This window comes from Eleutherodactylus coqui, chromosome 13, assembly GCF_035609145.1.
Source record: "Eleutherodactylus coqui strain aEleCoq1 chromosome 13, aEleCoq1.hap1, whole genome shotgun sequence".
Taxonomy (NCBI): Eukaryota; Metazoa; Chordata; class Amphibia; order Anura; family Eleutherodactylidae; genus Eleutherodactylus; species Eleutherodactylus coqui.
Window position 1 is genome coordinate 21,814,064 of NC_089849.1, and position 72,089 is coordinate 21,886,152.

General features: G+C 43.9%; 2 protein-coding genes across 2 annotated transcripts in view; both read right to left on the bottom strand.

The window, feature by feature from the left end:
• Nucleotides 1-11,361, bottom strand: part of TTPAL (alpha tocopherol transfer protein like) — an 18,403-nt gene extending 7,042 nt beyond the window's left edge. Inside the window, 3 exon segments of the mRNA XM_066586883.1 lie at nucleotides 800-993; nucleotides 2,119-2,568; nucleotides 11,307-11,361. Coding sequence (XP_066442980.1) covers nucleotides 800-993; nucleotides 2,119-2,568; nucleotides 11,307-11,340 — 678 coding nt within the window. The 5' untranslated portion in view covers nucleotides 11,341-11,361.
• Nucleotides 11,362-21,423: 10,062 nt separating this feature from the next.
• Nucleotides 21,424-57,732, bottom strand: HNF4A (hepatocyte nuclear factor 4 alpha). Its single transcript, XM_066586164.1, has 10 exons — nucleotides 57,612-57,732; nucleotides 43,544-43,718; nucleotides 42,840-42,934; nucleotides 36,635-36,741; nucleotides 34,029-34,184; nucleotides 32,241-32,328; nucleotides 25,100-25,252; nucleotides 23,890-24,126; nucleotides 23,220-23,345; nucleotides 21,424-21,742 (listed from the first exon to the last, which is right to left on the bottom strand). The coding sequence occupies exons 1-10, from the start codon at nucleotides 57,730-57,732 to the stop codon at nucleotides 21,600-21,602; spliced, it is 1,401 nt and encodes a 466-aa protein (XP_066442261.1). The 3' UTR covers nucleotides 21,424-21,599.
• Nucleotides 57,733-72,089: the final 14,357 nt, after the last annotated feature.

The following is a 72,089-nucleotide window of genomic DNA, read 5'->3' on the forward strand; positions in this document are numbered from 1 at the left end:
GGATTAGATGGACATTGTCTTCATTCGGCCTTACATACTATGTTACTATGTAAAAGTCCGATCTAGCAAAGTAATGCATTATTTACCCCGCACGGTGAACGTCGTCCCAAAAAAAAAAAAAAAAATGTAAAAATGCCAGAAATGCGCTTTTTTGGTCAACTTGTCTCCAAGAAAAAATGTAATAAAAAGCAATCAAAAAAGTCATTTGTATACAAAAATGGTACCAACGGAAATGTCAGGACATACCGCACTAAATGAGTCCTCACACAAATAGGTCGCCCAAAAAAATACAGAAGTTATTGTGCGCAGAAAATAGAGACAGAAAATAATTTTAAAAAATTAAATATCTTTAAAAAAAGATAGTAATCGTACTGACCCACAGAATAAAGTTCTCATGTCATTTTTGTTGCAGTTTGTGCGCCGTAGAAACAGGGCGCACCGAAAGATGGCAGAATGTAATTTTTTTTTTCAATTTCTCTCCACTTAGAATTTTTTAAGAGTTTTTCAGTACATTATATGGTACAGTAAATTGTACCATTCAAAAATACAAGTCGTCCCGCAAAAAACAAGCCCTCATACAGAGACGTCGATGGATAAATAAAGGAGTTACAATTTTTTAAAAGGGGGGAAACCAAAATAGAAAAAAAGCAAGAAAGCTCCGTCACTAAGGGGTTAAGATACCACCGCCCTCCCACGAAACCCCACTAGGTACAGTTTAGGAATTGGTAATCCCACTAGTGTTGATAAATATTCTTCCCTAATTTTATAGCCCCGCTCCCCCTCCCATCTCTTTTCTTACCTGAAGAATCCCGATGATTTTCTTGGCAATAAATGGTCCAAAATGCGACGCTTGGGATAAGCCAACTCCCTCGTAGTCCGCCAGGATCACAATACCATTCACTTGGGTTTCCTCAGCTTCTATCAGTTTTTCCAGTGACAGATATATGGCACGAAGATTTTCGGTAATCGGGAAACTTTGGGGATTCCACTGACCTTATGGAAAGTAGTAGTAAAATAAATAACTGAAGTGATGAATACGGATAAGTATTTCTCACCTCACTATGCCTACCGGTGTGATGCTCATCATACTAAGGAAATAGGAGGTGTTCCTACTTCTGCTCCCTCTCACAGCATGCAATTTAGCGGAGGAAGAAGCTGCAGCTTCATCCCCCTCCTCTTGCTAGAAGAGGTAAACATGTTAAGTAGGTTGACAGTGATCGGTGGAGACCACTTGCTTGAGTCATTCACAGCACTGGGAGCCAAATATATGAAGAGCTCCAACTGTAAAAATGGGGCGAGTAACAAAAGAGCCAGCACAACTGAGAAGCTATGCAGCCGGCCCCTGCTGACATGAGGTCATGACAGATCCTCTTTAAAAGGTACTTAAAACTTCATGCGGAGTTCAAATCTAAGGTTTAGGGTGAATAATGACTTCCGCAGTACAGTGGCTGATGTAACTTTTGTGTTTAATTGTAACTTAACTTTTTTCTCTCCAGACAATAACGGAAACCTGCATTATTGTTATGCAACAGTGGTTGACTTCTATGGCGTATGATAGTAAAGGCCCATGTACACGCAAAGACAATCTTTCAAACGATTGAAAGTTTTAGTGATTGTTTTGCATAAAGTGTTAATGGACAATAATTTCCATTAACACTTTATCAGCTTCATTTGCGTGTAAAAGGACCTCCAGGAGCTGTTTGCAGAGCACTGCATGTGATCTGAGCTCTGCACACAACTCCATTGTGCTCGCATAGGCTGTCCGTCAGAATACAAGGTAATCTCTGACTCCCGTGCAGAACACAGCATGCGGTCCCTGCCATCTCTCTCCGGCCGAACAATGGATTTTAAGCTCACCTTCAAATCATCGTTTAGCCGAAGAGTGAACGATGGCAGCATTTACATGCAACAATTATTGCTTATATGCCATCGTTTGAACGAATTTTGAGTGATAATCGTTGCGTGTAAATGGGCCTTTGGTCATAAGGGTCCATTTCTGTCAGCTTTTCTGACCAAAAGATTCTTGGGAATGGACATCAAAACAGATCCCATTGACTTCAATGTTCCGTTTTTTGATACTACATACAGTACAAAAACAGGGGACACGTTTCATCATACCCGGGCGCATACAGACAATACGTCTTCCCTCAGTGTCTGCAAGAGGTAGAACAGTCAAGAACCCAGAGTCCAGCACTGGCTTAACCGCAGAAGGTCTCAGGTTGCTAAATACTTCCGGCCAACCTTTCCGACAAGTATAGTAATTGACCAACAGCTGTAGAGCACGGTCGTAGTCAAACTTGCGAGCCCGGAGGAAGCGAAGCAGGAAAGCATCATCCACTCGTGTCCTTAGGTTGGGGTAGTCCTTCCATATCATGTCCCTCAGAGCCTGCACATCACGTAACCTCCATTCTGGCTTCTCTTGCAATTCTTCCCTAGCCTTGAGGACCAACTCTGGAGTTAACGTACAGACGTAGCCCTCGTGGAGGGTGGAGTCTACTTCCAAGGAAGAGGAGACAGAGGAACTTCCTACCGAGGTCTCATTGTCTTGTGCCATTGAAGACGTCACAGCTGTAGATGAGAAGAACATGATAACTTTTCTACGAGACGTTTCTATAAACTAAGTTCCATACTGTTCCAATGATTGACCAGTGCAGCATTCAAACACATGATCTAACGTTCATGTAAATAGGGGAGATGGAATACAACCTCTACAGTGCCACCTATTGGAAGGCAGCATTCCTTCAAGCCAAAGTCAGACTTTTTATACAAGCCTTGTTCAAGTGATACACCATGTCCACAGACCAGTTATGGTCCAACTTTTGCGGCTCCTCATGTGGTATTAGTGGCTACAAATATTATAAACGTGTACATGAAAAGTAGCGGCTAAAGCGTCAAACTAGTAAAACCCCATATTGGGCATAAATGGCGTGTAAACTATTGATATGAAGTCTGAAGTTAGGGCTCTTTTACACGGGACGACAAATCGTTCAGATTCCCACAATGAGCGAGAATCTAAACGATTGTCATTCAATGTAAAAGTCCACATATGGTACGACAAACGATGATTTGTTCTTTGTTCAGTTTACGCGTGCCTAAAAACAGATTGATGGATCGGCCTGTGAGAACAGGTAGTCGTTCATATATGAACGACTGCCTGTTTACTGTGAATAGAGGCGGGCAGGCCAGGTGGAAGGATCCCCGGCCCGATCTGTCTCCAATCACTGATGATCTTTCCTGTGTAAAAGCAGCCATCATTACTGGGTCGACCTGTCAGGCAACTGCACCCACCGGTCGTCCCGTGTAAAAGGACCCTTAGACGCATCCCTCACAATCTTTGAGACAACTGTCTATGCCCAACCAGCTACTTTTAAGCTTTCTGTTCTCAGGTCATTAAGCATTGCCTAGTGCCCCCGCCACCAGCTCTACGATGTCTAGGACAATACACTTCTATGGAGGGAGATAAGGAACTAACAGTCATACCTGATGCCAAGAAAGTAGACCTATAATTGTTCCTTTCTGAGAGACAGTCAGACAGTCGGCCCCACAGTAGGCACCAATATCAGTAGCTACAGTGATTTTTGTTGCGGACCAGCGCCTGTATCTTGCAGGGTGCGTGCACTACTGGGTTACACAATTTTCTGTTTGGCTAATGTATTTAAACGCCAAGATTCCCAATGACGTTTTCTGTTTGGTTGGACATTATGACCTTATTAGTAATCAGTCACAGAGAAGTTAATGATTAAACAATTATTTGATTTGGGCCATTAATTGGTCCGTTTTTATAGGCCGTTCTCGTTACATCTGGTACTTGGTAAACTGAGTGACTGACTACCAACATGGCTACCGTTACAACACATAATGAGCCTCATTTATTAAAGGTGTATTCATCATTATACACTTCGATTACTCCCAGAGTAATCCGTGACATCACAGAGTGAATCATGTGACCTGCTGGAGTGCACAGTGCTCATGCTCCAATGCCCACATGGAGCACCAGCATCCAGATCACACGTCATGTGACCAGAAGTTTGATGCAGATGTAATCTAGTTACTGTGAATTATTTGTGTATTAATAACAAGCTGAACATTAATGATCACTTGTTAAAGGGAACCCGCCACCAGCTTCAGGCCAGCTAACCAACAGCACTGCTATTCTTGTGCAGTATCCATCATTCCCACGCTACTAAAGGCATTCCTGAGTAGTAGATGTAAAAATTTCCCAGCAAGCGGACCAGTGGGTGGGCCGGACCGGGTCTCTGATGTGGATGACGGTAGAGGGGTACTCTGTGCAGAATGTGATTGTTCCCAGCAAGAGAAACCAAGTAATCTTGTAGATAGGATACCTTTTGATGGCTAACAAAAATACATGATGTTACAGCGAGCTTTCAAACCTACTCAGGGTTAAATGCTCCATTTAAGCCTGAGGAAGGACCCTGAGAGGTTGGAAAGCTCACTGTGACATCATGTAGTTTTGTTAGCCATTGAAAGGTATCATATCTACAAGATGACTTGGTTTCTCTTGCTGAGAACAATCACATTTTGCTCTACTGGCTAACATCGAACCAAACATTTTTTTCAGAGTGCAGAAAACATGCTCTGCCTGTTCATCATTGCCAGGAGAATCTCTGGAGCACATGCTGTGGCTTTTCATCATTACTGGAGCACACTCCACACAGCATACTGTGTGCTAGCTGTGCTCCATCCTGTAATAACTGTCAGAGAAAGAGCAGAATTATTAAACCGGAATAATCCCCGGATCACCGAAACTACTGAAGTAATTAGTGATATACCATGTTTCCCAGAAAATAAGCCCTACCCTGATCTTTAGGGGTGGCTTGAAATATAAGCCCTAGCTACACTACATGAAAAAAATAATAATACTCACCTAGCAGTTGCCGTTCTGATCCCTCTCGCTGGGCTGCAGCACTCAGGCAATCTTCAGTGTAGTCCTCAGAGGTCCAGCTTCAATAAATGGCTGTGATTGGTTTGTCGAACGCCAGCTCCGATTGCTGCGATTGGCTGAGGCGGTGTTCCTGAACCAATCTCTTGCTGGAGGCGGGGTATTCAAGCCCCGTTACCAGGAAGAGAATGCTCTCTCAGCGCTGAGGACTACACAGAAGCCTGCCGGAGCACCGCGGCCCAGCGAGACGGACCTGAAGGGCGCCTGCTAGGTGAGTATTAAGACACCCTCCGAAAATAAGACACTGTACCTCTTTTGGGGCAAAAGTTAATATGACAGTGTCCTATTTACGTGGAAACACTAACATGTAATATCGTTACACTTTAGGCCCCTCTTGTACTCTGTTAGCGAGTTCACCATCAGCATCTCCTCAGGCAGAGAGTTCCATAGTCTCACTGCTCTTACAGTAAAGAACCCCCTCTGTGTTATGTAGAAATCTTCTTTCCTCTAGACGTAGAGGGCGCCCCCTTGTTGCAGCCCTGGGTATAAATAGATGATGGGTAAGATCTCTGTACTGACCCCTGATATATTATACATAGTTATTAGGTCGCCCCTCAGCTGGCTTTTTTTCTAAATTAATCACAAAGTTTGAGAACTTGTCTGGGTATTGTAGTCCGCCCATTTCATTTGTTACTTCAGTTGCCGCCTTTGTACCCGCTCAACCTCTGATATGTACTACTTCAGTACCGGTGCTAAAAACTGTCCACAATATCCCATGTGTGGTCTGGTCCTTACACCCTAAGGGCTCATCAATGGGGATTCAGCCATGGCGTAATACGCTGCACATACACACCCGTATGAACGCGCCCTGGGGGCCCTCTCACACAGAGGTATGGGCCGCCCGTATTCAGACCATAGTCTTCACTGACCAGACTACAAACACTCCTATATCGGCTTGTATTCATGGGCAAAAATTTGCCAATGAAAGTCTATGGATACGTGAAAAAAATTTGCAGCGAACACGCATTAATTTCCGTGCTCACTGCATTTTTTTTGCGCACTCAGGTTTCTGTGGTTTGTGACAAAACGGACATCACTTGTCTTTTGTGTGCATGAAAAACACATGACATAGGTGCGACATGTACATAAAAAAACGCGCATATGCTGTAAAGATGAAAAATGTGCGTTTTTTTTACGGCTCGTATGCCTGTGTGATTGAGGCCGAACGGAAAAACTTACCTCGTTAGTTATGCGAGCAATCAGAGCTCAGCTCTGGAAAAAAAATGGCCACTGCACCACTGGTTGCTATGAGCAACAAGACCAATGTCTGACCAGTATTATAAGGCGTGGCGGCGGCAGGTGTATAACACACTGGTATCCCCTGCGCCATGTCAGACGAAGCTGTGGAGCGTCTCCTCATGAAGGAATTACACAAGACTTCCTGTCATAACTGTCACCGGACAGCGAGAGTCAGCGAGCAGACCGCACTTGGCACGCAACCACACGGGCGGCAGACTGAAGGGGAGCAGGGTCACAACTGCTGCCAAGCAACAGTGGAGCAGTTGTCCATAGCAACCAATCAGAAGTCACCTCACATTTTCAGAGGCCCCCCTGAAAAATATAAGCAGTGACCTGATTGGTTGCCACGGGCAACTGCCCCACTTTCCCCATACATCAGCTCTGAGATACTTCTCCAATGTGGCATTATGGGAAAGTAAGCAGCTGTTGCTGTAACCCATAGCAACAAGAGCGCAGATGTCGCCGCCTGTTACATCACCTATTCCGTTACTGTAAGACCCCCGAGTTGTCCGCCTCAGTCAACAGCATCAGACAACCCCTCTGGAACATGTAATGGCGGCCATAATAGGCGTCACCCAGCTTTCCCAAACACCTGAATGTCAAGTCTGTCGGCGATACAGGAACAGGCGATATTTCGCTAATCGCGATTGCGGTTCAGGATTCTGTGGGCGCGCTCATACAGCGGAATCCGAGGACGATTTCTCTGTATGGATGCGGCCCCGTGGCAAAAATCCGTACCCAAGTAGCGCATTTCTGCTGTGGATCCACATGCAGATTCGGCTGGGTTAATCGGCAAAATCCACGTGCGGAATTTCCTATTCTGCGTGGATCTGCAAAGGAACGCGCCACTTTTTTCCACATAACATGGCTTCTAAATCCGTGTTGGTAAAATCCACAACGTGAAGATGGCGATGCAGCATCCAATTTGCCCAAATGGGTCGGCAAATGCTCCTGAGTGGCGCAATGCCAGTTAGGTAAGGCGCCCACTTCCACATCACCTGATGACAGCGGCAGCATTTAGTTGCCGGGTGAGGGCTGGTGCGGAATTTGACCGTTTCTGATGCGGACATGCTGCAGATTTTAGACGCATAATGGAGACCTGATTGTAAGAGGCGCACATCCTGACCCATCATGGCTACGCTGTCCCTTACCAATAACGACTATCCCACAACCAACGACACCATATAAGTTACTACGTGCAAAATGAGCGGCGTTATCCAGGAGTAGAAAAAATGGCCGCTTCTCTTAAAAATAGCACCACACCCGTCTACAGGTTGTGGGCGGTACTGCAGCTCAGCCTCATCCAGCAGGGTTTATTAAATTCTGTGCTGCCCCTTTAAGTAACAAACCCCGTGCGGCAAGATGTGTGGGCTGTGCATACTGATCGCACCCATCCGGCCAACTATTACTAGATGGGGCAACTTCTGAACAGACTTGTCCTGCAAGTTACTGCAGAGGCCGGGCGCATGAGGCAGAAGTCAGGCAACACTCAGGGCTCCCACCTACTTGCGTTTTTTTCACGCGATTGTCAATGGGTCTTTCTAATGTTAACGAGGCATCAGTAGTTGGCGCTCTGCGATTTTTGTGCGATGCGTTTTTAACACTAGAAAGTCCCATTGACAATTGCGTAACAAAAAAACCCAAAAACGCAGCGTTAGCACAGCATTAAGAAAAAACTCAAGTGGGTAAGAGCCCTTATGGTTGTCATTCTTCTAGAAACAGCACCACTCTAGTTCGCAGGCTGTGTGTGGTATTGCAGCTCCGCTCTGTTCAAGTGAATAGAGTTGTAATACCGGTGACAACACGTAGACAAGAGTGGAGCCGTTTCTGGAGCAAAGCTGCCATGGTTTTCTCATTCAACCCTTTTAAACGTCCATACAATCCATTTAGTGCACAATGGTGCCGCCGCTTACGAATCGCGCCACTCAGTGCTTTCGTATGGATGACAGTAGGACGTAAGGCACCAGGTAGTCTGGTACGCAAAGACGGCCAGACACGGTTTTATTACTTAAATGGGTTATCCGGCCTTTGAATTTTGACAGCCCATCAATACTTGATCATTGGGGCCCGCCCGTCAGCGGATTGAGGCCCGATGTTTACTTGCACGCACGGATTCCACTGTGGAATCAGTGCGTGCCCGCGGACATGGAGAGGAAAAAACGTTTTCTTACCTCTCCGACTCCCGCGCGGATCTTCTCCCCCTCGCCAGCCGGATCTTCTTCCTTCAGCACGGAGGATGTGTCTGGACGTATCCCACGGATCCGTGGAACAGCCAAAACAGCAGCTGTGGCTGCGCCGCGGATAGGAGAGCCTCCATTGACTTCAATGGAATCCACGGACGAAATAGAGCATGCTGCAATTTTCTCCAGCAGCGTGCGATCCGCACGCGGGATGGGGGGGGGGGGGGGGGGGGAATGGAATCCGAATGCTTTTAAATCGTTTGTGGATGCTAATGTATCCCTAAGGGCGGCTTCGATTTGCGGGTCACCCGAAAAGTGGACATTGGGCCTAACTGACTCGTCACTAAATCTCTCATTTCCTGGTATCACATAAACGTGAAATTTGACATGGCCATTCTTGAGGTCCTAAATAGGAAAAGTAAGGGCTAATTCCCACGGGCGGATTTCCCCCGTGTATCACGCGGCGGAAATCCACGACGTTTCCCCGCAGCTATAAGGTTCTATTGAACCCCACAGCGCAATGCTCACGGTGTGGAATTCAACTGTGGCATTCCGCCCTGTGAATCCTTCCGTACTCACCCGCGGCATGTTCTATTTGCCGCGGGCGTACGCGCGGCCGGCTTCCATTGCAGTCAATGGAAGCCATAGCGTGAAACCGCTTACCGCGTCACATGACGTGGCCGGCACATCACGTGCTCTACTGCGCATACGTGCCGCAGCGTCATGCGGGACATCGGGCAGTGGATCCGGAGGTAAGTATGGAGTCTCTGGGGGGTGCTGTGACGGGCTCCGCTGCGGTATTCCACTTGCTGAGCCCGTCACGGCCGTGGGCATTGGGCCTAAAGGGTTCACAACTTGATTATTCAATGCTAATTGCAAAAGTAAGTGACCCCCTATGTAATGTAACTTCCCGGTGTCGTACAAGTGTGAAATTTGGCACAACAATCTAACTGACCTCTATGTGCATATAATAAAGTCTGTAAAGTACATAAGGAAGCGGCTATGGCCTGCAGGGATGGAGCATGCCTTTAAGGCTAAAGGTTCATTTAGACGGGACAAATGTAGTGCCAACGATGCCCGACACTCGTCTGTGTGCGTCCTCACTCCTGCACGGAATCTAGTATCACCGGCTCGCTAACAGAGCAGCCAGCAGGGGGTCGGGGCGGCTGCAGGAGATTTCTCTCCTCGCTCCCCCAGCTCCCTCCATTGACCTAACATAGCGGCTGTTCAATACGGAACAGCTGCTATTTACACTGAACGATCAGCTCATCGGCCATCATTTATGCTGCATAAAGCTGATCGCTCATCGTTCACTGTAAATAGCAGCCGTTCAGTATTGAACAGCCACTATGTTATGTCAATGGAGAGGGGCGGGGGAGCGAGAGGAGAGAAATCTCCTGCAGTCGCCCAGCTGTGAGCCAGCGATACCAGCTCCCGTACAGCAGCACGAGAGCGAATATGTGCGGGGGACGAGTGCCATCATTTGCCCAACATTCATCCCATTTAAATGGGCCTTAAAGGGCTGCAACCTCCAGTCTAGGGATAAATTTGAATAAAAAGAGGTATTACCTTTACGGGTAATACGTGGGGAGAGTGGGAGGGGTGGCACATTCTGCAGAGGGGACATCGGTACATGCAGCCTGAGGAGAATCTAACGCTCCTCTATGTGTATACATATTGTATTCCTCGGTTCCTCTGAAATAACCACAGCTTTGTGAAATTTTTTTGTGCGAACAAGAAGTAAACATCCGGACCAAGGTAAGTCGGGCGAAGCCGGGTAGATCAGCTCGGGTATATATCACAATGCATTCATGGCAGAATTTGTTGTACATTTCCTTTTTTCATAGGAATTTAGAAGAATTTTGAAATATCCTATAAATACGTTCTATTCATCTAAAAGCCCCCATCAAAAACATTAAAGGGGTTTTCCAGGGAGGATACTATTGATGATCTGTCCTCAGGACAGGTCATCAATAGCTGATCGGCCGGGGTCCGTCGCTAGGGACCCTGACCGATCAGCTGAGCGGGCGCATGCTGTCAGTGCCGCAAATACACAGAGGTCAGAGTGGAAGCGTCTGCGCCGACCTCCGTGTAGTGGCCGGCGCATGTAACTGCACACTGGGGTCTCATTGAAATCAATTGACCTCTGTATTTGCGGCGCTGACAGCATGCCCCCCACTCAGCTGATCGGTCGGGATCCCAAGCGACAGACCCCGGCCGACCAACTATTGACCTATACTGAGGATACCTGGGAAACCCCTTTAATAACTAGGATGTAGGACCGACAATAGAAGGTCAGTTCTCGCCTTTCCTCTCTATTGGGGATCATTCACACAACGCAGCGATGTACACATCGCAGCCTCTACACTCTGCCGGCAGAGACCACATATGGGCTGCCATTGGCACTGCGCATGCTCAGGATTCTGGCGGCACGGACATGCACAGTGTGATTTTTTTTTCCAAATTTCCGGCTCTGTTCAGAGCAGAGGTGCGGCTGGAGACTCCGCCCCTTCGCAATGCACCGTGTATGATAGGCAGAGAAATAGAGCATGCTGTGATTTATTTCGTCTGCGTATCATACGCAAAGTCTGATATCACCATATTATATATAATATAAACAAGATGTTGGTCAAAACCATCCTTGTTGCCCATAGCAACCAATCACAGCACAGCTTTTATTTTAGCTCAGTAGCTTGAGAAATGAAAGCTGCGCTGTGATTGGTTGCTATGGGCAACAAGGACTGTCTGACTGTTGGGCAGGCCCATTATGTATATCCAGATATCTGTACATTTATGTACATTTTCAATGCATACATTATATACTCTACTGCATGGATACATGTACACAGGGACATATAAGCGGAGGCAGTAGGGCTGTATACACCCACAGCACCCCCTCCCGCCGATCCCCGCGTAGTCCCCAGTACCTGTGCTGAGCAGCAGGAGAGCGGACGGAACCATTTACCTGCAGGAAGGGGGGAGACGTCTCCAGGAATGCGGAACCCTGCAGCATCAGGCGGACCAGCTCACCTCTTCTCCACCCCCGGGTCTCCTCATACAGGCTCTCACCTGCGTTCTCAGCCGATAGGCTGCTCCTGATCACGTGTTCGCACGTCCGCTGTCCACCCACCTGTACGGCGAAGCGCTCTGGGAACTGAGAGGTGGGAAGGGCGGGGGCGCGCTTGGCTTTTAAACGTCCGTTGACGTGCGCGTCCACGTCTGCTTGGTGATATTTAGTTACAATTGCGGCAGGTTGTCAGCAGAGGGCGCGCTGGGAATACAGAACGAGTGTTGCGTTGAAACTGCTTTGTCAGAGCTGCCAGCATCATCCAATCAGATCACCTCTTTCATGTTTAACCCCTTCGCATTTCTAGAGCCATAACTTTTTAATTTTTCCGCCCTATTTGTTTTTTCTGGGACAAGTTGTATTTTTAATCACATGATTTTTTTGGTACTTATGATGTGTTTTATAACTTTTCTTAAGTTTTTTTTTTTTTTTTGGGGGGGGGGGGGGTTGTGAAAAAAGAAATTCCACCAGATTCTTTTTTCATCCTTACCGTATCCACCGAGCCTTATAAATAATATGTTGAATTAATCCTGCAGGTCGCTGCGATTACGTTGTTACCGAATTTCTAAAGTTCTTTTATATATTGCTACTTTTTCACACTTTTTTTTTAAAAGGTGTATTTTTTGGTACTGCTGCATTGTCCCCCGCCCCCCCCCCCCCCCTACTGGTGCGGTGTGAGGCTTTTTTTTTGCGGAATGGGTCGTACTTTTTAACGGTAGCATTTGGTGATTTATATGACTTTATTGATCATTTTCTATTGTGCTTTTTTTTTTAGGCGAGATATGCAAAATTAGCTCTTTTTATCATGTTTTTGGATTATTTAATGGCAAGCACTGTTAAATAATGTACAAATTTTTTAATGTCGCTCATTATGAACCTGGTGATACCAAATTTAGGATGTGTTTTTTTTTTTTACATTCTGAGGCCGGTCTCACATGACCGAATTTGCATTGCTGAATCCGCGATCGTCCTCCGCACAGATGATCCGCATATATTCAAAAAATAGAACATTCACCATGTCCGCTCACATGTGCGGACAGCAATTGCGATTTTCGCTTGCGCAAATTAAATCGCAGCATGTTCAGTGGAAGCCGTCCGACCCGCCGCCCATGCACAATTTACATTGCGAATAGGTTGTGGTACCCGCATCATCGCCGAGTGACAGTGCGAGAAAAAAAATCTGTACTGCGCATGACCGACGGCGAGCAATACGGATTTGAACATTTCGCTGCAGTTGCAGTCGGATTCTGCTGCAGGCTCCTGCATGCAGAATCAACTGGTCCCTGTGTGACCGGCCTCAGGCTACTTGTGTGGGGCCCCACATATGTACATGTGCTATTTTTGAATTTTCATCCGAGAATCAGACAAGAATAGGACATGCTGCGATGTTTTTTATTTTTCTCTCTGACTTTCCGCCCAAGAAAAGCCCCTGTGTTCACCCAGCAAATACATGGATGCGATTTCTGTAGAGTTTTCAGACCCCTTTTTTTGGTCCAAAAATCAGACAGAAATCTCATCCGTGTGCAGGTAGCCTGAAGGAGGAAGGGTGGGGGGAGGGGGGTGATATTTATAAATATATATTTTTACACCTTTTTCATGCTTTTTATTTTTGTCCCACTAGGGAACTTGAAGTTCATAACTTTTGATTATTGCTATAATACACTGCAATACTTCAATACTGAAGAATGTTTGATCAGTCTATGAGACCCCCTCCCGGCTGAGCCTCATAGGCCACTGTAAATTGCAGAGTTTGAAGCCATTTTTAAGCCATCGGATGCCATAGCAACCCTTTGGGACCTCACAGCAATATGGCAAGGGTCTAATGGGTGACAGAGGGAGCCCCCCACCCTCTGTCAGCCTTTTACATGTGCAGTCACAATGCAGGTAGAGGATTAAACAGCTGGGATTAAAACGGCATGTATGTCAAATTGGGCTGTGAATCACGTCCCAATTTAACGCATGGTGTTTTTGTAACAAAATTGCCTCGCATCATTTCGGGGAAGTAGCGATTTCATTGGGATTATACACATGAGCTATTTTTTTTCGGATCACGGCGCAGGAAAAAAATCACGGCACGTCCTATCCTTGGGGGAGCTTTTGCATCTCATTTCCCATTGTTTTCAATGGGGAGACCCCGCATCGCACTCGCATGCACCTAGTATGTGGTGTGATGCTGCCGCCACCCCTATTGAAATCAATGGGCAGTGCAATGCGAGAGCACGCCCAAAGATAGGACGTGACGCAATTTTTTTCTCACGTCGCAATGCGGTAAAAAAAATAGCTCACATGTATGATCCCATTCTTGCAATGTGCACATGTTGTGTCATTTGCTTGCTGTGTCAAGCCGGCCTCAGCGCCATATGATGACTAGGGGGCCCCGGTATAAATTTTGCATGGAGCGGCAGGTAACCCCTCTACTGTGAATGGAATGCGAGAAGCTCGGCTTGTGCAATAGCCATTAAACATTTCAGAGAAAACGTTAATCCTGCACCTCATTAACCATCTAACTCCGCCATGTTAATGTTTCTGGTACAATGAATCATCTTCATGCCCGGGGTGAGAAACGTGAGATAACTGATTGACTTATTACACTGCTTGAGTCAGCACTGTGGTTGTAGGACAGCGTGTAATTAACATGTTGGGCTTCAACTCAAAGGAAGTCGCACCACTGGCAACCAAAATCAGTAGGTCTAAAACTACTATCACACAGGCGCCATTAACGCTCAATGAGGAGGAGGTAGAAGAAGAAAGAGGGAGAAGAAGGAAGAACAAGCGTGGTGGCTCAGTCATTAGCACTGTTGCCTTGAAGTCCTAGGTTCCAATCTGACTTCGCTCCCTATACACGGACGGAAATTCCGTGGCGGGATTTCCCACAGAATTTCCGCCTGTGCCCACTGCCATAGGATTGCATTCGATAATGCAATCCCAGGCAGACGGCCACGATTTGTCCGCGTGAAAACACGCGGGGAAAACAAATCGCGCATGTTCTATTTCTATTTCGCAGAGGCCCGCACAGAAACATCACTAGTGACGGGCCGGCTCGGTTCAGCTCTGCGTATGTGTCGGCTGGGCGGCAGCCGACAGAGAGAAGACGCCGGGAGTGGGTGAGCCGCAGGCCTCTGCAGGGCCACGGGTTCGCATCCCGCTGTGAGAATTCTCGCAGCGGGATCTCACCCCTCGGTCTGCAGGCGGCCTAAGGACAACATCTGCATGTACTTTGTATGTTCCCTTGGTGTTTCTCCTTCATTTAAAGACAGAAGAACACCTTCTTTAATGAATGTGGCTCGGTGGTTAGTATTGTTGTCCTACAGTACTGGAGTTCCAGGTGCAAATCTGACCAAGGGCAATATCTGTATGGAGTTTTTAAGTTCTCTTTGTTTTTATTTTTCTTGTTCTTCTCCTCTAGAGAAGAAATAACAAACATGGTGGTTCAGTAGTTAGCACTGCTGCCTTGCAGTGCTGTAGTTCTAGATTCAAATCTGGCCAAGAGCAACATCTGTATGGAGTTTTTATGCTCTCTTTGGGGAAGATTTTGCTAAACCCGGCACTTCCACTGCCAGTAGCATGCCACTTCCCGTATTAAGCTCCATGCACTTTCACAAATGTATGTTTTGTTCCCACCATACGTATATTTCTGGGATAATTTACACCAGTTTCTGGGATAAATTATACATAAATCTGCTGGTTCGGGGCGGCCGTGCCCCCTCCTGACAAGCCTTGCCTACTTTCCCTGAAAGTGGTGAGGCCGGCATAGAAGGCTAAAAAGTTGCCAAACTTTGCTACTTTTATACACCAATTTCCTGGCATAAAGCCTTCTTAAATGTCGCACTTTGTGTTTCTTCTTCTTCTTCCCTTCCTCTGGAGACGAAAGAACAAGTGTGGTGGCTCAGTGTTTAGCACTGTTGCCTTGCAGTACTAGGTTCAAGTCTGACAAAGGGCAACACCTGAATGGAGTTTTTAAAAGTCCATGCAGATGTTGTCCTTGATGAGATTTGAACCTAGGATCCCAGCACTGCAAGGCAACAGTGCTAACCACCGAGCCACATTTATTAAAGAGGTCCCACCACATTAGTGAGTTGGATTTTTACTCCCATTGACTTTATTAGAAATCAGGATTGAGTCGTCGCAATTTGCAATTATTTTTGGGAAATGAGGCTGACCACTCCTGACCCGATTATTCCTATAATCACTATCCACGTAACTAACGACAGGTTCTGTTTGGTTACTTCCGGGGGTTCTGTCTCAACACCGTTTTTGGCGCCTCTCATGGAACCCTGTAACGGAATGCCGACCAGGTATTTCTGCCAGCCCCATTGAAATGAATGGAGCACTGACTGCTAATGCTCGGCCAGCGCTCACTACATGAAGATGTCAGTGCGGGGGGAGGCGTGACCCCCACAGTGACAGGTAAAATAGGAGACTGGATTCCCATTCAGTGAGACCCCCTACTGATCAGCAAGATAGGGAATAACCTGCAATCTTGGTACAACCCCTTTAAGTCATCCATCTTTGAAATCTAATTGGCACATACATATATAATGGTCTGCACTGGTAGATTAACCCCTCAAGACTGTTTAGCCTTTTCTGAGCACCTGAAAGCAGAGGGGTAACTTGAAGCTCCCGGGCCCCAATGCAAAATCTGTAACAGGGTCCCCAAATATAATGCTTTATTCATAGTATTGGTCTCACTATATGGAAAAGAGAGGCCTTATGGGCCCTCTAAGGCTCCTTGGCCCCGGTGCAACCGCATCCCCTATAGTTACGCTCCTGCATAAAAGTACAGGGATTGTGTATAGTTGATTGCAAATTTCTCAAAGTTATTTAAAGTTGTTCTTTACACGGTTACTTTAATAAATATGACTTCACAAAATGTAATGGTGCGTATGAAAAGACCCCCCTTGGTAGGAGAAGCAGCCTACTACAGAGGAGGTAGGAAGGGGGAACCTATTGGGTAGTGTGGCACGACCAGGTGACATGACAGCCAGAAACTCCTAGGCTTCAAGCGGCAACGACCAGGATGGTTTTGAATCCACATGATGTAGAAAACTTATGTAACAAGTAGAGATGAGCGAGTATACTCACTAAGGCACATTACTCGGGCGAGTAGTGCCTTAGCCGAGTATCTCCCTGCTCGTCTCTAAAGATTCGGGGGGCAGGGAGCGGTGGGGGAGAGCGGGGAGGAACGGAGGGGAGATCTCTCTCTCCTTCTCTCCCCCCCGCTCCCCGCCGCAACTCACCTGTCACCCGCGCCGGCCCCCGAATCTTTAGAGACGAGCGGGGAGATACTCGGCTGAGGCACTACTCGCTCATCTCTAGTAACAAGTCATTAACACACATCTCCTTGTGTGTGATAACTCAAACTTTAATGGACAGATGATAAGGCAGTTCTCTTCAGCGCTACGGCCTCCGATTCCGTTGGAAGAAGAAGCCTGCTCACTATCGGCTGCCGTCTTCTTGTGTGGTCGCAGAAACTGCTGCAAAACTGGTTCTCAGTCCCATCGGGGTTGCATTGTGCTCCACCAGACCCTCATGCTGCAAGAGTTCTCCCCATCTAAAACTCCTCCCCTTCTTTCTCGGTCATTGTATGACTCCTCCTTGCGCGGGAATTGGAGCCGAAGAAATAATCAGACTACATATGTATGGCGTGGAGGCTGCGTATGTTGGTGGCATGGCTGTGTATGTAAATGGAGTCTTTAGTAGTGGGTACCAGTTCAGAACCTGGTTGGGATGATGATTATGATGATGATGATGATGAAGTATGAGACTCCAGTATGGTGGCTCGAGATGCCAAGTAGCTGAGCTGGGTATCCCATGGGTATAGCGCTGAGGAGGATGTTACTCAAAGGGCCTGTGCGAGCGTACGTGGCCAGCAGAGTAGAAGTAATCCTGTTGGATGATGAGCCATTGCCAGATAGAGCCTGAGTATTGCCTGGTAGCATGATTGATAGAAATAGTAAATAAGGAAGATGGGATAATACCTCTGCTGCGCCACCTATTGGATGGCAACATTCCTTCAAATCAATGTGACTTTTTAACAAGTCTTAACAATAAATGGGGATAGGAAACCAGAGGCATAGTCTCTATAGAGGAGAGCACCCGAAAGGGTTGTGGGGACAGTTAGAAGGTGAGTGAGGAGACTTATAAGGCCATGCAAGCTCCTCTGGGTAATTTATGCAAATAAGGAAAATGGAACAATACCTCTGCAGCGCCACCTATTGGATGGCAGCATTCCTTCAAATCAATGTGACTTTTTAACAAGTCTTAACAATGATTGGGAATAGAAAACCAAGCCAGAACACCATATACCTCCTGATAGAGACAGCGTATCGCCGAGCCGGTATTGAACGCCAATTACCATACACAGCTTCCGCCAGTAACAGACCTTTCTTTTACCGCTGTTCCTTGAAGGTTTCTTCAGTAAAGAACTGTTAAAGCATCACTATGTGGCCGTATTTCTTCTCTCCACCGCCACCCCGAGAGACTCAACACACATCCGGTATGGCTTTGTGAAACCCAAGCTGTCTACATGTGGTTTCAGTACGCAACCTATGGCAGTAGCTGCCAGTCCTGTTCTCTATAGACTCGTTGGTGAGCCCATGGTTGGCTTACACATACATAAAGAAACACAAATGTACCCATACACCAATATGCACGCATATATGGCCATGGGTGTCATCACACAGGCCATAAGTTATTGCTAGCCTATATGGATGATGCAATTGTCAATAAATGAAAACATGATCAAAATGATTTTACGATCATGATGGATTGTCTCTTCTTGCCATGAGCGGTCACCCACACCGTGCAGCGGCCACTGCTGGTGAGAAGTAGTATTACATGGCACCCAGTCAAATGAATGGACAACTATTTACTACAGCAGAACCAAATCCTCCAGAGCCACTCTTTGCAGTTTCTTTTTACTCTGGCTAATAGATGATAGTCCCAAGTAGTGGATCGCGCCTTTCTATGACACCCATATTACCTACCACGATGTATGGAAGGGTTATCCATTATGGACAACCCCCTTAACTTAAAATTTGCATGTTTCCTCTTTACAACACCAGAACTTGACTTTCCTTGTTAAACACAATATCTAAACTATCTGGATTTCCCCATGGATTTGGCATAAAAATCCCATTATCTTTACAGCCCAAAAGAGCCATGTGAGTGTTGCATGTCCTACGGCTGTAAACACCCCCCCCCCCTCCACCCTCCCATATGTAATCCGCCATAAAACAGAGATGTGACTCAAAGATGGGGAAGAAAATTGTGGACGTGGCAATGCTGATACAGCACAGAGCGGGCGTTATCTTAATGGCATAGTGACTCCTAAGTATCAATAATAATAGCGCCTTATCTATAGGGAGGAGTTTATAACCATGGGCACTGATGTCATTTAAAGGAACACTGGAAATTTTGGCAAAGGATCAGGATGTTCACACTTTGGCTTGTTCCGTATTTCAGCTGATGTGTTGAAAGAGTGGGGCTTAAAGACGTTTTCTGGGACTAAAGTATTAATGACCTAACCTTAGGATAGGTCAATAGTTGATCAATGGGATCTGCTGTTTCGGCATTTCTGCCAATCAGCTGACTGAATAGGCTGCAGTGCTTGGATCACCTTTCTCAGTCCTGCGATGTCACACTCATTAGACACATGGCCTAAGGGCAGCTCAGTTCCGTTCATATGAATGGGACTAATTGCAATACCAGGCACAGCCACTATACTATACAGTGCTGTGCCCGGTATAGACTTAAGAGATAGCGACGATCAATCGGGATCCCGAGTGATGGATCTTCCCCAATCAACTATTGATTACCTATCTGAAGATAGGTCAATAGTTTACACCTGGATAACCCCTTTGACTAATGTTTGGGGCTGAACTAAAGGGTTGGACTTAATTAAAGGGATGGGGGGCCTTAGTTTAGCATAGTGTCAACTGCAATTAGGGCAGACCTCCAAGCCAATATTTTGCTCGAATGATAAAAATGGCCATTCTCACCTTCTGTCAGTAAGTGGGTTCTATTCCCCTTCTCAACTATTGTATCATTTTTAATCTGCCAAAATTAGTCAAAATTGGACAAATCCTGTATAAAACATATCATTTATTTGTTTACAGCAACCTATTAGCAGAAAAAGAGAATATTTTACCGAAAATTACAGAACACAAATATAAACAAACTTCTGATAGAACACAATTGTAAGACGAGCCGGATGAGGCAGAATGGCGCCCCAGTGCTATAAAACCCATAATAATTGTCAATTTCCAGGAATCAGTCAAATGTACACAAATAATTTACACAGTGCATTAATTGGGGACAATAAATTACAGAGGATATCACATATCTACACTTGGGTGCTAGTACATAATAAGGAGGTGTGGACAGAGGTATCTTATAGAGTACCCCGCACACCACTGAACGTCATATCACCATGTTCAGCCAGATGCCCCAACCTTATAATATCAATTTCATATATAATGAACTATTTGAAACACGACATTGTATGTCATATATAATTCCGTGTCTTTATCATATGGCAATGAAAACGTTATATAGTATAAACTATGGGCAGTGTTGTATGGCAGGTACGTATAAAGTTTAATCTATTCAAACGAGTATATTAATTAAGAGGCCATTGTGAATCCACATCTTATCCCTCGTTGCAGTACTCTGAACAGCCTGTGGTGGTGCTAAAGAGGGAATTGAATTTTAGTCAGTGCTAAGACTTCTCCGCCTGCAGGTTGAAAAAAGTACTACACTATCAAACAAAATGTAAAAAACAGTATTTTTCAATACAAAGGTCATTTTGGGAAGACAGTTTCACAGTATAATTCATAAATAACAGTTTGGGCCAAGGTAAATAATGTGTCATTTGTCGCAAATGCATATGTAAGGGCAAATAAAGAACAGAAAGTGTGAGATACATGATTAACCCCATCCATTCAATTATAGGATTCACCTCTTTAAAAGAGCTGAGCAGGAGTTTTTCTTTGTCATAAACAGCGCCACACCTTGATCATGGATTATGTGTGGTATTGCAGCTCATCCTTATTGAAGTGACTGGAGCTGAACTGCAATACCTGACACAACCCATGTGTAAGAATGGCACTGTTGCTGAAAAAATATCACACTGACTGTTTTTATCTCTTCTTGTTCTACACCTTTAAACCAACCCTTCGATCCCAGAGACAGCACTTGTTCAGGGATCGGAGTGGTGGAGTTATACTACATGTGAGTGGCGCTGGCCAATCAGAACTCATGTAGTTTATTAGACTACCGGTGCACCAACATTTCTCAGGGTGCATCAAATAGTTTATAAATCAACACTACCGTGTTGGAATACCACCAAAGAGGGCACGAGGAGCCTCGTGTGGCGCAGAGTGCTAAGGCAGCAGAAATGCAGTCCTAAGCATACAACCTGAAGGTTGCTGGTTCAATCCCCGCTTGGTTCAGGTAGCCAACTCAAGGCCAGCCCATCCTTCTGAGACCGGTAAAATGATTACCCATCTTGGTGGGGGGTAATTAATAAATCACTTGAAAGCGCTGCGGAATAAGTTGGCGCTATACAAATAACAATATTTATTTTATTTTTATAACTCCCCCCCCCCCCCCCCCCTCCAGTCCCTGAACAAATTTTGTCCTTGAACTACATGGTCACTTTAAGGAAAATCTCTGAGACCATTGGTGGATATAAACCACAAGTGTATAAAAGAGCGAGCTAAACCACACTCAACAGGGGCAGCCATTCTGCTAACCCATTCAACATCAAATGTAGGTGGTCTAAGGAGGAACTTGGTGCCTTTTAGACATCACCGACCCTTTGCAAAATGGCAGTCCTAACCCTAAAAGGGTCACCTTCACAGCATATATGCGACATATCCACTTCTAGACAAAAATCACGTAGTACACAAGACAAATACAACATACTGCATCTATATCATTGACTATGTCCATGTATAAAAGTTTTTAGAAGCTAAGGTACAAAAAAACAACTCAAAAACTATACAAAAATATCATTCTCTTAAGGCAGATAGAAGAAGCCATGTGGCAATCATGATGGCCCGGACTCCAGTCTCTCAGGGCCATTCATAGGGTAGTCTTTTTGGCTTCCAGTCTATTAGTCTATTGTTTTTACTTTTTCTGTGGCAGGACATTACATGGCTTCCTGTTTGGTGATGGTGGGTAGTGGAATGGAAGTTGGCTGTTTGGATACAGCAGTGATGGCTCCATGGACAATTTTATACTGCTCGGGCCCTGAGCCTGCTGGGGGGGATGGTTGCGGGGTCTCCGGGGTAGCTGGAAAACAAAAATTTTCAATATCAACAAATATAGCTGCAATAAATGAAAAATGAGACAATTATCAGTGATGGCCTAGAGCAGGAGTGCCCAACTAGTTATTGTAAAGGTCTGTCATCAGGTGAAGGTCCGGCAAACCGAAGCAATGAGGGTTAGAACACATAATTATAATTGCATATAAATTACGGTACGATTATGACGTTTCCAAATACGTACCAAATATATATATTTTTATGACTTTTGCGCTGTAGAACACTTAACTTGCCATATTCTGAAAGCCAAAACTTTTTTATTTTCCCATCAACAAAGCTAAGTAGGGATTTGTTTTTTGTGGGTACATGGTTGACTTTTTGAATGCTTATGGGTCAGGATGAACAAAAAACAGCAATTCTGGTATTGCTTTTTTTATGACATTCACTGTGCAGGTTAAACAAGTTTGGGTCATAACAGATGAGGCGTTACTAATTATGTGTGCTTTTTTTCCCCCTTTTTAACTACATAAAACATTTTTAATAGAGACAAATATGTTTTTCTTTCTTTTTTTAATACAACATATAACATTTTCTTTATTTTTTTAGTCTCACAAGGAAACTGGATTGCTGTTATAATACACTGCAGTTCTTCTGTACTGCAGTGTATTATACATGTTATTGTAACACTAACAGACATCCAATTTGGCCCTGAAATTTGGCAGACCTGGGTTTTTTGATAGTTCCCTGGCTGCTTTAGCAACCCAACGACACTCTGCAATAGCATCACAAGGGGGCTGATGGAGTGACAGAGGGAGCCCCCTCTCTATTTACAAACACTTAGATGCCCACAGTCACTGTTGACCGCGGCATCTAAAGGCTAATGGTTACGATCAGGGTTATCTCCGGCCCCTGTCATTGCAGTGTGAGCCCAGCTAGTAGCCTGGGCACAGCTTCTATTCCTGTACAATTACATTGACATATATGTATGCCGTTTTGCATTAATTGGTTAATAACCCCAATACCTCACATTACCTGTTACTAATGTGAAGCACATGGGCTTATTAACGCTCTTTTTTATTTTAATACAATACCTTAAAAGTTCAGACCAACAGCAATGGGCACAGACACACAGAAACCTCTGGAACATGCCACTGAAACTTTGGTGGGCAGCCAGAAGAGATCTCTGGCATGCTCCAACTCCATTCACTGAATGACTATCGCTCCTGCTTAAACACCTGACAGTCATACCGTGTAAAGGTACCCTAACGTAGCCCACAGCTTGAGCCTACATGACCCTGTTGCAGAGAAGTAGAGGGACATCCTTCCTTCTTCTGCACTACAAGATGGCTGTGCCCCATCATTCTCGTGTCGGGAGGGGTTCAGAGACGTCAACATGCTGTAGCCATTCCATCCCCTGGTCTGGACAACAAGGGTCCGCACAGCTGGCGGTTTCGGTCCACTTGGTGAGTACCCCTAGCCTAGAGTATCAACGCCCATATACTCACACATCTGTCCATTGTGGAGTTGGGCAGGTAGAGTGTTGTTGGCCACTATGACGTTCGTTGCTAGATGCTCCTGAACAAGATGGGGGTGAAGCGAGTGATGAGAGTGGGGGGCTTCGTTTGTTGAACCTGTGTATACCAAAATGAACATTTAATATTGTACATAATTTAGTTATATGACCTATTCAATCTCATCTATTCCCATGATGGGGTGGAGTGATGGTTTGGAAGTAGGTGCTATCCTAAAGGGTCAATGAAGATCTTATCTGGGTGCAGAGCCAATGTCCGCCACTGTTTCTACAGATGATAAGTGGCGTCAGATGGAAGTTTGGCACCTCTTATAATTTGGAATGGTCAGTCATGAGCTATCACAGATTGGGCAAGATAGATTTAACCTTTTCCATTCTTTCGTTCTAATGGGTGACAAGTGGGGCCAGATGACACTTCTGCACCTCTAATAATGTGAAACTCCAATGGGACAACTGTCAGCTAAATGACTATTTTGCCAGCAGCTATCAAATGTCTATAGCTTTACTGCAGCAAAATAAGAAGCCCCAATTCTGTAGTTGGCCACTGATCGTAGTGACGTCAGTGTTTCACACTCATGAGTTAGTACTGGGTTTTAACAAAAAAATTCTGGTTTTGGTATAATCATCCTCGTTGGCATACTGACCTCCTAGAAGCATTTCCTGTAGCAAATTATCAATCTTGGCCATTCCAAAAAGTTTGACAAACTGGATCTGTTCAATCATCTGCCACGTTATGCTCTGCAGAGTCGGCAGCAACAGGAGCAGCTCTCCGAACCTTCCCCGAGAGTCGTACTGCCGGTCGTTGATGTAATCTTCCAGGCTCACCTGCACCTGGTACCTCATCCTCTTGATTTTTGTGGGGTCACTTAATCCTTTGGCATCTAAAAGACAGAAAAGAGGGACGGATCATTATATAGGTTCTATATTAGTTCTATGTATTGAACATGGATATGTGGAGAGACCAGACAGACCCTGACTTAGGGCAGAGATTCCCAACCGGGGTGCCGCGGCTGGCAAATACTCAGCTGACATTAAATGGGTTCACCAGGCAGTGCCCGCTGGGATAAACTGGGATCAGAGTGGAAGTGCTGCTCTGACCCCTATGTAGTGGCCGGCACTCGTAATTGCAGGAGCAGCTCTCATAGAAATCAATGGGACCCCAGCCTGCAATTATAAGCGCAGCTTCCATTGGTTTCAATGAGAATTGCAACTGCAATTATGAGCATTAGCACTACATAGGGGGCGGAGCGGCTCTACTGCTCCGACCCCATGTATCCTGCCAGACACTGCCTAGAGAACCCCTTTAGACTGGGTCCACACAGAGTGGATTTGCTGCAGAATTTCCAAATACTGTGCTCCCTCTCACCTCCAAATCCTTTGCGCTCTCGGTGCCTCCTTTGCCGGGCACCTGGCGGTTTCTGCTGCTCAGGTGATGTGGAAGTGGACAGCCGGGCTTTGCTCACTAGAGATCACTGGGTGCCCAGAATATTGGAGGTAAAATCATATGTTGTGGTAAGCCACGTTCTGTGGCCACATCCCCTTTTTAGTAGGGGTGCCTCGCGGTAAAATTTTTTTCCCAAAGCTGATAAGGTTGGGAAACATTGACCTAGGGTGGCAAAAGTTAAGGGGCGGCATGGTGGGTGTTCTGTGTTCCTGAAAATATTTCACCTGCTGCCCCCAGTAGTGGGAGCTTATGAGTTTGTCATTCAGAAGTCTGAGAACGCTGGGTGTTAAACTCTAAACAAGCAGTAATGGCGGCCATACTGCTTTAATTGGATAAACATTTCAACAACCGACCTTGAAAGTAATGAATTGACTGATGATTTTTACTTTGTAAGTGAAGACTGTGCTTACCAGGATCAAAAAATATGATTGCTTTAAGACAAGAGTATTCATTGTCGTCAATCTGGAGGTCCTGGAATGGAAGAACCAGCTCATCCAGGATTCTGACAGCCACTCGACCCACTTCAAGTTCTGAGCAGTTTCTTGGCACCACGCGGTCATTACCTGTCATCATATAAAGACAGTCTATCATATATTTCTGGCAATGTAGAGTACAGAATTGCATCATGGTCAGGGGCGTAACTATAGAGGATGCAGGGGATGTGGTTGCACCCGGGCCCAGGAGCCTTAGGGGGCCCATAAGGCCCCTCTTCTCCATATAGGGAGCCCAGTACTATGAATAAAGCATCACAGTTGGGCGCCCTGTTACAGGTTTTGCATTGGGGCCCAGAAGCTTTAAGTTATGCCTCTGTGCAGCATGGTTTAGGTATGGGTACCGGTACAGATACAGATAGAGAGGGGCCCCTGCTCACCTTTTGCATCAGGGCCCCTGAGCCTTTAGTTACGCCCCTGATCATGGTTAATGTCCTCATCTGCTTCTGGGAAGTCAGTCTCCTTGTGGATGCTCTCCTGGAGCTAAAAGGGTCCGTTCGCATGTAGCGCAAATGCTGCGGATTTTCCGAACACTTAAAATGACCCTATAGTTTCAGGAAAAAATACTGTCCCGGAACCGGAGGGGCAGGGGTGTATTACCTGCAGCTGTTCTTCTCTGCTGCCCCTCAGATATCCGAATTTTCGGCCCTGTTTTCAGCCAGCCTAGATGGCTGCAGCAATTTTCTAACTACCTAAGGCCGGCTGCACATGATTCCGCATGCAGGACCCCTCAGTAGAATCTGGTTGCGACCCCCCCGTACCTGCAAAATCTGTAATGCGGATGACCGTGGACGCTCGCCATTGGTCATGCGCAGTACAGGTTTTATTTGTTAATTATTTGTATTTCCCGCGCCATTGCCAGGCGATGACGTGGGTAACCGCGACCCATCCGCAATGTTAATTGTGGATGGGCTGCGGGTCGGACAGCCTCCATTGACTTTAATGGTGGCCATCCACGCAGAGTCCGCAGCACAATAGAGCATGCTGCGATTTTTCATCTGCTTGTAGAATACGTAGTTTGTATACATGAGTGTGAAGGAAAAAGCAAAAATACATGCCTTTCAAAGTGTGCGATTTTCTGCGGATTCCATGGATTCCGCAATAGGAATCTGATCATGCGAAGCTGGCCTAATGCGCACTGTGCACTGCTCTCTAATGGGCCAATACTGATCACATGACCAGCTCTGGCCAATCAGTCTAACGCTACCAAGGCACTGTGAAGATAAGGTATTCTTTTCATTGCGCTGGCCATATTGGATGCCTGAAATTGGACCCGTAAATGCCATATCAGGTAATATATCCCCATCTCCTCCGGTCCTGGGACAGAATTTAGTCTTGAAACTTGCAGGACGTTTTAATAAATCTTATCCACATGATGCAGAAAACATTTTTGTGCAATCCACAGCATGCCAATATATGCTGCAGATTTTCCGCGAGGATTTCACCTCTTCAAATGAGGGCGTGAAATATATGTTAAAATCCACATATTGCACGCTCAGACTCTGATTCAGATCCGCAACAAAATCTGCAGTGGTTTTTGCACCGTGGGAAATCCACTAATGTGAACATATCCTAAGACCCGCATTACATAGAGTTCTGTCATGTGGATTTGGTGCTGAAATCCACGTCTTTTGACTATCCCATTGACTTTAATAGGAATTAATTAGTCTTGATGCGGAATTCAGGTTGGAATATCCCTAAACAGATTTTCTCCACTTCATGGACCTAATCTGTGCATGGATGCGAGTTATGTTAAAATGAAATCCACATTAGAAATCCGCAGATCTCAGACACAGGTTTTCATTGAAATCTACTGTGAATTTTTCTGATACGGATTCCATATCATGTGGAGTTTTTCAGACGTTGATTCCACTCCAAAATCTGCATCACTTTTGGCCTCCCACTGAATTCATATGAACTACACCTGAGGATTTTGAAATCCGCGTAGGAAAAAAACCAGAATTGACATACTGATTACTTCAGATGGGTCGGTGATCCAGGGATTAGTCTGATTGCCAGATTGGAGTCAGGAAGGGATTTTTTTCCCCTAAAATTGTTTTCTACCTCAATGGGGTTTTTTTGCCTTCCTCTGCATCAACATTAGGGGGTAATAGGCTGAACTAGAAGGACATATGCCTGTTTTTCATTCTTACACATATATTACTATTCATGATGTGGTTCCCATATGGATTATGTTGCGGATCTGTGTCGGAAGCTAATATTTAAAGGGGTTGTCCAAAATCAGCTTTAAAAGTCTGATCAGTGGGGGTCATTGCTGAGACCCTCACCAATCTCAAGTCCCCTTTTCTCATCATTGTGGGCTCTCTGACTCCTTGCTGTGATGGTTGCACATAGGCAGTGCCGCTCCATTCATTTCAATGGGGCTGATGGAAATAGGAAAGAGCCAAATGCGAGGATTTGGTTATCTCCTGCAGTCCCATTGAAGATAAATGGAGCGGCACCGCGCATGTGTGACCACCTCTTCATTCAATCTTCTCCTCACTGTGGGGGAAGTAGCGAGCATGAGCGAGCAGTGACACAGGACTGAGACCCCACTGATCAAACTTTTATCACTATCCTATGGGTATACTATGGATAGGTGAAAAAAAGCTGATTTATTTAACTTGTGAGGCTGTGAGCATGCCCTAAAAATAATCCAGGGAGCGGATTAGATCAACTGCAGGGATATGAAAGTCCTAGTGGCTGTCTTCCTGGATATATCAGGGGCTTCTAAGTTATTAGAGTCTGAGGGTCCTGTTCAGTACCTAGAGCAGCTACACAGACCACCTCTGGAGGGCGCAGAACATCCATGTGAACATTACAGAGGTATACGGTCACCCTTACAAATGTTTTGTCTTCCAAGACTCCAGACTTATAAATCTGCCTAGATATATAGTGACACATCCTCCTCTCCAATATTGCTGTACAACTAGGCAGATCTGCCATTCAGGAGTCTCAAAAAGATGAGTGACAAGCCCTAGTGGAGTAGTACCGTAATTGCATCCAAAGCCCACCAGATGCGGTTGCAACTAAGTAACAAAAATTTTTAAAAACTGGATCACAGAAGGACTCAGGCCCAACGTCCACGTGTGGATTTGATTTATTAGATCCGCAGCTCTAACCGCCCATAGGAAACAATGGAGCGTTCGCAACTGAATTAAACCCTGCGGTTTTGATTTTTAGGTGCTTTGTTGATGCCCCACGTGGATCTAAAATCGCAGCATGCTTCATTTTATCGCGGATCCCGCGCGGATGTGGCTCCATTCATCTCTGTGGGAGATGAAAACACACGATCCGCTATCAGCCGCAAGCCATTAAAAAATTTTTTTTTAAGATGATCCACAGGGCATCCGCTGCAGATATCCGCATTGAAAATCCGCGCGTGCCATGGACATTGGGCCTTATACTCATCATTTAGCTTCTGTGTATGAAGCTAATCATATATATAGCAGCCGACACCTTCCGTATTATAAGTAATCAATATAGCAGCTGATACCTTCCGTATTATAAATTGTCTATATAGCGGCCAACAGCTTCCGTATTATAAATCATCAATATAGCGGCCGACACCTTCCGTATTATAAATCATCTATATAGCGGCCGACACCTTCCATATTCCAAATCATCTATATAGCGGTTGACACCTTCCATATTATAAATCATCTATATAGCGGCCGACACCTTCCATATTCCAAATCATCTATATAGCGGTTGACACCTTCCATATTATAAATCGTCTATATAGTGGTTGACACCTTCCGTATTATAAATCATCTATATAGCGGCCGACACCTTCCGTATTATAAATCGTCTATATAGCGGTTGACACCTTCCATATTATAAATCATCTATATAGCGGCCGACACCTTCCGTATTATAAATCATCTATATAGTGGTTAGCACCTTCCATATTATAAATCATCTATATAGCGGCCGACATCTTCCATATTATAAATCATCTATATAGCGGCCGACACCTTCCGTATTATAAATTGTCTATATAGTGGTTGACACCTTCCATATTATAAATCATCTATATAGCGGCCGACACCTTCCGTATTATAAATTGTCTATATAGTGGTTGACACCTTCCATATTATAAATCATCTATATAGCGGCCGACATCTTCCATATTATAAATCATCTATATAGCGTCCGACATCTTCCATATTATAAATCATCTATATAGCGGCCGACACCTTCCATATTATAAATCATCTATATAGCGTCCGACATCTTCCATATTATAAATCATCTATATAGCGGCCGACATCTTCCATATTATAAATCATCTATATAGCGGCCGACACCTTCCATATTATAAATCATCTATATAGCGGCCGACACCTTCCGTATTATAAATCGTCTATATAGCGGTTGACACCTTCCGTATTATAAATCGTCTATATAGCGGCCGACATCTTCCGTATTATAAATCGTCTATATAGCAGCCGACACCTTCCATATTATAAATTGTCTATATAGTGGTTGACATCTTCCATATTGTAAATCATCTATATAGCGGCCGACACCTTCCGTATTATAAATCATCTATATAGTGGTTAGCACCTTCCATATTATAAATCATCTATATAGCGGCCGACATCTTCCATATTATAAATCATCTATATAGCGGCCGACACCTTCCGTATTATAAATTGTCTATATAGTGGTTGACACCTTCCATATTATAAATCATCTATATAGTGGTTGACATCTTCCATATTATAAATCATCTATATAGTGGTTGACACCTTCCATATTATAAATCATCTATATAGCGGCCGACACCTTCCATATTATAAATCATCTATATAGCGGTTGACACCTTCCATATTATAAATCATCTATATAGCGGCCGACACCTTCCATATTATAAATCATCTATATAGCAGCCGACACCTTCCATATTATAAATCATCTATATAGTGGTTGACACCTTCCATATTATAAATCATCTATATAGTGGTTGACACCTTCCATATTATAAATCATCTATATAGCAGCCGACACCTTCCATATTATAAATCATCTATATAGTGGTTGACACCTTCCATATTATAAATCATCTATATAGTGGTTGACACCTTCCATATTATAAATCATCTATATAGCGGCCGACACCTTCCATATTCCAAATCATCTATATAGCAGCCGACACCTTCCATATTATAAATCATCTATATAGTGGTTGACACCTTCCATATTATAAATCATCTATATAGTGGTTGACACCTTCCATATTATAAATCATCTATATAGCGGCCGACACCTTCCATATTCCAAATCATCTATATAGCGGTTGACACCTTCCGTATTATAAATCATCTATATAGCGGTTGACACCTTCCATATTTTAAATCATCTATATAGCGGTTGACACCTTCCATATTATAAATCGTCTATATAGCAGCCAACACCTTCCATATTATAAATCATCTATATAGCGGTTGACACCTTCCATATTATAAATCATCTATATAGCGGCCGACACCTTCCATATTATAAATCATCTATATAGCAGCCGACATCTTCCATATTATAAATCATCTATATAGCAGCCGACACCTTCCGTATTATAAATCATCTATATAGCGGCCGACACCTTCCATATTATAAATCATCTATATAGCGGCCGACACCTTCCATATTATAAATCATCTATATAGCGGCCGACACCTTCCATATTCCAAATCATCTATATAGCGGTTGACACCTTCCATATTATAAATCATCTATATAGCGGCCGACACCTTCCATATTATAAATCATCTATATAGCGGCCGACATCTTCCATATTATAAATCATCTATATAGCAGCCGACACCTTCCATATTATAAATCATCTATATAGTGGTTGACACCTTCCATATTATAAATCATCTATATAGCAGCCGACACCTTCCATATTATAAATCATCTATATAGCGGCCGACACCTTCCATATTCCAAATCATCTATATAGCGGTTGACACCTTCTATATTATAAATCATCTATATAGTGGTTGACACCTTCCATATTATAAATCATCTATATAGCAGCCGACATCTTCCATATTATAAATCATCTATATAGCAGCCGACACCTTCCATATTATAAATCATCTATATAGCGGCCGACACCTTCCATATTCCAAATCATCTATATAGCGGTTGACACCTTCTATATTATAAATCATCTATATAGTGGTTGACACCTTCCATATTATAAATCATCTATATAGCAGCCAACACCTTCCATATTATAAATCGTCTATATAGCAGCCAACGCCTTCCATATTATAAATCATCTTTATAGCAGCCAACACCTTCCATATTATAAATCATCTATATAGCAGCCAACACCTTCCATATTATAAATCATCTATATAGCGGCCGACACCTTCCATATTATAAATCATCTATATAGTGGTTGACACCTTCCATATTATAAATCATCTATATAGCAGCCGACACCTTCCATATTATAAATCATCTATATAGCAGCCAACACATTCTGTATTATAAATTATTTGACGTTGAAATCCAGAGTCAAAAAGAAGCATTTGCTTCATCAAACTCCATAACCTCGGCCCCTGGGTTCAGGCTCAGCCTCTTGTAGACTTCTTTATGAGTTTGGGCATTTGGATGGTGAGGGGGTGCTTATCAGTGCAGGGTCACTAATGTTTAACACATAATGAAATCATGCATTATCTGGGGGTGTTGCAGAGTTTGTTATCTTAATGACATGCCATAAACATGATGTCAAGAGCTAGCTATTTGAGACAAACAGTAACCTGGAGACTGAAATGACCAGGTAGCTGGTACTGCTTAGATATGTAACACAAGGCAGCACCATTTTGCATTAGGTTGTAGAAGTAGAGGAAGGATTGTGGGGTCATATCTCCCACATACAGCAAGCCATTACAACAGTCAATGATGTGTCACTTCCCTCTCTGCTGGCACTATAACATGTAGCAAAAGCAGGTAGCAGGTAATGGTTTTCTCCCCGCTGCTTGTAACTCCCCACCCCCTCCCCACACGAAAATATATATATATCTACTGTGAGGTTGCGACCCACCTAAGAGTAAAACATCCTTGTAAATCATTGACCTCTTTGCAGCTCCGAGAAGTAAGTGCTCGCCTGCATGTGCACGTAACAGCGCCACCTAGGAACAAAAAGCAAGACAATTGATGTAGATGTCAGGAATTTGCATGGTGTGGGTGATGTTGGATCAAGTAAGTTGACCCAAAAACATAGTGGGTTGTTTCTAAGGAAGTAACTACTAGGGTAGCAGACATAGCAGCTGCTATGGGACCCAACAACCGAGGAGGTCCATCTCCATTCAGACATAAGGTACAGTTAGTGTAGACTATGGAGACCTGTGCTGTGTGCATTATTCCTTCTTTTTAGTGTACTGCATTACATCGGAGCTGTGACATCATGTGTTCATTATACCTGTATGAGACATAATTATACAACTGTGCGAGTTGTTCCTTAACCAGGATTTAATAAAGCTTGGCCATCAACAGAAGAAGTTAAAAAATGAATAGGATGATCTCTCACTCTGTTAACCATTGCTGCTGTCCCCAGGTTAAACATCAAAGGTTCTTGAGGACAGAGAGGTTAACGACTGGATGGACCCTGTGAAGGATGGGGCTGGATAATAAGTGTCAGCCCCATAGTGAGAACCTCATTAGGGTAATTATAAATACATGAAGTGTTTTCTGGCAGGTAGGATCCTCTTAGGTTCTCACATTGGTCACAGGGGTTCAGAATAACCAGCGATGAAAATCATGTAAAAACATTTTTTCAAAAAGTTCACACGTTAAAGAAAAACTATGAATAATTTGGTAGCCTTGATACAATTGGTGAGCTCTATGGTGATGCCACTGGTGAGCTCTATGGTGATACCACTGGTGAGCTCAGTGGTGATACTACTGGTGAGCTCTATGGTGATGCCACTGGTGAGCTCTATGATGATACTACTGGTGAGCTCTATGGTGATGCCACTGGTGAGCTCTATGGTGCTGTCACTGGTGAGCTCTATGGTGATGTCATTGGTGAGTTCTATGGTGCTGTCACTGGTGAGCTCTATGGTGATGTCATTGGTGAGCTCTATGGTGCTGTCACTGGTGAGTTCTATGGTGCCGTCACTGGTGAGCTCTATGGTGATGCCACTGGTGAGCTCTATGGTGCTGTCACTGGTGAGCTCTATGGTGCTGTCACTGGTGAGCTCTAGGGTGCTGTCACTGGTGAGCTCTATGGTGCTGTCACTGGTGAGCTCTAGGGTGCTGTCACTGGTGAGCTCTAGGGTGATGCCACTGGTGAGCTCTATGGTGATGCCACTGGTGAGCTCTATGGTGATGCCACTGGTGAGCTCTAGGGTGATACCACTGGTGAGCTCTATGGTGATACCACTGGTGAGCTCAATGGTGATACTACTGGTGAGCTCTATGGTGATGCCACTGGTGAGCTCTATGGTGCTGTCACTGGTGAGCTCTATGGTGATGTCATTGGTGAGCTCTATGGTTCTATGGTGATACCATTGATGAGTTCCATGGTGATGCCACTAGTGAACTCTATAGTCCTTGATAATGGGCACAGGAGGTAGCAGCATCAAGGAATAGGGAAATAATCATTGACAGGTCCTTGTTCTGTCCTTATACCTAGAACAGTGGGAATACAGGGCGAGCTGCAGCTGATGGTGATATAGGAAATCTAGGAATTTTGGCTGGATTGCTCAAGGCGTCAAAATGGCTGCACGGAGCGCTGTAATAGAGCACCCTGACGTTTTAGCACCCTGTTAATGTGACATATATCCAACTACTAGAAATGATTATTTGGCTGTTTACTATGTTAACATACCTGATCATCTAGGGGAAGTTCACAGAACGCTGGGATGTATTTTGCCCATTCCACAAGGACCAAAAGCTGTTGTTTCATGGAGTCACAAACATCTGTGATATTGGCGATTTTCTTCCCTCTAATGTCTGTGTTTAACATGGAGACCGATGATGTTATCTGTAAGAGAAAGAACAGTAGGTATCCGTCTTATTCTATCAAACTATCTCATATCCATCTATCAATCTCACATCCATCTATCCATCTTGTATCCCTCTATCCATCTTGTATCCCTCTATCCATCACATATCCCTCTATTCATCTCATATCCCTCTATCCATTTCCTATCCCCCCAGCAATCTCATATCCCTCTATCCATCTCCTATCCCTCTATCTATCTCCAATCCCTCTATCCATCTCATATCCCTCTATCTATCTCATATCCCTCTATCTATCTCATATCCCTCTATCCATCTCATATCCCTCTATCCATCTCATATCCCTCTATCCATCTCATATCCCTCTATCCATCTCTTATCCCTCTATCCATCTCCTATCCCTCCAGCAATCTCATATCCATCTCATATCCCTCTATCAATCTCATATCGCTCTATATATCTCATATCCCTCTATCAATCTCATATCCCTCTATCCATCTCCTATCCCTCTATCCATCTCATATCCCTCTATCCATCTCATATCCCTCTATCCATCTCATATCCCTCCAGCAATCTCATATCCATCTCATATCCCTCTTTCCATCTCATATCCCTCTATCCATCTCTTATCCCTCTATCCATCTCATATCCCTCTATCCATCTCCTATCCCTCTTTCCATCTCCTATCCCTCTTTCCATCTCTTATCCCTCTATCCATCTCATATCCCTCTGTCCATCTCCTATCCCTCTTTCCATCTCCTATCCCTCTTTCCATCTCTTATCCCTCTATCCATCTCCTATCCCTCTTTCCATCTCTTATCCCTCTATCCATCTCATATCCCTCTATCCATCTCCTATCCCTCTATCCATCTCATATCCCTCTATCAATCTCATATCCCTCTATCAATCTCATATCCCTCTATCAATCTCATATCCCTCTATCCATCTCATAATCCTCTATCCATCTCATAATCCTCTATCCATCTCATAATCCTCTATCCATCTCATAATCCTCTATCCATCTCATAATCCTCTATCCATCTCATATCCCTCTATCCATCTCTTATCCCTCTATCCATCTCATATCCCTCTATCCATCTCATATCCCTCTATCCATCTCCTATCCCTCTATCCATCTCCTATCCCTCTATCCATCTCTTATCCCTCTATCCATCTCATATATCTCTGTCATATCTTTATCTCATATCCATCTCTCTATCTATCCCCGACTTTATAAATCAGAGGGCTTTACATGCCTTTCCCCAACCCCTTTCACACTAATGGATGCAATGATTTTTGCCATTGGTCAGTATAATTAAGACATTTCTGCCTTTCCTCAGTTTTTAAGTACAAGATCCAATTTATCATTTTAAAATATCCATAATTTCAATCAGTACAAAATACCAGCCAGTGACTACAGAACCAATTCTCATCCCCCGTTCTCGCTGGTTGCTGCTGTGCAATCAGTGCGCTCAGTCACACCGGCTTAAACAAACAGCCTGGAAAAACAACCATTTCCAATCAATAAGCCATGACCCACAAAATGAGGTCTGATCCAGAGGCGGCCGGGTCACTCATTTACTTATCTGAAATGGGGCCATTTCCCTTACACAGAAAGAAAATTGTCTCTATAGGATAAATGACATTATAATGACTTGTAGATGGCTAACTGCAGCAGCTCGGAGGCTGCCATTAGGTATCTGTAGCCTTTTTAGAAGGGTCCCCCATTGATAACTGGTTGTACCATTGCAGGGATTCTCAGTGATCAACTGTAATCTGCGTGAGAACCAATGAACAAGTATTCAATTTTGCTGCAGCTCCTCCGCAGGAGAAATGAAGTATTACACTGCTCTTCTTGAAATCAATTGACTGCCTATATAAAGATAGCATAACTGGTATTGCTGCAGCAACTTGTTATTTATCCAACCTGGTAAACAACATGAAAAAAATCCCTAAAAAACAACGCCGAATTAGCTGTTTTTTGTTCACCCTGTGTTCCAAAAAACAGAAATAAAAAATAATCAAAAAGTCCCATGTCCCTTTAAATAGAATCAATGAAAAAAATAATCCCTCATACAGCTCTAACAGCATCAAAATGTCTCAAACAAACTGGTGAACCCATTCCTGTACTTTATTTTAGTAAATTTAGAAAAATGTACACATTTCCCCCCAATAAAACAGAAAAAAAAAATCAGTGTAAAAAAAGTATTAAAAATGCAGCAAAAATAATTTTGGCAACCCAAGAATAAAAATACGGTCTAAAATCTACAGTTTCAGCTATAATTTACGTCAGTTTCTGGCATAAATTATAGTAAATCTGACGGGCCGCAAAGCTATGTCCCCTAATGCTAGGCCCTACCCACTTGGCAGGGGTCAGCGTAAACGCTCAAAAAGTCCCAATTTTGACACTTGCCCCCAAATTGTGATTTTCAATCACAAGCCAGATGATTGGTATGCCTCTCTGTGTCCCACCTGTTGTGATAAGACCTCTGCCTGGATTAAGACATTGATGGACGGCAGGCTGCTGTCTTCATAACTTGACCGCCGGGTGCTTATCCGGTCTCGCTCATTTTGTACAGCTAGAATGGAAGCACAAGGGTTAACAGGAGTCTGGGAAACAAGTCAAACTTTTGTCTCTTGAAGATATATAGTAAAAAGGACTCAGTAAGGTGTGAAAGGGGTTAACGGAGCTTGACCAACACATTAGCGATCAAAGTCAGCGGACAACTTACCCCGCAGTCCGGGGATGAGACTGTCTGGGAGCGTAAAGACCGCTTCCCAGTCCGGCAGCCGGATACCCAGGAGGGGGTCTGATGGTCCCAGAATGAAAAATTGTCGCGCTTCCTATTTTTGGGTGATTCTGTTTCAGAATCGCCAATTATTTCTTACGGCAATAAAAAAAAAAGCACGTCACATTCGATTATAGGTGCGGTCTTCATGTGAGCGCAATTTAATTTTTTCCTATTGGAAAACATACTATTTTCAGACGTGCTTAAAGCACGTTTGAAATCCCATGTTGCAGTGATGCATTATTCCCGTGACCGTATTTGCGCATGTTTTTGTATGCATAAAATATACTCCCGCTAAACACGAAGAGTAGAGCCCATTGAGTTCACACGAGTGCGCGGTATAAAAAGTAGGACTTGCTTTATTTTCCGGCGTTTTGCACAGCAAAGGCCCCATAAAAGTCTATGGGAGGTGCGCAAATCCGTAAGGGGAAGGGCAACATCACATGAGCGCATTTGTGGCCACAAACGTGCAGCATGCAGAACCCATTCACTTCAATAGGTTCCTTCACATGTGATGAGTTTCCGCGAGCATGAGGAAAAACACGCGACATGCTCTATTATTCTGCACAATTGCACAGGAAAGGACGTCGTTTGCCTGAGATCCCGCAGTGAAATGTGCAATTTTGTGGGTTTAATTAAAAACACCTTGGCCTAACGAATCAGCTGACCTGCTTACCAGTAAGCTGCGCCACCTACTAAGTAGGCGGTCCGACCTACTCCAGCATGGCGCTGCCGGGACCGAACTGATGTCTTGGCAGCACAATAAAGTACAGTAAAATACGCAGATCTTGGGACAATAGCCTGTAATCGTGAGCCATGCATACCGCATATATGTCCCATGATTTTCTGTCTGGCTGCGGCTTACCTCCCTAAACATACGAACGTTCGGCTGAGCCAAACATTCATGTGTGTGAGGCATCCAGGGAAAAATTGTGTCAAAAAATGGTTCCTCTGACAGTTGTTGAATGTGTATGGGCATCTAGAAGGGGTTGTCCAGAATTTGGGGGACTTTTGCTCTCTCCAGGATAGGTCATCAATGGTTGATTGGTGTGAGTCTGCCTCTTGGGATCCCTGCTGGGCCCGCTGTCAGCAGATAGTGATGTCAACATTGCAATAGCCAGTTTTTTTTTCTACAGGCACAGCTCCCACTGAATTCAATGGGGAGCTGTGCCTGCAGTACCAATCTAGGCCACTGCAATACAGACAGCACTATTTGCATCCAGTACCGTCTGTATTGCTTGGCAATCAGCTAATTGGCAGGGATCCTGAGTGGTGGACCTCCATTGATCAACTATCCTGGGGAGAAGTCATTAATAGTAAAAGTCCCAAAAATCCTGTGTACTGACGAGGGTCAAGAACCCAAAATAAAGGTGTTGCTCTTCCTTTGTAGAAGTCTCTGGTTTCGCTGACTAGAGCTAATTTGCATACTTTTTCCCATGGTGCACTGAAAATAAGTCTCCATACATCCACTGTGTCTCTTCAATGAGTAGTGGTACCCCCTGAACAAGCTATGCAGCGTTACGATTCACTCTTGTATGTGCAAGAGTTAGTCAAATCTGTCTTTCAGGAGTCGAGGAATGTTGGGTCAGAGGGGACTGTAATACAACATATTACCGGCATGGCTGAAAAAAAGGCTTTTAACAACTACAGACAACCTCTTTCTAGGGTACCTATTATGGCGGCTTCACATAATAGGGAACCATATGGGGAACAAGAAAAATGGGCAGAAGCGGTCTTGGTGCAGTCCATACCGAACTGCCAGGTGTTATACCTGCAAGTAAATATTAATCTAGCGTGTGATATTATCATAGTTTATTCGGGGTTAACTACGGAAACAGTCCGTGTTTACCAAGTGATTTGATCTCATAAAGTGATTATGTGGCACAATCAAGCTAAACCAAGATTGGCGAGATGATATTCCCATAATGCACAGGGACACTATGTAACCCCCGCAGCACAGATAAGACTGACAAGGCAGAATCACCTTTTCTTCAAGGCTCAACCCTCCATTGAAATGCATGGAAACTTCAACAGGAAGGGTTTTCATTCCAAGCTCCCCCACCATTGGGTAGATGGGACCCTCCGCACCCCGTGTTGTACTACATCATTGGTGTCAGTGAGCAATTATCCTGTACGCCAAATGTCAGTGTGTTATTGTTCTGTCACCCCAAATATCGGTATTTTATTGTTGTGTCCTGCCAAGTGTCTGTGTGTCACTCTCCTGGCCCCCAAGTGTCTGTGTGTCACTCTCCTGGCCCCTTAAGTGTCTGTGTGTCACTCTCCTGTCCCCCAAGTGTCTGTGTGTCACTCTCCTGTCCCCCAAGTGCCTGTGTGTCACTCTCCTGTCCCCCAAGTGTCTGTGTCACTCTCCTGTCCCCCCAAGTGTCTGTGTCACTATCCTGTCCCCCAAGTGTCTGTGTGTCACTATCCTGTCCCCCAAGTACCTGTGTGTCACTCTCCTGTCTCCCAAGTGCCTGTGTGTCACTCTCCTGTCTCCCAAGTGCCTGTGTGTCACTCTCCTGTCTCCCAAGTGTCTGTGTGTCACTCTACTGTCTCCCAAGTGCCTGTGTGTCACTATCCTGTCTTCCAAGTGTCTGTGTGTCACTATCCTGTCCTCCAAGTGTCTGTGTCACTCTCCTGTCCCCCAAGTGTCTGTGTGTCACTTTCCTGTCCCCCAAGTGTCTTTGTGTCACTCTCCTGTCCCCCAAGTGTCTGTGTGTCACTATCCTGTCCCCCAAGTGCCTGTGTGTCACTATCCTGTCCCCCAAGTGTCTGTGTGTCACTCTCCTGTCCCCCAAGTGTCTGTGTGTCACTCTCCTGTCCCCCAAGTGTCTGTGTGTCACTCTCTTGTCCCCTAAGTGTCTGAGTGTCATTATCCTGTCCCCTAAGTGCCTGTGTGCCACTCTCCTGTCCCTCAAAGTTAGTGTGTCATTGTCCTGTACCCTCACGTGTCAGTCTATCACTCTCTTGTCCCCCAAGTGTCAGTATGTCATTATTTTGTCATTCCACGTTTATGCGTGTCTTTGTTCTATACCCCAATTATCAGGGTCTTTTTAATATACAAGTGGGCCCAGTTAATGGGTATTAAAATGGGTCTCCCCTCCACTGTTGCCTTCCACCCGTCATCTGCAAACTTTTTTGGTGGCAAAACCCCCCCACTCATACTCCCCTCACCCAGGCCCAGCAAGCTGCAGGCTTTCCTGTGGTCTCTGCTCTTCTCTGGGTCCAGCAGTCACATGCCCGTCTAAGCACATGACCATTGCAGCCAATCACCGACTTTAACAGGTACTGAGACTGGTGATTGGCTTCAGCAGTCATGTGTTTCAACAGAAACGTGACTGCTGGATCTGGAAGTGAGTAGAGACTGGAGCGGCGGAGGAACGCAATAGGTAAATATAGCTTTAGATGATTTTTAACCTCTTCAATACTTTTCCAACTATATCCCCATCCTGAGGACGTGGATAAAGTTGAAATTGGTGCTACTGCCAGGAGTTCTGGCACTACCAGGAGGCCCACTGCAGATGTACTGTTTGTCCTATGTTGTAAGCTGCCCTGCCCGATACACCAAACATCAGGGTGTCTTTGTTCTGTACCCCAAGTGTCCATGTGTCATTGTGTTGTCAACCTAAATGTCTTTATTCTGTGATACATAGTAACATAATCTGTAAGGCCAAAAAAAAGACTTATGTCCATCCAATTTAGTATATTATTCCACAATGTTGATCCAGAGGTAAGAAAAAAAAACAATGAGGCAGAAGCCAATTTTCCCCTATTTAAGAAAAAATTCCTTCCTGACTGCAGTCTCGCTATCGGAATAATCCCCGAATCACTGACTATTCTGAAGTTAATAATGATTACAATTATAGAAGGTAAGTATATCGGGTTTAGGGGGGCGGTAATACTACTGGGGCTACTGTGGGGGGTCACTGTTACTACTGGGGTCGATATAGGGGATACTATTACTACTGAAGCCACTGTGGGGGTCACTATTACTACTGAAGCCACTGTGGGGGTCACTATTACTACTGAAGCCACTGTGGGGGTCACTATTACTACCGGGGCCACTGTAGGGGTCATTATTACTACTGAGGCCTCTCTGGTGGTCAGTATTACTACCGGGTCCACTGCAGGGGTCACTATTACTACTGAGGCCTCTGTGGGGGTCACTATTACCACTGAGGCCACTGTGGGGGTCACTATTACTACTGAGGCCACTGTGGGGGATACTATTACTATTGAGGCAGATATAGGGGTCACTATTACTACTGGGGCCGATATAGGGGACACTAGTACTACTGAGGCCACTCTGCACGTGGCAGCGTACCTCAAGCTGACTTAGGGTATGTTTATACATGGTGGAACTGCTGCAAAATGTACGTAGCGAGAATTTTCACAGCAAATTCCGTAGCATTTCTGCATTCAAAAAAAGTCAAAATCTGTTGGTGTGGATTTTGGCTGGAAATCAACCGCGCATCCGCAGCTGTTCTCATACTGTGCAGCGCTCCCCCTCACCTCCTCCAAAGGCTTCAGTCAGCCCTCCCCGACATCCAATTCCCTGCGGTCTGGTCAGGTGCGGCAGCGCTGGTCAGGTGAGGCCAATATAGGTCGCTGAGAACTGTTAGCCTAGGAGCGCTGACAGCCGAAAGCATTCAAATGAGGTGAGGGGGAGCGCCGCAGGTACACAGCTGATTTTCAGTCAAAATCCGCACCAATGGTACAGATTTTGACAGTTTTTTTTGGATGCAGAAATGCTACAAAATTTGTTCCTGCCTTTTTTGAAACAGCCCTGTACTTTTTATAACAATGGAGGTAAAATCATATGTTGTGATAAGCTCCGCCCCTGACCACACCCCTCTATCCCGCTTTGACCCTGGGAAAATCTGGTCACCTTAGTAGAAACCCTCTTTCCTCTAGATATAGAGAGCGCCCCCTTGTTACAGTCCTGGGTATAAATAGATGATGGGAGAGATCTCTGTACTGACCTCTGATATATCTATACATAGTTATTAGAGCGCCCCCTTGTTACAGTCCTGGGTATAAATAGATGATGGGAGAGATCTCTGTACTGACCCCTGATATATCTATACATAGTTATTAGAGCGCCCCCTTGTTACAGTCCTGGGTATAAATAGATGATGGGAGAGATCTCTGTACTGACCCCTGATATATCTATACATAGTTATTAGAGCGCCCCCTTGTTACAGTTCTGAGTATAAATAGATGATGGCAGAGATCTCTGTATTCTCCCCTGATATATTATACACAGTTATTAGGTCGCCCCTCAGCCGTCTTTTTTCTAAACTAAATAACCCCAATTTTGATAACCTCTCTGGGAATTGTAGTCCACCCATTCCACTTATTACTGTAGTTGCCCGTCTTTGCACCCGCTCAAGCTCTGATGTGTCCTGCTTGGGTATCGGTGCCCAAAACTGTCCACAATACGTGTGGTCTGACCAGTGACGTACGTACTGTCACAGCATGAAATGTTCTGGGGCTCTCAGGACAATGATATGCCAGTAACTTGGATACTAGAACATCCAGTCTTGGGACATGACCTGTCACTCTGCCTTCTTTACAGTCCCAAACCTTGTTGTGCCATTGATGCGGGATGCCCAAAGCAGATGGTTGCCAACAGATGTACTGTATCTCTGCCAAAAACAACCCCCTAGACTAGACGCTATCTACATTGTAATCCCTCTACTATGTACTAAGCAGATAATTTTCCTGACATTAAAACATTTACTATCTTTCTAATCTGCAGACTGGACCCTCCTCAACCATTACTTCTAAAGGCGAGATGTTTGTCCCTAAACAACCCTCCCTATAGTTTAATCAATGATTAGGTGAGCACTAGTCTAGTGTAGTTTAAGAAAAAGTATATTTCTCACCTTCTTTCTTCATTCCAGCCCGAAAACACTTCTTTAACCTGCAGTATCGACACTGGTTCCTCTTGTCCTTATCAACCACACACTGTCTATTAAACCTGGAATGAGACAGATGGTTAGAGCTTACTTTAAAGGAGCCTTCCTACCAAAAATGACCAAAAAAGTTATGTAATCTGTGGGTCCATGGTCTAGAATGAATAAATGGCCCTAACCCTTTGGTAGGAATCTTTACAGGAACTCTTCATTTGAAAGTCTCCTTGTTGGGTCAAAGATTTCCAGTAATGGATGCTTTACAGTTTCAGAAGGTGGTGGAGGTCCAAACTCATGGACTCCATCGAGATGATCTTCTAGCACGTGCCTATGACATATCAGAAGATCCCTCTGTGGTTGATTTCAGATGAATAGCAAACGTCAGAGGAGTTGGATCCAACAGCTTGGACTCGAAGAGTCCATTACTCCATTGTTCTATATGGGATTTATGGGAACCTGGGCATGAGAGTTTTGAAGGTCTCCATAACTTGTATTATTTCTGATTGACATATCATAAAAGTCTATTATTGGAAAAATCACTTAAAGGTAAACTGCGGTGAAGACTGGAGTCTCCCATTAATTGATTCATTAGGAAGTCCTATTGCTAATGAATTTACAAGAGCCTCGCCTATATATTGATTAGCCCTTTGTGGTTGAGTAATATGGATCCACCCCACCTGCATGAGTACATGTGGTTCTTTCTGACGCTTCTTCTGAAAAACCCTTTGCATCCATCGCAGCTGGAAGCCCCATAATGCTTTCCTGTCGCTCGGTCACCGCAAATTGCGCACAAAGAGTTTACGCCAATACTGTTTGCAGAACTGAGACTGGTCACTTCTGATGGTGAAGTATCTGAGGATACAAAAGACTTACATCAGTTGATACTCAAACACATTCTTATTATTTCCATCATCGAAGATATGATCACATATGGATAAACTCTAGTTTATGGTCATTCGTTGCAGAAGTGTTAGTGATGTGACTTCACATTCTATGTTTTTGCCTTTAGTGGTTTTCCAGGCAAATACTAGTGATGACCTATCTTCAGGATAGGTTATCAATAATTGAGCGGTGGGGTCCACTGCTTGGAAGTCCGGCCAATCAGCTAAACAGGAAGGAGATAACTCTGACCCCTGTAGAGTGGCCAGCACTTGTAATTGCAGTTTTAATTGTTTTTAATGAGAGCTGTACATGCAATTATGAGCACTGGCCACTACACAGGGGTCGGAGCTAGCTGCTTCTGCTCCATACCCTGTGTGTTGTGGCACTGACAGCACATGCCCAATTAGTAGAGATGAGTGAGCACCCAAATGCTCGGGTCTGTGTTATTCGAGTCCAGCTTTTCGTAAAATTCGAGAGCTCTACTCGAGTAACGAACCCCATTGACTACAATGGGGGACTCGAGCATTTTTGTATGTGGGACACCGGGTCCTGAGCTTTTTTTTTCTTCTTGGTTCGTTCTCTCTCTCGCTGCGTCGCGGCGGGGAGGGGCCAAAAATCGGGGCGGGGTCGAACACGATTTGATGTTCGTTCCAGTAACGAGCACCATCGAGTACGCTAATACTCGAACGAGCATCAAGCTTGGCAGAGTATGTTCGCTCAACTCTACCAATTAGTTGATTGGCCGGTTGTTAAAGAAGTAGACCCCAGCTGATCAGCTGTCCTGAGGATAGGTCAGCCATAGTATTTGCCTGGAAAACCCATTTAAAGGGGTTGATCGGCTGTGGATAATTCCTTTTTCTTAGAAGGGTCCAATGATAACAAGCTTTAATAGCTGTAGACCAAATGCTTTTTAAGTCAACAGCTTTTCCTTCTGATTCCCCCTAGAGATGAGCGAACGTACTCGGTAAGGGCGATTTCGCAATCGAGCACCGCGATTTTCGAGTACTTCACTACTCGGGTGAAAAGTACTCGGGTGCGCTGTGGGTGAGCGGGGGGTTGCAGGGGGGAGAGGGAGAGAGAGAGGGCTCCCCCCTGTTCCCCGCTGCTACCCCCCACTCCCCTCTGCAACCCCCCGCCCCACAGCGCACCCGAGTACTTTTCACCCGAGTAGTGAAGTACTCGAAAATCACGTTGCTCGATTGCGAAATCGCCCTTACCGAGTACGCTCGCTCATCTCTAATTCCCCCATATTTAGAGCCTTCATATGTTCTCCATAGCAAAAGGGAAATAAGCAGCTGCTGAAGAACTCAGGGGAAATTTTATCTCCCTTGAGAACAAAGGAATTCTCTTGACATTTGTTGTTGAGACACCCCCATACGCAGATGGTTGGATCGTCCTGCCAAAAGCATTGAGTTTGGCCAGCATTTATCTCATGTGTATGACCCACAATTCGACCTACATTGTTTAACTGTTCTGCAGCGCCTCCACAGGCGAACAAGAGCATTACACAATTTTGTTTGAAATCAATGAGGCTGTCCATTTAACGTTCAAAGATACTGGGTCCTCCAGACCAAGAGACCTTCTTTGTAGCCTCAACCCACTTATTATTGAAGGTCCTGAATGGGGGACTTCTGTGTAATAATTCAGAATTTCCTAATAGTCTATTAGAAGACGAGTCTTCTAAACCAGGCAAACAATGGGAAACCATTCTATGAAAATGGAACAGTGTACTTTACCTAATTAGATAGCTGATATGCTAACTACATTTGTGTACACAGCATAGAGGAAGACCCTATAGCAACCATGGGGCCAGTGGAGCGTTCCTACTCCATGAGCAGCTACAAGGTATGGGGATTGAATAGGGAGATGAACAAGCACTGGACTTACATGAGCCAACAATATGGTAGGTGTACTGGGCTGATTGAATACCAGGACAGCGCCCTACTTACATTTTGTTGGGCACGTTTCCTAATCTTAACTAGTAGACAGTGTAAACTTAGACCAGGAAGCATAAAGATGCACCAAATTGAACATAGTGGCTCATACTAGATAATACATTTTTAGCACATATGTCTAAAGGCCTATTTAGGCACAACAATTATCGCTCAAAATTCGCTTAAGGCTGCATTCCCACGAACGTGTATCGGCTTGGTTTTCACGCCGAGCCGATATACGTTGTCCTCATGTGCAGGGGGGGGGGGGAGGATGGAAGAGCCAGGAGCAGGAACTGAGCTCCTGCCACCTCTCTGCCTCCTCTCCACCCCTCTGCACTATTTGCAATGAAAGGAGGCGGGACAGGGGCGGGGCTAAGTTACGCAAATTAGCCCCGCCCCTGTTCCGCCTCTCCCCATTGCAAATAGTGCAGAGGGGTGGAGAGGAGGCAGAGAGGGGGCAGGAGCTCAGTTCCTGCTCCTGGCTCTTCCATCCTCCCCCCCCCCCCCGCACACGAGGACAACGTATATCGTCTCGGCGTGAAAACCGAGCCGATATACGTTCGACTGAATGCAGCCTAAAAGATGGCTTTTGAACGATAATCGTTGCGTGTAAATGTGCCCATCTTTCAGTTTTCTGCCGAACGATGGATTTCACGCTGTGTTCTGCCCGGGGAGCTCCGATAACAGCTGAATGCATTGTCTCAGCTGTAATCAGCCCAGCAGAACAAAGAGAATTTATTCAGAGAACAGAGGGCGATCCTCTGAGTAAATTCAGCTCTCTGGGGCTCACACTCTACTAATTGGTACTAATAGGCATTAATATCAATTAGTAGATTATGCAAAATGATCGCTAAAAGCATCTTTTGAGTGATCATCCTTGTATCATCTTCATTTCCACGTAAAAGAGCCTCCAGGAGCTGTTTGCAGAGGCCAGCCTGTGATTAATCACACACCTAGCTATGCACACAACTGTGTTGTTCTGTTTGCGGCTGATTACAATGTTATCTGCCGTCTCCAGTGGAGATAACAGCCTGCTGTCTACTGAGAGATAAATGTGTTTACTATACCTCTCAGAAGATGAACGATGGATTTTAAGTTTGCCCTAAAATCATCGTTCAAGGGGAGTACTCCCCAATTCAGGCACAACCAACAACCCAATTGATACCTCGAGACCTTAAATTCGTAAATTCCTTCTCGAAGTATAGGCTGGGCTTTGTTCAAATGAAAAGTACACGATGCCTGCGTTTACATATAACCATTATCGCTCATTTTCGGTCGTTTGAAGAATTTTGAGTAATAATCGTTACGTGTAAATGAGCCTTAACTGTACTCCATCTACTGACTAATTTGGGCACCTATTGTCACATATATCCCATATCTCTTTCCCGCTGAGCCACACTCCCTTGTTGAGCAAGGAACAAAAAATGTGTAAATGGCATAATGAATGTGATGCAGTGCATATACACCAGTTCTTAGTAAATCCTCCCCATATTTGCATACGTTTTTATGTCTGAGCACCTTTGTAACAGTTCTATAAATGCCACGATTTTATTATCCACGAACCAACATACTCCAGAAGAAAAAAATACCAGGCCGCACCCTAAATCAGTGCAGCCCTGAGCGGCCGTCTACTTTCACTATCCAACGCCCTGCAGAACAATCATATGTCATACACATCCACGGCCTGGAAAGGCAACAGCCAACATGTGACACCGCTTCATGCCTGCGCCCACGCCGGAGGTATCGGCCTGTAAATATTAGCTTGCAGGAGAAAGTTTATCAATGATGGCAACATTGTATGACCAAATCCGGGGAGCTGTCACTGAAGGCAAAAGTAGCAAAAAGTTGACACTTAAAACTTCAGGCTCCCTTCACATCATGACTATTGGGCACATACGAGCCTGGCGGCCGTCCCACGGACTGACAACTTCTCTTTCCGCATGACCTGAAATGAAGCGACTAGATTTAAATGGCTAATGAGTTCTTTTCCCCAAAAAATTGTGCAGCCTACTGCATACCGTAGTTGCGCATCCATTGAGCACACATTTGCGCACCTCCCATCGACTTCTCTAGGGACCTTTGCTATTAAGATGCGCAGGAAAATAGAGCATGACTACTTTTTTGCACATGCGCAAATATGGGAAAGCTTTACAAACCCATTGATGTCGGTTGTATTCTCTGCGTGCACAAATACACCCGCGTAAAGGAGCCCGAAATATGTGGAGCGGTTAGCATTCCTCCGAGCGAATGATCTCTCAGTTTGTGTGTTCGGTCAGCTTAGACAAAAAAAAAATTCTTTTTTTTTTTAACAGGATCGTATAAGTGACTGAGAACGACGGAACAATCGGTGCATAAATTGAATGATTAGCGAATGAGCCAATAATAATTCTTATGCCTGCATGAAATGCACAATAAGCGAATGAATTATCGCTCGTCGCTCAGTCGCCGCCTGTGCCTATACCTAATATCGTTCATTTTTGCTTGTTAAAAACTATTTTTTGAGCAATAATCGTTCCATGTAAGGTCGCCTGCACACAAACTGATAGGATTCCGTATGCAGAAGCCCGCAGCAGAATCCGACCCTGTGCCCGGCCGGCGTCCATGAGTACTTTTCTTTTTTTTTTAAATGTTCATTCTTACAGCGACCTCGCTAGGCGTTGACGCGGCTACCCGCGACCTTTCCACAATGGCAATTGCAGAAGGGACGCGGCCCTGACTTTGACTTTAGTGGAAGCCATCCGTGCGGAATCCACATCAAAATGGAACATGCTGTGATTTTTCCTCCTTTCGCGGAGGTAATGTTCCATCACCTTATTTGCATATTACCCAGAGGAGCATGAATGGCCTTATAAGTCTCCTCACTCACTTACCTTCTAGGTGCTCTCCCTAAGGAGTAAAGATAGCATGCAAGGAATGGTATTTGCTGGGGATCTGCGGTGCGAACGCTGACCACAGATTCCGCAATGCAAATCTGTTTGTGTGCAGCCGGCCTAAAAGGGCCTTAAGTGTAAAGTGTATCAATACTGGATATGAATGTAATCAGGGGTAGGGGCTTCATTCAGTAGGGGGTTGTGTAGGTTGGGTGGAAAATCCAAGTAAAAGTTACAAATGACAGTAGAATGTGATATAGGGGATTGGCCGTGTTTACACAGATAAGGCAGCGATAAGGGCGGTGGGTCGCCTTGTATTTTACTGTATAGATGTTCGCTTCATAGTGAATTATCCAATTAGTAAACCGGCCAGGAGGGTTTATGTGCTGCAACATATTGGATTTCTCAAGGACATATAAAACTACCAACATTGCTCAAAATACAAAAAGTACAATAAATCAGTCTGACTATAGCATTATTACAGGACCACTAATACAAGCAGCCGCCTATCAGGGTGTTGTGTGCTGATAGGCTCTGTGTGCCCTTCGGTGTTGGAGGGGTAGGGGGTGCGGAGACATTCTGGAGTGAAGAGGCTGACACATCTATTGAGTGCACATCTCCGAGATAATCCTAATCTGCTCCTATCCTTAAGGAGGCCAGAAGTAATTCCTTACAAACTAAAGAGGTTAGGCTTCATTAGCGTCAGCATTTGGGGGTCCATACAGAACCTCCGTCACTGAATCCTTTTTAAGGGTGGCTTCACACAAGCAAATTGTTTTTTAATGGGTTCGTTCTCATCCCCACTTTTTGTGCACGTGAAAAAAAAAATGCAGCATGCTCTATTTTTGTGCTCCAGGTCCCCATAGAGGACCTATGAAAAAAGAACACATCTGGACCTCATTAGGATAAATAGCCTTTTAAATTGGAGCATGGTAGTGCGCAACACATGGTTCAAACCAGTGAAAGTGAATGATAACACGGGCCTCCTGTGATCTGCCTATGGTATTATTGAGGGGTCTGTCTAGTAAGGCCGCCTGCACACGGGCGGATTTGCATTGCAGAGTCCGGGGCGGGCGTCTGATTTTGGGTTCCGCTGCGAATACCGTCCATTGCATGCTATGGAAAAGTGATTCCTCCTGCACACGAGTGGAAATTTATTGCAATTTTTCCGCTTGTCGAGGAAAAATCGCAGCGTGCACTATTTATGTGGATTCCGTGCGGATGACTCCCATTGAAGTAAATGGAAGCCTTCCGACGCACGGTCCTTCCGCTATTTACATTGCAATGATGTGGGGAAAAGCAAGGGTTAAAAGAAAAAAAAAATCTGTACTGTGCATGTCCAACGGCGAGCCGTGCAGACCCTCTGCAGTACAGAAGAGAAGAAATAATGACAGGGGTACGCACAGACGCCGGCTGGGCACAGGGTCGGATTTCCCTGCAGGCTACCGCATGCGGAATCCAACCCGGTCATGTGCAGGCAGCCTTTTTGCGCGGATTCCTCGTAGATGGCTTCCATTGAAGTCAATGGAAGCCAACTGACCTGCGGCCTTTCCGCTATTGAAATTGCAGAAATGTTGCGGACTCCACATTGTGGCTAGGGAAAATTCGGAATTTGAAAAAAAAATCCGTACTGCGCATGTCCGACGGCAAGTCGTGTAGACCATTCGCAGTACAGAAAAAGAAGAAAGGCAGGTACGCGTGGACGCCAGGGTCGGATTCCGCAGCGGGCTCCTACATGCGGAATTCAACCTGCCCGTGGACATGAGGCCTAAAGCTGATTACACACATAGACAACTATACATCCCGACTTTCCTACAAACATGCTCCACAGCTCAGTCAATCAACATGTTTCTAAAGCGATTTGAGAAGAGCGTCTCCACCAACACTTATCTCACAGGAAGACTCCCCCATAAGGAGATATTGGTGGACATCAGGCCATCCTACGGTAATACACATAAGATACAACTAAAAAACATGGACGCTACCAACAATTTCCTAATGCGTATGACTATCTTAAGGGAGGTTGCATAAAATTAAGAAAAAAGTATGCCCCCTCCTCCCCCCCAGTAATAGCGCCACTCTTGTCCAGAGAATGTGTCTGGTATTGCAGCTTTTTGCTTTGATCAGCCACTGGAGGCTTCTGGGAAAAAGGCATCATGGGAGGAAACAAAGATACAACAAGACGGAGGGTTTCTGAGCATCCAAAAGTTTAGAATATTTAAAGGGGTTTTCCAGGATTAAAATGTTGATGACCTATCCTTTAGGATTAGCCATCAATACCTGATTGGTGGGATCTGTCACTCCGGACCCGATGATCAGCTGTTAGAAGAGGCCACGGCGCCCGATTGAGCGTCATGGTATATTCTCAGGCCTGAGCCGATCATTCCCTTTCAAGTGAAAAGCATTGAGCTGCTATATTAGTCCCTACGTCTCCGACATGTACAGCGCTGTGCCCGGTACACAGTTAAGAGCCCGCTGACCTGGGCACTGCGGCATCTTGAAGAACTGATCGGCATGGGTCCCAAGCAGCAGATCCCCAGACTAATTTGGTAGTGATGACCTATCTTGAGGTCTTGGAAAACCCCTTTAACTCCTTAGTGACCAGCCTACCGGCCCAGGTAAATGGGCAGTTCATCTATGGACAACTGCCTGTTTACTGTGAATGGAGGTGGGCGGTCGGAAGAGATCTGCGGACCCTCCACCTCCATTCAGTGAGTGATCATGACTCCAGTGTGAAAGCACAGGAGCGCCCATTATATGTATGGCCTCTGACGTCCACAGTCGCCTCCGTTTGCAATGGTATCGTTAATAACGAAACTGGACGCTACGGAGGGGAATCGGGTTGTCTTCATGGACGAATCCAGGTTTAGTTTGGGCACTGACGACGACCATGTTTGTGTCTGGAGACCTCAGGATGAGCGCCTTAATCCTGCTTTTGCTGTGGAGCGGCATACTGCCCCCTACTGGTGTGATGGTCTGGGTGCTATTGCATATGACAGTCTGTCCCCCCTGGTAGTGGTACGAGGGACAATGACAGCTCAGCGATATATTCAGGACATCTTCCTTGGGGTGAAAAATCAGCACTGGGAAATCCGCACCAAATCCACACAAACTGGTACTGATTTTGATGCAGATTGTGAGGTGGATATCAGGCCTTTACAAGCCTCTGTGGGTCATGAACAATCATTCATACAATCGTTGGCCCACATAGAGTTTTATCATTGTAGTTAGCGCATCTCCCGTTCACATGGCGAAATGTGCTGCCGCTGATTTTTGGCGCTGCAGGAAAAAATGTGATGACCCGATGAATGAGCGTTTGCTCACTCATCAGGTGATCAGCGCCCCCTTCCTTCCTTATTTGGCGGTATACCACAGAATATGAAGTTCTGCTTTATCAATACAATTGTTCTCGGGAGCTGAAAAGTTTGGATGTTTCCATTCACTGACATGTAACATTTGTCCTTCGTGTCCCAGCCAGATGCCCTTGTGGCCGGCTATCCATCCAGAACTGATACAGTATTTAAAGGGTTTTCCCACAATGGATATTTATGGAGTATCAATTCTAAATGACATAAGTGAGGGTCCATTGTCTACGATGGCCCTCCTTCCTCGGCACAGGATCCCCAGTCCTCCATTTCTGGTGTGGAGAAGTGGTTGTGTTCCTGATCTCCTATATAGTAACATATGAGTGACCCCTTTGCCAGGTTAGGGGGGCATGGCACCCTAGTTCTAAGGATCATTGGTCAAATCCTCACAATCAGACATTCATGCCATATCCAACAGATATATCATACATTCCTGCAGTGCGGAAAACTTTTTTAAAGGGGTTGTCCGGTTTATAAAAAACTATTTTCAATTAGCCTATTAAGGAACTCCAAGTTAAAGGTGCTGTACTAGAAACTAAAGTGAAGAGGAGATTGAATGGAGCTCCATTCACTTTCAATGGGACTGTTGAGATACCTGAGCAGCCCCCGCTCGGGTATTTCCGCTAGCCCCACTGAAATGAAGGGAGCGCTGACCATCACTGCGAGGTGAGAAGCAACCCCTGTAGTGACAGAAGAACGGTACACAGGAGTCTCATTCTTGAAATCAGCAGTGAGACCCCCACTGATCTGCAAGCTATCCCACTGTGGAAAAGGGGATAACGTCAAAATCTGGTACTCCCCCTTTAATAGATGCAGGACCCTCATTCAGGATTCTAATTTTAATAGAAATTGTGCAATACTTCATTACCCCTGCAGGGGCACTGCAGAGATATTATATATTTGCTGCCAGATCTCCCCACTAATTGTAGACTGATCCTATGGGGGTCCCAGCAACAGGACCCTCTATGATCAGCTTATTGCCCAGCAACCCTTCAAACTAGAAGGGATTGGTCAAATTGTTTAACCCTTTAAGATCAAAGCCTGGCACTCCTCACTGCATATGGATGCCACAGCAGTGTGATAAAAAGTTTGGGATATACTGATAATGGACATTAAAAGATATCTTGTAACAGAATGTATTTCATATCAAATGGTTTCCATATCTTGTGATGGTGAGAACTAGTGAGCCTGAAATAACTGTATTCCAGTAGGGGTTAAGGCCCTTTACATGGGGCAACAAATGGATCCAAATCAGGGGCGTAACTACAGAGGGTGCAGGGGATGCGGTTGCATCCGGGCCCATGGGCCTTAGGGGGCCCATAAGGCCTCTCTTCTCCATATAGGGAGCCCAGTACTATGAATAAAGCATTATAGTTGGGGGCCCTGTTACAGGTTTTGCATTGGGGGCCCAGAAGCTTCAAGGTATGCCTCTGTGCAGCATGGTTTAGGTATGGGTACGGGTACAGATACAGATAAAGGGGGGGCCCAGCTCACCTTTTGCATCAGGGCTCCTGAGCCTTTAGTTACGCCCCTGATCCAAATGATGGTTCATATGAATGTTTGTTCCCAATCGGCGCCCAGTGATTGAACAAAAAACAATAAAATGCTTGTTCTTTTGTTCATTGCACCTTTGATCTGAACATAAAAATGATCCTTAGTCGTCGACTCGTTCCCGCGTGTAAACGTATGATATACAATCAATAATAATGTAAACTAGTCCACAGGAGCGATCGCTCAAACAATCGCTCATATGGACCGCTGCACAACAATTTCTATAATGTCAACCAGCGCTCGTTACTCTCATTTATGGGCCTTTTACATAGTCCAATGGACGGGCAATAATGTTAGTAGGAAAGTTTGTTTGCCCAATCGCTGGGCCGTGTGAGGCTGCCTCCAATTAGATGACGAATCACTGGCTCGCTCATCGGCTGATTACATCCTTTGTACAGCTGAAAAAATAATCATCATCTGTAGCACATCTGCCGATGGGCTGCCGAGAGGTGATGGAACTGGGGGACAAAAAGTCGTATGTACCATCATTCACCCCCATACATTCTAAATCAGCCTGTGTGAAGGCAAACCACCGAGATCAGCGTTCGTCATGAGACCAAATCTATCAATGTAAAAAAAAAACGTATATGCTAACAGTTAACCACTCAGCATAAAAGAACAATTTGCATGTCTCCGCCCACTATCTTAAATAAGGAATAAGCCCCTCATTTCTTGGGTGGGCAATGGACTTCAGCTGCAGCATGTATCACTGCAAGCATTTAGAAAGGCTTGCTGAGTTTTTCCGTGCCCTTTGGTTCCATTAAATAATATTCACCCTAACCTTCGGGAATAACGTATGGAAATATACCTTATGAATATCATTGCCACAAATGTAAGTCAGTCAACATGGCTGACACAACCTGTCATACGCTGAGGTCGGACACTACAAACAATCACAGCTCTTCTTGCTCTTTCATGCCTTTTCCATCGTGAGAGTTCAGCTCCATTAATTAGGATGAAACAGGAGAGCAGACTATTACTACTCCACAGGATGCCATTTCCACCCTCCCTACCATGTCAATTACAGAGCAGACATTTATTTTACAGTAGATCCGGATGGAAACCATGAAATGTTGAAGTAGAACTACTATACTCATTACTTAAGGTCATTAAAATAAAGCTGTCAGTGGTTGTCAATGGTTAATCATTCTTAGCTGGTCAAAACTAAATCAATGTTTTAGACTTCACAATAATTAATACAGTCACCGGGAAGGAGAGAGGAACCAGATCACTTGTGAAGATCGTTATTATGGCTATAGCGAGGGGAGGACTGTTCAGCATTAGCTCATTTATTCTTAAGGAGCTTCCATCGAAGTTCCCATCCATCAATTTCAATGGATATTGGTGGTTCATCATGGCCAACAGATCGAACCTTAAGATTGGCCATACACTTTAGATTTCGATCAGCTGTTGATTTTGATGGGTCTGGCCAATCATCTAAAGGTACTTTTATACAAGGCAATTATCACCAAAAAACCACAAATTCGGGTGATAGCTGTCCCATGTACACACAACCACCGACAGGACACTGAGTGAGAATTCACTTCCTTCTCGGAGTCACTTGACTTTTAGCTCACTTAGAAACCAAGTGACTATTGTCCCATGTAAGCAGACAGCCTTTCATCTACGAACAACTGCCCGTTTGCATTGAATGGAGGTGGTGGCCACTCTGACTCCATTCTCTGAACGACTATCACTCCTGTGTGAAAGCGCAAAACTGATAGTCCATTGGAAAGCTGTTGGCTGCTTATGCGCCCAACAATCATTCCAAGTAAATGTACCTTAATGTATACTGGAGCCTCTCGATTCTCCCCCGATGGTAGATATCTAAGGGAATGAGATAAGGATCCTTTTGTTTTCGGGGAGATAGTCTACTATAGTAGGAGAGTTCTCCCATCTCCGAATTCAGGAAACATGCATACATTCGGCCAAGCGTACATGTGTGTGGGAGGCCAAGCGTACATTTGTGTGGGACCACTGTCGGCTGAACAAGTGTGTGGCTGACAGCTACCTTATGTGTTTGGGTAGCCTTACCCTAGAGGTCTAAAAGGCAAACTCTAGCTAGCTATGTAGACAAATATAGCAAGGTGTTTAAAGGTCCACATTTATCATTCAGGAGTCTGGGAAATCTAGTGATCACCCCTATGGGAGTTGTAATGAGGACCATATCGGTCATCACCCAGTTCTCCCCAAAAACTTTGGAAGGAATTTTTTTTTTGTTTTTTATTATAATTCTTACAATTATCTATAATGAATGGAATTTCTCAAAATTTAGAACCTCTTCTCCTACAAACTTCTATTAATCTGGCAGTCAGTGGTGCAGAAACCTGCATTCTCACCAGACGAGAGTTATGAGACTCCTACAACACAATACATGCAAATTTTCTTTAGGGCTCTCTTCCTGGAGGATCCCTACTCTTAGGCTGGGGTCACATGGGGCGGATTCCCGCTGGAAATTTCGCGGTTTGGCTGCAGCAAAAACCGCGAGATTTCTGCCGGGAGAACCGCCGCGGAAAAACCCGTTGCGGCTTTGAAGCGGCCTGGCCGCTCGCTCTTCCGCTGCGGCCGGCGCTCCCATAGAGGAGAGCGCGGCCGCAGCATAAAGAAAAAATAAATAGACATGCTGCATTTTGTAAAGCTGCGGCTGCGGTCGCCGCAGCCGTGGTTCCTGCCTGACTTACCGCAGCGGATTGGCCATCCCGTGTGGACGAGATTTCTGAGAAATCTCGTCCACATGGCTGGCTAATTCCGAGATTAGCGGCCGCAGGTGGATTTGCCGCGGAGAAATTTCACGCGGAATTTCCGCGGCAAATCCGCCCTGTGTGAACCCAGCCTTAGAGGTAAATCTCTAAACTTTTTTATGACTGTCTTGATACAGCTAGGGCGACATGGCGATTTTGGCCACAAGTGATGCAACAAATTGCACGAACACCACAATAAATCTAATCCTGCTGGATTTCTTGCGACTGTTGGGTTATGGTCATGGCAACGTGCGATGCATGTCACGGCCAAAGTCACCGTGTAGGCCTAGCCTAATCCAGGACATTTGAGAATCCAGGTCCCATCAATGATTGAACGACCATTCCTGTGTATATAATAAGGCTACCTAAAAAGTTGGTATACCTGAGAGTAACTACAGTTGGAGCAGCCATTGAAGCTACTATTGGCCCAGAGGCCTGAGGGGGCCTGCTTGAGTGCAGAAACACTGTTGCTTTTTGAACAGGCAAAGCTAACTTGGATCACAACTTTTTTAGTGGATCCCATCAATCTCAACAAGATTCACCTGCAGTCTAAGGCCCCACTAACCGCTTAATTCCGGTCTTTGTATTGTATGTTTGGCCCAACAATTTTATGGCCCAGGTTCACCTCAAAGGGCTTCTTCACTTGGAATAAACCCTACTTGGTAGAAAGGTCCATTGACAATAAACAGATAACAGTGTCCCCCTGTTGAGACACCCTTCGATCATCTGTAATTTGTGGGAAAACCTAGTAGGAAGTGTTGAATTTCCTTGCAGTGCCTCCACAGCAAAAGTGAAGTACTGCACAGTGCCCATCCACAATAGTAGGTTCTCTGTATAATACAAGACAGGATGGATCCTCCAGAATGAGAGATGCCGAAGAAGCATCTTTATAACTGCTCCTTAATCTGTCCAGGAGACGAGGGTCCTGAACAGAAGACCTCCCTCTATTAACTCAGAATTCTCTAATAGGTTTTATGGAAATAGGTTTACTAAAGTGGACAATTCCTTTAAAAAGACCCCATCCACTTCAGTAGCCTTACTTTCTAAAACTGGAGTGTTAATTTCTGTCTATGGCATTCGAATGTAGAATGATCCTCAGTCCACAAGAAAGATTTTAAAAAACTCTTAAAATTAAATTAGCAATTAGAACATTTTTGATAAGAAAAAATACATATGTATATACATATGTATAATATAGTCCACAATTTGGAATTGCTGAATATCAGTAAACCTCCACCGTAAGCAGCTATCACTGGTTCTATTGAGGGCCCCAGAAGCAGATACAATAATAAAAGGTGGTCAATAAATGACTACCTATGAATGTCATCGAGGTGTTTGGGTCAACCCCGCAGCAACAAGGCACCTCATTACCCATGGACAGGCTATAAAAAAAGGCTCTTACCATTTCCTATGGCCAGAACTTGCATATTTTCAAATTCCAATGTGGTGTAAGCTGGGTCCAAAGCCTCAGTGTAGTCAGCCATATCCATATCTATCAAGGCTTTAGAAAGTCTCATTATCATCAGCAAACAGCGGCTGGCTTCCAGCAAATGCCACCAGTGAGGTTATTGGCCTCTCAACCTCAGCTACATTGACTCCAGCCTGTCACCTCAGGAGTGCAGGTAACTCTGATAGATGAGTACATAAGCAAAAAAAAAAAAGCCTATAGCTTTCTTAGGGTGGAGTCGTGAAGTTAATTTTTAAGCAACCCACCTCTGGATGCCCACACCCCCCCTCCTGAGATACAGGACTTGCTAAGGATTTAATTGACACGCTCAGTGGTTGGCGTATGTGTAGAAGATGTTTTGTAAGCTCTGTAAAGTTTGTTTTCTATCCGATGAACTTTACATTAAAAAACATTTATAGTAATAGTGGTAACCGATATAGCAGTAATATATTATATACTTCTACAGAGGGGTTAGTATTATAGTAGTTATATTCTTGTACATAGGAGGCAGTATTATAGTAGTTATATTCTTGTACATAGGAGGCAGTATTATAGTAGTTATATTCTTGTACATAGGAGGCAGTATTATAGTAGTTATATTCTTGTACATAGGGGGCAGTATTATAGTAGTTATATTCTTGTACATAGGAAGCAGTATTATAGTAGTTATATTCTTGTACATAGGGGGCAGTATTATAGTAGTTATATTCTTGTACATAGGGGGCAGTATTATAGTAGTTATATTCTTGTACATAGGGGGCAGTATTATAGTTATATTCTTGTACATAGGGGCAGTATTATAGTAGTTATATTCTTGTACATAGGGGGCAGTATTATAGTAGTTATGTTCTTGTACATAGGAGGCAGTATTATAGTAGTTATATTCTTGTACATAGGGGGCAGTATTATAGTAGTTATATTCTTGTACATAGGGGGCAGTATTATAGTAGTTATATTCTTGTACATAGGGGGCAGTATTATAGTAGTTATATTCTTGTACATAGGAGCAGTATTATAGTAGTTATAGTCTTGTACATAGGGGGCAGTATTATAGTAGTTATATTCTTGTACATAGGAGGCAGTGTTATAGTAGTTATATTCTTGTACATGGGGGCAGTATTATAGTAGTTATATTCTTGCACATAGGGGGCAGTATTATAGTAGTTATATTCTTGTACATAGGGGGCAGTATTATAGTAGTTATATTCTTGTACATAGGGGGCAGTATTATAGTAGTTATAGTCTTGTACATAGGGGGCAGTATTATAGTAGTTATATTCTTGTACATAGGGGGCAGTATTATAGTAGTTATATTCTAGTACATAGGGGGCAGTATTATAGTAGTTATATTCTTGTACATAGGGGAAGTATTATAGTAGTTATATTCTTGTACATAGGAGGCAGTATTATAGTAGTTATATTCTTGTACATAGGGGGCAGTATTGTAGTAGTTATAGTCTTGTACATAAGAGGCAGTATTATAGTAGTTATATTCTTGTACATAGGGGGCAGTATTATAGTAGTTATATTCTTGTACATAGGAGCAGTATAATAGTAGTTATATTCTTGTACATAGGGGACAGTTTTATAGTAGCTATAGTCTTGTACATAGGGGGCAGTATTATAGTAGTTATATTCTTGTACATAGGGGGCAGTATTATAGTAGTTATATTCTTATACATAGGGGGCAGTATTACAGTATTTATATTCTTGTACATAGGAGGCAGTATTATAGTAGTTATATTCTTGTGCATAGGGGGCAGTATTATAGTAGTTATATTCTTGTACATAACGGGCAGTATTATAGTAGTTATATTCTTGCACATAGGAGCAGTATAATAGTAGTTATATTCTTGTACATAGGGGACAGTATTATAGTAGTTATATTCTTGTACATAGGGGGCAGTATAATAGTAGTTATATTCTTGTACACAGGGGGCAGTATTATAGTAGTTATATTCTTGTACATAGGGAGCAGTATTATAGTAGTTATATTCTTGTACACAGGGGGCAGTATTATAGTAGTTATATTCTTGTACATAGGGGGCAGTATTACAGTATTTATATTCTTGCACATAGGAGGCAGTATTGGAGTAGTTATATTCTTGTATATAGGGGCAGTATTATACTGTGTTTCCCCGAAAATAAGACACCCCCTGAAAATAAGGCATAGTAAAGTGTGCAGGCAGGTCAAGAGGCCTGTCCCCTGCTGCCATCCCCATTGTCTCCTACCTCCAGATGTAAAGGTAGATCTGCAGACAGTCTGCTGTTATCCTGTCCCTGCTGTGCTGCACGAGTGTGCTGTTGTGAGCTTCCCTTGCTGGCTGGAAAAGTCCATACTGTACATTCTGTTCCTGCTGTACATGTCTGCTGTGATGAGCTCCCCCTGGTGGCCGGAAGTTGCAATACCATCCCTGCTTACTAGTGGTACAGGAACTTCTGTCTGCAGACAGGTACGTTACTTTACAGCCTTTATTTTTTTATGGCTCTGTGTGTGAGTCAGGCAACCTGTGTGTGATTCTTAAGGCTGAGTTCTCACAGAGCGTATTTCCAGCGGAAATCTCGCAGTTTGGCCACAGCGATAAACAGCGAGATTTCCGCCGGGAAAGCGCTGCTTCAAAACCCACGGCACTCAGCCGCTTGTTTTGAAGCGACCTGGTTGCACACCTTTTCGGTTTCTGTGGCCGGTGAATCCGCACCACAACACCGGCTTCTCCCAGCTTTGCCGTGACAGATTTGCTGTCCCATGTGGACGAGATTTCTGAGGAATTTCGTCCACAAAGCTGGCCAATTGAGGGATTAGCGGCCACAGGCGGATTTGCCGCGCGAAATAAGACACCCCCTGAAAATAAGACGTAGCGCATATTTGGCAGCAAAAATGAATATAAGATGCGTCTTATTTTTGGGGAAACAGGGTAGTAGTTATATTCCTGTACATAGGGGGCAGTATTATAGTAGTTATATTCTTGGATATAGGGGCAGTATTATAGTAGTTATATTCTTGTATATAGGGGCAGTATTATAGTAGTTATATTCTTGTACATAGGGGGCAGTATTATAGTAGTTATGTTCCTGTATATAGGGGGCAGTATTATAGTAGTTATATTCCTGTATATAGGGGGCAGTATTATAGTAGTTATATTCTTATACATAGGGGGCAGTATTATAGTAGATATATACTTATACATAGGGGGCAGTATTATAGTAGTTATATTCTTGCACATAGGGGGCAGTATTATAGTAGTTATATTCTTGTATATAGGGGCAGTATTATAGTAGTTATATTCTTGTACATAGGGGGCAGTATTATAGCAGTTATATTCCTGTACGTAGGGGGCAGTATTATTGTAGTTATATTCTTCTACATAGGGAACAGTATTAGAGTAGTTATATTCTTGTACATAGGAGCAGTATTATAGTAGTTATATTCTTGTACACAGAAGGCAGTATTATAGTAGTTATATTCCTGTACATAGGGGGCAGTATTATAGTAGTTATATTCTTGTACATAGGGGCAGTATTATAGTGGTTATATTCTTGTATATAGGGGCAGTTTTATAGTAGTTATATTCCTGAACATAGGAGGCAGTATTATAATAGTTATATTCCTGTACATAGGGGGCAGTATTATAGTAGTTATATTCTTGTATATAGGGGCAGTATTATAGTAGTTATATTCTTGTATATAGGGGCAGTGTTATAGTAGTTATATTCTTATACATAGGGGGCAGTATTATAGTAGTGATATTCTTGTACATAGGGGACAGTATTATAATAGTTATATTCTTGTACATTGGGGAGCATGATTATAGTAGTTATATTCCTGTAAATAGTGAGCAGTATTATAGTATTTATGTTCTTGTACATAGGAGGGAGTATTATAGCAGTTATACTCTTGTACATACGAGGCAGTATTATACTAGTTAAATTTTTGTACATAGGAGCAGTATTATAGTAGTTCTATTCCAATACATAGGGGACAGTATTATAGTAGTTATATTATTGTACATTAGGGCCAGTATTATAGTAGTTATATTATTGTACATAGGGGACAGTATTATAGTAGTTATATTCCTATAAATAGGGGGAAGTATTATAGCAGTTATATTCTTGTACATAGAAGCAGTGTTATAGTAGTTATATTCTTGTACACAGGGGGCATTATTATAGTAGTTACATTCTTAATCATAGGGGGCAGTATTAAACTAGTTATATTCTTACACGTAGGGGCAGTATTATAGTAGTTACATTCTTGTACATAGGAGCAGTATTATAGCAGTTATATTCTTGTACATAGGAGGCAGTATTATAGTAGTTATGTTCTTGCACATAGGGGTCAATATTATAGTAGTTATATTCTTGTACATAGGAGCAGTATTATAGTAGTTATATTCTTGTACATAGGAGGCAGTATTATAGTAGTTATATTCTTGTACATAGGGGGCAATATTATACTAGTTATATTCTTGTACAAAGGGGTCAGTATTATAGTAGTTACATTCTTAAACATAGGGGGCAGTATTAAACTAGTTATATTCTTACATGTAGGGGCAGTATTATAGTAGTTACACTCTTGTACATGGGGCAGTATTATAGTAGTTACATTCTTGTACATAGGAGCAGTATTATAGCAGTTATATTCTTGTACATAGGAGGCAGTATTATAGTAGTTATATCCTTGTACATAGGGAGCAGTATTATAGTAGTTATATTCCTGTACATAGGGGGCAGTATTATAGTAGTTATATTCTTGTACATAGGAGGCAGTAAAATAGTAGTTATGTTCTTGTACATAGGAGGCAGTATTATATTAGGTATATTCTTTGTACATACGGTTCAGTATTATAGTAGTTATATTCTTGTACATAGGGGGTAGTATTATAGCAGTTATATTCTTGTACATAGGAGTAGTATTATAGTAGTTATAGTCTTGTATATAGGTGGCAGTAAAATAGTAGTTATATTCTTGTACATAGGGGGCAGTATTATATCAGTTATATTCTTGTACATACGGTTCAGTATTATAGTAGTTATATTCTTGTACATAGGAGCAGTATTATAGCAGTAATATTCTTTTACATAGGAGCTGTATTAGAGTAGTTATAGTCTTGTACATAGGAGCAGTATTATAGTAGTTTATATTCTTGTACATAGGGGTTTGTAGTATAGTAGATATATTCTTGTACATAGGGGGTAATATTAGGGCTTAGTCACACAGGCGCATCGGCGACCGTGTATGGGTGCCGATGCGTCCATGTGACTGAGCCCTTAGTGCAGCAAGAAGACGTCCGTACTTCAAGAGAGACGACTCCCCGTTGCGCTGAAGAAAGAACACATGACCGGCAATGAAGCCGGTCACATGTTCTTTCTTCCGGCACTGGACAGAGACGTCCGTCCTGAAGTGCGGCCATCTTCTACCTGCAATAACACGGGCGCCGATGTGCCCGTATGACTAAGCCCTTATAGTAGTTTTATTCTTGTACTTAGGGGCAGTATTATAGTAGTTATATTCTTGTACATAAGGGCAGTATTATAGTAGTTATATTCTTGTACATAGGCAGTATAATAGTAGTTATACTCTTGTACTTAGGGGCAGTATTATAGTAGTTATATTCTTGTACATAGGGGCAGTATTATAGCAGCTATATTCTTGTACATAAGAGGCAGTATTATACTAGTTAAATCGTTGTACATAGGAGGCAGTATTATAGTAGTTCTATTCTTGCACATAGAGGGCAGTATTATAGCAGTTCTATTCCAATATATAGGGGACAGTATTATAGTAGTTATATTATTGTACATAGGGGACAGTATTATATTAGCTATATTCCTATACATAGGGGGAAGTAGTATAGCAGTTATATTCTTGTACATAGGGAACAGTATAAGAGTAGTTATATTCTTGTACACAGAAGGCAGTATTATAGTAGTTACACCCTTGTACATAGGGGCAGTATTATAGTAGTTATATTCTTGTACACAGAAGGCAGTATTATAGTAGTTACACCCTTGTACATAGGGGACAGTATTATAGTAGTTATATTCTTGTACATAGGGGCAGTATTATAGTAGTTACATTCTTGCACATAGGGGCAGTATTATAGTAGTTATATTCTTGTACATAGGAGGCAGTATTATAGTAGTTATATTCTTGTACAGAGGAGGCAGTATTATAGTAGTTATATTCTTGTACATAGGAGGCAGTATTATAGTAGTTATATTCTTGTATAGTAGTTATATTATTGTACATAGGGGACAGTATTATATTAGCTATATTCCTATACATAGGGGGAAGTAGTATAGCAGTTATATTCTTGTACATAGGGAACAGTATAAGAGTAGTTATATTCTTGTACACAGAAGGCAGTATTATAGTAGTTACACCCTTGTACATAGGGGCAGTATTATAGTAGTTACATTCTTGCACATAGGGGCAGTATTATAGTAGTTATATTCTTGTACATAGGAGGCAGTATTATAGTAGTTATATTCTTGTACAGAGTAGGCAGTATTATAGTAGTTATATTCTTGTGCATAGGAGGCAGTATTATAGTAGTTATATTCTTGTACATAGGAGGCAGTATTATAGTAGTTATATTCTTGTACATAGGATGCAGTATTATAGTAGTTATATTCTTGTACATAGGGGCAGTATTATAGTAGTTATAATCTTGTACATAGGGGCAGTATTATAATAGTTATATTCTTGTACATAGGAGGCAGTATTATGGTAGTTATATTCTTGTACATAGGGGGCAGTATTATGGTAGTTATATTATTTTACATAGGAGGCAGTATTATAGTAGTTATATTCTTGTATATGGGAGGCAGTATTATAGTAGTTATATTCTTGTACATAGGGGGCAGAATTATAGTACTTATATTATTTTACATAGGAGCAGTATTATAGTAGTTATGTTCTTGTACAGAGGAGTCAGTATTATAGTAATTATGATATAACTGCTTTCTTTTGAGCGGTCATATATACTCCACCACTTCTTGTAACAGCTCATAAAAGTGAACTACTTAGCATGGGTTGAGAAGTGAGGCAATGATGCTAATGTTAGCATTGAGTGAAGTATCCATGTAGCAGAAGATATATGTAAGTTGAAGAAGATCCAGCTAATCTAGTACAATGAATGGTGGTCTTAGGATGGCTTTGCCGTCATGTGATAGACACAGTGTGAATGAAGGACTCTCACACAATGTGAATGAAGGACTCTCGGTTAGATTACTATGAGTTCCTAGACAGAAGTAAACACAATAATAGACAACTGATATCCACTGTTACACAGAGATAACATGTACAAGTATATGCACACAAAGATATATCTAAATACGGGCACAGAGATTGCATAAATATATAGCATTTGCCTATGAAATACATTCGGACCCCCCAAGGTGGTGGTGATTGCTTGAGACTCAAACAAACTATCTAAAAACAGGAAATGAGGGCTGAAAATAACATGAAAAAGAAAGTATCATGTAGCTCAACATGTCAAGGCCTGGAGGCCCTACGACCCCAACAGCTTCATGGTGAACCACTGCTCTCAGGCCTGAGCTGTACAGAGAATACAATCATACCCGGACTGATAAGTGTATAGCTGAATAAGGCGATAGGTCCAAATGGCCGTCACCCCGGAGTTCCGAACCCCTTAACGCTATAAGACTTAAGTTTATGTTCTGAGCTGCCTCAACAGGATGTAAACTTATAATACGATATCCTGTGCATAGCACTAGGTTGGACGCTGAGCCCGTACTATATACGGCAGGAGCCGGCTGTGACTGACAGCTGACCTCCCGCTGCAACAGCAGGGATCGGTGAGAACACTGATCCCCACTGTTAACTCCTGACATGCTGCAGTCAATGTTGTGACATCATCGGCTGTGTTGTGACATCATCTAGCCGGAGGGCTAAAATGAGTTGCTTGGCGTCAGGGTCTACTATGGCAATGTATTATCATAGCGATCATATGATCAGAGGTTCATGTCCCCTACAGGGATCTAAAAAAAACGTTAAAAAAAAAGAAGTGTAAAAAATAGCTTTTTTTTTTTCTGCCGATGATCACTATGCAGGATAGATATTCAATTACTTTCATACATGGGATGAGGCCCGAAAGCGTGAAGGTGTTAAAGATGAACTGTGTGTTACATTACATGATTTGCCTTTTTGTTCTACAGGACTAAACATTAGTGATACACAAAGTGGTATCATTCCTAGGATTTAGTTAGCTGTAGGCCCAATACTCAGGGACGGAATTTTGCTGCGGAATTCCTGGCCAGACGCCCACCGCGAATTCTGCAGCAATCTCCGTCTATAGACATGCTATGCTTTCCTGCCTATTAGCGGAAATCAACTGCAATTTTTCGCTCGCAGGGGAGAATCCAATAGATAGCGGCGATTACGTAAAAGTAAAAAAAAGTTAAAGTTTTACCTCTCGTAACGAATGTACCTTTTACCCAATTTTAGAGCATTTCATACGTCGGCAAAATGGCTAACGCAAACGCAGAAGCTGGGGAGGGTCCGCGAAATTTAAAATCTCCTTGCTCCTGGCTGCTAAGAGCCTGGAGCAGAGAGCAGTCAGGTGTTGGCCGTTATCCAGTGGATAATGGCAATCACGTAAAAGTTAAAAGACAGTTGAAGCGTAATGCTTCCTTCGGTTTGGGCCCTGTTGTGCGTACAGACATAATATTCGGGCCACAATGGGTATGTTTCTGAACATGGGTCAAACAGGGGGATCCATTTTGGGGTGAAAGTCTTCATTCATATATGTGCTGTTAAAAAAAAAACCTGTTTTTAAAATGACACAATTGCCAAAAAATTGAAAATCCTTGTTTTTCTTTCTGCTTTGCTTAGATTCATTCAAAAACTGTGTGGTTAGAATCTGCAGTACAACCCTAGATGAATGTGTTAAGGGGTCTAGTTTTCAAAATGGAGTCATTTGTGGGGGCAACAGGGTCTAAAGCACCTTCAAGCAAAAAGCCACCGGCTGCTCCTTTCGGTTTTGGGCCCCATTGTGCATACAAGATTAGGACCACAATGGGTATGTTTCTGCACAAACAAGGGGACTAGAGATGAGTGAACGTACTCGTTAAGGGCGATTTCGCAATCGAGCACCAGTTTTTTCGAGTAGCTGACTACTCGGACGAAAAGATTCGGGGGGCGCCGGGGGGTGGGGGGGCGGTGTGGTGGAGCGGGGGGTAGCAGTGGGGAACAGGGGGGAGCTTTCTCTCTCCCCCCAATCCCCTCTGCAACCCCCGGCTCACCCCCGGCGCCCCCCGAATCTTTTCGCCTGAGTAGTCAGTTACTCAAAAAAAGCGGTGCTCGATTGCGAAATCGCCCTAAACGAGAACGTTCGCTCATCTCTAAAGGGGATCCATTTTGAGGTGTAAATCCTCATTTTCATCTGCACTAAAAAAATATGTCTTTAAAATGACATATTTGCAAAAATATGAAATTTTATTTTTTCTCTTCTAAATTGCATTAACTCCTGAAAAGAAGCTGTGGCGTCAAAATACTCCTGACCCCCTCAGTAAATACATTAAGGGGTGTAGTTTTTAAAATGGGGTCATTTGTGGTGGTATCTATCATTCTGACACCCATGATGCTTTACAATCTTGGCTCGGTGCAGGAAAACAAACTGTTCCTCAAAATGTTAATAATTAATGTTAAATGGTTAAAAAAAACTAAAGTTTTTCAAATGTGCGTAGAGTAAATAGTTGGAAATATATACTCATCAAAAATTCATACAGTATGTTTGCACATATTTGAGATATTACAATTGAAAATATAAAAAATCATTTTTTCTCAAAATGTTTCCAATTTTGGCAATTTTAATAAATATATACAAATTCTAATCGGTCTATTTTTACCAACTAAGGTCTCCTGCACACGGGCTGGACGGACCCTGCATGTGGGAGTTCATCCCGGTGCCCGGCCGGTGACCCCTGCTTACCTGTCCGGTGGCTTCTGCACACACTGCTGATGTGCCATCTGGCACTCCAGCACGCATTCGCAGTAGCCGCTCGCGCTCTGGAGTGATGCAGATCCCACGATACTTCCGCAGTGCCCTATCTAAAAAAGGGGCTTCCCCGCCGAGGGCCCAGAAGGCGGTACCCCCCTCTGTGTTAAAGCACAGAGCGGTGTCGGGATCAGGAAGGGCACAGCGCTGTGAAGCGGCATTACTGGCGGCAGGCCACAAGGCGGCCACCCTCCCCCATGTGTGTTTTTTACAGCGTGCTCGGTAGCAGGGAGCACACTGCGGCGGGGGAACAGTCAATGACAGACGGTGGCCTTACACTGCTGTACAACAGCAGGGACTTGACAGCGCTGCGGGACAATACGTTACATCCCTCCCCCGCTGACTGCATGAGGATAGCAGGGAGGCAACAGCCGCAGCGGCGGGGCTGGGGACAGGTGGGTAACTGCGGTGCAGAAGAGCGGCGCCTAACACCCAGGGAGCGTGGCTCACTGACATCTCACGGCGCTTCTGGCAGAAATCATTTTTTGCACCTTCTAGGACCTTCAGCTACTGAGCCAATCAGGAGCTAGAGGTGTGACAGGCGTGTTCCTCCATGCAAGCCCTGTCAAACACCTAGCTTTCGGTGGCGTCAAGATACAATAATACTGAGCAGTGATTAGATGAGCAAGTTCTCATCATTTTAATCCTTTCCTGGGAAAACCCCACAACTGACAATCAGAGAGCAAATATGTTCTCTGATTGATGAGGGGAGGTGGGTGATAACATGAATAAAAATTCATGTTACCCTTCCCTGGGACAGGGGGATATATAGGAGGATCACCGATTCTCTCTGCTCTGCACACACTACAAATGACAGCTGTAAAATCAGTATTCCCAACTCCACTTCAAATGTCTGTAGCTCCGGCTCTGTAAGGTCTGCTGACATGCTTTTGGTGTCATTTTAAAGCCAAGAATCTGATCGTCCAAAACTGTAATGTCATTTACCTGCAGAAGGAACCGAGCTCGTCCTAAACTGCTGGGGGGTTAATATGTTCATAAGTGACACAGAAGAAGGTTCAACAAGTAAGGGCCCCATTGAACAAGCGAGTGACGTCATCATTAGCTCATTCGCTCTGTTTATATAGCCAGATGCTTCGTTGGCTCATTCAAACGAGAAATTGTTCTGATATTCTAGTCTTTCACATTCGATGTATAAATGAATGAGAAGCACTGAATGAACACTGTTTAAACTGAACAGTAAGTGAATGAGCCAGCGATGACTTTTATGTCTGCCTAAAATGAACGACAAGCGAAAAGCGAACAATTATCATTTGCCGATGACACAAAAGTGTGGAATAGGGTTGATACTCCTAGTGGTGATTTGCACATCAAGAATGATTTAGCCTTATTGGATAAATGGTCAATATAATGGAAACTGCAGTGTGTTTCAAAAAGATGGACCCAATGTGCAATCGTTAAATCTCTGCAACGACAAGCCGCCCATTAATGAAACTCTTACCGTCTCAAATTCGGGACTGTCCCACAGAATGCTTTGAAAATCGAACTACCTGTCCATCCGTGTGTGAGTGCGTTTGTGAGTGACTTACATGCTCCACCCCTGATCACATAATGGTGACATCATCACAGGTCCTGTAAGCACACGGCTGCTGTCCGGCTAGGTGTTCGCTAGTATTCCATAGCCACTGAGGCCACAAGGGGTTTGTAGTCCACCCGTTATCTTCACAAGGATGCAGGACCTTTGATGACATTACCGTCATGTAATCAGAGGCTGAGCATTCACTCGGGATGAGCGTCACTGTGATGTGATATGGGGCGGCGCATGATGGTGACGTCATCACAGGTCCTACATCTCCACTGCTGTGCTGCTTCTGATCCCTGTTGTATGGGATGAACAATGTATGTAGCAGTGCTGTGTGTGTGACGTGCATGTAGCAGAGCTGTGTGTGTGTGACGTGCATGTAGCAGAGCTGTGTGTGTGTGATGTGCATGTAGCAGAGCTGTGCGTGACGTGAATGTAGCAGAGCTGTGTGTTGCATTGTGCCACCAGAAACACTTGTACTATAATTTCCTATTAATTACTAGTCATTACTAAAAAGATGACATTAAATACTACTGCATTCTGCCAAAATGGGTCAGTCAAAGAGTTACTGAGATGGGCAACTGCTATTTTTTAATGCCTTGGCAGATGTACCCTTCCGTGTTGCCCAGATATCAGTCATGTGATAATGTCCCTAGATTAGCCTTGGGAATAAGCCATTTATAGTTATATTATGTTACAGTCAACATGTTTGTCTTCCTGAAATGTCCAATGGAAGGAGACAAATTCTTGTTTATGACTTGATAAAGATGCGTGGGTATGAAGCAGGTAACAATCAGATGCCTGGCATCAGCATTTTATCCCTCTACAGCAAGTGTGGCTCTCCAGCTGTTGCAAAACTACAACTCCCAGCATGCATCATGTTGGGAGTTGTAATTCTGCAATAGCTGGAGAGCCACAGGTTGGAGATCAGTGCTTTACACTGCATGGAGAGGTAGTGCCATGCCATGCCATGCCATGCTATGCCACAATCTGTACAAAAGAGCTTCCTCTTGTATTTGCACAGGACTCTTGTTACTATACCGCACTTAAAAGGCCCTTAAAGTGACCCTCTGTTTTCAGGATGAAAATCTGTCCCGGGATAACAGTGGGAGGCGGGTATATTACCTGCAGTTATTCTTCTCTGCTGGCTCTCCGATCCTGCTTTCAGCTGTCCAAGATGGCCACAGCAATTTTCTAACTACCTAATGTACACTGTGCGCGGCTCTGATTGGCGAATGCTGATCACATGACCAGCTCTGGCCAATCAGAAGTATAGGGCATTGTAGTCTAAAATTTCCAGTGCATTGTGGTAAATTAGGTAGTCTGAAGATTGTGACGGCCATTTTGGATGCCTGAAAATGGAACATAGAACCAAATTAGAGGAATGGCAGAAAAGAACAACCACAACTGATTTATCCCCCTGTAATCCTGATATAAAATTTTCTCCAGAGATCAGAGGATTGCTTTAAAGGGGGGAATTTCACTCAAACCCCAAAAATGGCAATATATTAGTAAATCAGTATCCAGGAGCCTTTTGCATGAACGATTTTCGTTCATAAGCTAGTTTTACACGGGCGAGGGTGATATCAGGCTGTGAATCACGGCCCAATATTACACTTTCCACCATGTGAAAGCCCCATGGATGCGAGGTATTTTCATGTGAAAACAGCCTTGGATCACTGTGGGGAATCCCTTCATCCCATTTCTTTCAATGGGGTGGCAGCAGTGCCGGCCCCATTGAAAGCAATGGGAGAACTCTACGATCCTCTGTGACAGCAGTGGCAGTGGATTTCTTTATCCCCGTGGGGATTCCCTTCACCCCCATCACGTCTGAAAGGATTTCCCCATCAGGATGAAGGAATCCCCTGCCTCCGCTGTCACAGAGTTCTTCCATTGTTTTTAATGGGGCCTGCACTGCTGCCACCGACCCCACTGAAAACAATGGGGGATATCGCAGCCAGATAGAACATGCTGCGATGTGTCTCTCACATAGCATCACATTGAGGTGCCATGTGAGAAAACATCGCTTATGAGTATGAACCCATTCAAATGAATGGGGTATATATTTGTGCGTCTCACAACGCTCAAATCTCGTGTGTGAAACCAGACTAAAATCGTTGTATTGTGCGAATCTGAATGATCATCGTTCAGTGTAGACATGGCAAATGATTGAACAACGAACAATAATTCGTTACTTATCTCTCAGTGTTCATTTAATGCAGGCATAATAAGAATGGTCCGCTCGTTACGTGTAAACGGCGATCGTTCAGTTGTCCACAATCACTGGTATAGTGAATGACTGAACGATTGAGCCAACGAAATCTAAGCGATTTATCTGTATGTATAAACTGTCGGCACGAGCCGACTCTGCCATTGGTCACTCGCTTGCTTGAGCGAACCGTTTCTTGCTCCGCGTAGAAGGAGCCTTAGAGCAGCAGCCAAAGTTTGGTAACTTTGTCTCCGTTACTTACAGTGATATGAATATCTTTCTGTTCTGCATTGGCGGACAAATCGGTTGTTAGATGCAGGGGCATAACTATAGGGGATGCGGTTGCAGCCGGGCCCAGGAGCCTTAGGGGGCCCATAAGGCCTCTCCTCTCCATATAGGGAGCCCAGTACTATGAATAAAGCGTTATAGTTGGGGGCCCTGTTACAGGTTTTTCATTGGGGCGCAGGAGCTTCAAGTTATGGCTCTGCGTTACATGGGAATTAGCATCAATAATTTATTGTTATTTGGTCAATAGGTGCAATCTAGAAGAAAGTAACAATTTTACCATGTTTCCCCCAAAATAAGACAGTGTCTTATATTAATTTTTGTTCAAAAAGGTTTAACTTTTTTACATGTATAGCTGCCTGGACACTATTTAAATT

Coding starts and splice junctions, on each gene's coding strand:
- HNF4A (XM_066586164.1), bottom strand. CDS start 57,732: ATGATAATGAGACTTTCTAAAGCCTTGATAGATATGGATATGGCTGAC. Junction 43,719..57,611: donor AGTTCTGGCCATAGGAAATG/GTAAGAGCCTTT, acceptor TTGTATCCTCAG/ATACTTCACCATCAGAAGTG. Junction 24,127..25,099: donor AATCATATTTTTTGATCCTG/GTAAGCACAGTC, acceptor TCTGTCTTTTAG/ATGCCAAAGGATTAAGTGAC.